This window comes from Quercus lobata, chromosome 4, assembly GCF_001633185.2.
Source record: "Quercus lobata isolate SW786 chromosome 4, ValleyOak3.0 Primary Assembly, whole genome shotgun sequence".
Taxonomy (NCBI): Eukaryota; Viridiplantae; Streptophyta; class Magnoliopsida; order Fagales; family Fagaceae; genus Quercus; species Quercus lobata.
This window is the reverse complement of record NC_044907.1, coordinates 6,406,288-6,461,654: the sequence shown is the minus strand read 5'-3', so window position 1 is coordinate 6,461,654 and position 55,367 is coordinate 6,406,288. Positions and strand designations below refer to the sequence as shown.

The 55,367-nt window shown below is 34.4% G+C and overlaps 4 protein-coding genes across 4 annotated transcripts in view; 1 reads left to right on the top strand and 3 right to left on the bottom strand.

Moving 5' to 3' along the window:
• Positions 1–18,190: 18,190 nt before the first annotated feature.
• LOC115986897 (cellulose synthase A catalytic subunit 3 [UDP-forming]) lies at positions 18,191–21,988 on the bottom strand. The gene is made up of 6 exons (XM_031110263.1): positions 21,837–21,988; positions 21,534–21,746; positions 21,069–21,333; positions 20,559–20,761; positions 19,465–19,815; positions 18,191–18,868 (listed from the first exon to the last, which is right to left on the bottom strand). The coding sequence occupies exons 1-6, from the start codon at positions 21,846–21,848 to the stop codon at positions 18,284–18,286; spliced, it is 1,629 nt and encodes a 542-aa protein (XP_030966123.1). The 5' UTR covers positions 21,849–21,988; the 3' UTR covers positions 18,191–18,283.
• A 20,881-nt stretch (positions 21,989–42,869) lies between these two features.
• On the top strand, positions 42,870–43,631 carry LOC115983927 (40S ribosomal protein S30). Its single transcript, XM_031106789.1, has 3 exons — positions 42,870–42,979; positions 43,093–43,230; positions 43,407–43,631. Exons 1-3 carry the CDS (start codon positions 42,976–42,978, stop codon positions 43,451–43,453), a joined length of 189 nt encoding a protein of 62 aa, XP_030962649.1. The 5' UTR covers positions 42,870–42,975; the 3' UTR covers positions 43,454–43,631.
• Positions 43,632–47,826: 4,195 nt separating this feature from the next.
• On the bottom strand, positions 47,827–52,188 carry LOC115986749 (IAA-amino acid hydrolase ILR1-like 4). The gene is made up of 5 exons (XM_031110021.1): positions 51,606–52,188; positions 51,281–51,406; positions 49,694–50,008; positions 48,810–48,938; positions 47,827–48,475 (listed from the first exon to the last, which is right to left on the bottom strand). The coding sequence occupies exons 1-5, from the start codon at positions 51,963–51,965 to the stop codon at positions 48,068–48,070; spliced, it is 1,338 nt and encodes a 445-aa protein (XP_030965881.1). The 5' UTR covers positions 51,966–52,188; the 3' UTR covers positions 47,827–48,067.
• A 2,533-nt stretch (positions 52,189–54,721) lies between these two features.
• LOC115984472 (IAA-amino acid hydrolase ILR1-like 1) overlaps positions 54,722–55,367 on the bottom strand; it is a 4,255-nt gene continuing 3,609 nt past the window's right edge. Inside the window, exon 4 of the mRNA XM_031107495.1 lies at positions 54,722–55,367. This exon is cut by the window's right edge and continues 1,688 nt beyond it. The gene's annotated coding sequence lies outside the window, so the exon portion shown is untranslated.

Genomic DNA, 55,367 nt, shown 5'->3' with positions numbered 1-55,367 from the left:
GCTGTATCGTACCCATACCTGTGTCCATGTCCATGCATTATGGGTTCTTAGTTCATACACCATCTAGATTTTCTAGAGTTAGAATCTAGAAATTTTTTTTTTAACTCTACAATATTCTTAAAAAAAATTTTTTAGTAAAATATTCCTAAAATCTTGATGATTCATTGACAAATGGGTAGTTTAAATTTGAATCATATTATTAGTGAATAAATAAAAAAATATTTATTATTACTGTTTTATCATTTAAGGCCTAAATTATAAGTTATACTATTTTTCTTTGATCTATTTTCCATTCAATCTTTTAAGTTTTTACTTCTTCTTCTTTCATTTCATTACTTTTTAACTTCCATTAGTTTCCAATATAGTTAATTTGTCTAATAAAATATTATTAGCTCCACCACAACGATATCATTTTTTTTTTTTTTAAAGGGAAAAATACTAAAACTATAAAGGAGGTGTGCCAAAATTAGATAAATGGACTAAATCAAAAACATTTTAAGCTAAAAGAACTTAAACAAAAAATAATAATAAAATTCAAAGACTAAATAAAAGCTTGTCAAAGTTAACGAATGTCCTAAGAGCATGGGTAGAGACGGAACTACTCAAGGGCAGAGGGGCGCCATGCCCCCCCCCCCCCAACCTTTGAAAAAAAAAATACTAGTATGTATATTAACAAAAAGTATTTTAATTCTGGCTCTTAAATTTATATACTTGGCCCCCCTTCCCTAAAAAATTTACAAACTGACCTAAGAAATCCAACAAATAGATAACAAGAAAAATCTATAAAAAAAAAATGCACATATCTAGATAATAAAAAAATCTTTTGACAAATCATAAATCCGGTCTAAGCAAAAACAATAACAACAAATCAATTACAAATCCTAGCAAAAAAAAAAAAAAAAAATCACAAAAACCCAATAACCTTTACCCAATTTCTCCCTCTCACTTGAGAGCTCTATGTCCCTCTCAAATGACTCCACCCTCATAGCCATAGAGACAACTCCTATGCCACATATTGATTGCTTCATCCGCACATTAGTTAGATCTTGAAAATATTAAGACGTGTCAATTGACTTTCAAAAATCTTGATTATAAAATCCTATTATTATTTTTTTTTTCAAAAGAAAAAATACAAATAATAATTAATAAATTAATGCTAATATGCAACTTTGTCAACCTCTAGTATTGATATTCCAATTTTTAAAAATCTTTGAACAAACAACTTCGCCCGCCCTAAGTTTGAATCCTGGTTCCGTCCCTGAGCATTGGTTTAAAAACTTTTTAAAACATTTTATGGAAAAATAATAATAAAATTAATTTTCTTGACAGCTTTTTATATTTCTCAAGAAAGTGGTGTTAAAACTTTTCTAATATAGTTTTTTGGTTGATATAAGATAGAATTTCTACAATATCCTAATCTAAGTGTATAGTTTATTAACAATTGGCCTATGGACATCTGTCAACATGACCCATCAAATATAAACCTTCTTTTATTAATGCATGTCCAAGATTTTAAGAAACTCTACATTGAAATTACCTAAAAAATATCAATGCGTTCACACCCATTGTAGTGACTTAAAATTTTTATTATTGCATATCCAAGATTTAAAGAAACTCTACATTAAAATTAACCTAAAAAATATCAATACGTTCACACCCATTACACTGACATAAAATGAACAAGTTGTTAGTTTGTTTTTTATATGGGCTTTTTTTTTTTTTTTTGGTGTGTAGTGTGTATCATATGTAGTAAACGAGTCTTTTGGCTGAATATTGCCAAAAAGTGAATTTATTTGTGATATGGGAACTGTTGGAAGTTATTTGGAGAAATGAGGAAATAAGTGAATTTCAGCAACATTCTAACAAAAAGTATGAGAGAGGAGAGAGAAATAGTGTGACGGCTGGAGTGAGACAAAATTTGAATTTCAGCAATGAGGTTACCAAAATTCCCATTGCCTAAATCTGGCTACCCAGATGAAGTGCCTAAAGGAGAGAAGCGCTTGAAAGGAAAAAAGCAATTGTGGCAACCAAGTTGCTAAAATTGTAGGGGAGGAAAGAGGAGAGAGAAAAAAGGAATTGTGGCAACCAAGTTGCAGAAATTGGAGCCGAAAGTTGGAGGGAAAAAAAAAGGAATTGTGACAGCCAAGTTGTTGAAAATGAAAAAAAAAAAAAAAATGATTTGTGGCAATGGAATTGCCAAAAATTGGAGAGAGAGAGAGAATGGTTAGGTTAAAAAAAATATTTTGCAGCATAGATTCTTATTCTAAAAAAAAGGACACATATTCTTATTCTTTCCATATGCCTATAGTTTTTTTTCCCGAAACTGTTTGGTTTGTGCCAGTATTTCATCCTGTAAAAGTAATAACTATAGATTCTTTGCATGATTTGCTTTATGAAACAAATAATTATAGATTCAAGTACATTGATTCTTATTCTTGTCGGGGGCAGAAAAGTTTTCCTTTCGACAAATGAGATTTGTGTTGGGTTAGGAGCCTAAACCAAAACTTGACAATGGGCTTGAAGCACGACCCAAGGGTTATCAGTGAAGCTTTTGATAAATTCGCCTTATTTTATGCCTTGGGCCTAGGTTAGGACTGGCAAGGATTATGGGATGGCCCAAAAAAATTTCCTACAGTAGACATGTTAGCACAACAGAAAAACCTATTGCAATAAAGAAATAGCCCAGTAGTAAAATATTCCAGAGGTAATGTATTCCAGCAGTAAAATAAAATAGAACAAAATAAACCTCCAGTCATTAATTATTTCAATTAAGAAGAGTATCTACATCTCCAAAATCATCACCCATAGGTTCTAGTGAGAAGAAGTCTTCTAATACAAGAACTTGAGGGAAAAACTCTATAGTAACAATTACATTATAACCTTCAATAGTAAAGGAGTAAACAAACACTATGGGGTCCATTATAACAAGTAATGGATAAAGCTTAGTGTGAGATGAAGGGAAAGAGAGAGATTCCAGCTAGCACAGGAAGATCATTAGTATGTCAGGGTATGCTCATGGATATATGTAGTGAGTAGTGAGGACCATTTTGGTAGTATGAGAGAGAGAGAGAGAGAGAGAGAGAGAGAGAGTGTGTGTGTGTGTGTGTGTGTGTGTGTGTTTAGTAAAGCTGCTGGGACTTTCTATTGGAGATGGATGAGAGCTTATGAGTAGAGGTGTGAGGGGTATTTGTGAGCTAGGGGCTGAAGAGCTTAGTTTCTAATTTTGAAACTAAGAACTCAAAGCTCAGAACCTCACTAAGAGCTTAAGAAAAGGTCAGATGGAAGTAAAAGACTCTAGGATGGTAGTAAAATCATTGGGTATGTCCTGATCCAACCTAAACTATCTCCTCACTCTGTTGGTAGAATAGTGAACAAAACGGATACCCTCGTCGACTAGATAAGGCAACCACCCAGCATTGGTGGCTGCCAAGTATGTGATCCCCCTTTCATCAAAGGCAGTTAATGGGGTGGTCCTCCCAACAAAAATCAACTCCCTTGTCAAATAATTCAACGGCAGGAAGCCCAAATGGCTTCAACCCAACCCAGCGATAAGCCAACAAAAAATCAAAAATGAAACAACCACAAAAATCAGTTATAACCTTCGGACAAGGCTGATATTTCTCTTTGGCAAAACGGACTAACTTGCACTTAACCAAATGCATACCACAACATTCCCACAGTAGATGTTGCAATATGGTACTGTGGACAAAAGTAGTAACTATGTGGCAAGAACCTGCCTGCCTCTCATCACCTTGTAGAATGTCCAACTGCACATACAAATAACCCAAAAATATAGGAGCCAACGGCAAACTCACCCCAGCAAAAATCTTTATGACTAAACAAAAGTAAAGAGGTTTTACAACATAATGTGGGTGAAAGCCAAAGATAAACTTACAAAGCCAAAATGCAATGAAGGTCGTGCAACGGACAACATTGGAAGCCTTGGAAAAATCCCCAACCCAATGGGACAACTTCGTGTTCCCACTCATCCCTTTCCTCAACTCGGACTCAACGGCCTCCTCCTTAGTAGAAAGCTCAATATTGCTCGAGTCCATACCACCAAGGATAGGCAACAACAGTTGGTTTGCCATATCCTCCAAGGTCATGGTGATCTTGCCGCAAGAAAGGAAGAAGGTATGGGTGGTGCTATTAGGATGTGTGCCCTTTAAATCCTATTGTATGATGCTATGTTTGACTTTATGTATGATATTATGTTATGATTAATTAAATTATTTTATTATTATCTAAAATAATGGTAACATGAATATTTGGACATTATCATATAGTCCATGAGATGCATAGTATGTGATTTATGTAATTTAGTTACAGAAGATATAAATCACAAATTCTTTGTAAACTCAAAATTTTAGTTCGTAGTCGGTGATGAAACATTTCATCTGTAAAGACTATAACATATCAACGAAGATGATTTGTCTTGATCATGGAAGTGGAGACTTTTAGTTGATATGTTTTAAGTGTTAAAACATATTGAACTGGACCACTATAAGATTTATTATTTCACTAACGACTGTCAAATGAATAATAAATCTCACGACTTCTATTTACATGAACTCTCAATCCTAAGAGAATAATGAACATGATCATGAAGTGTATGTTACTTTGATATATCAGGAGTGAGATCTAAAGTCACAATCAAAACCTCAGTATGTTGGGCAGTCACATTTAATGTTGAAGGAACATATATTCTTAAGATGGAATTCATAATCTCTTAATAGAGATATAAAATATTCCCTTGAGATAAGTTTAATGGATTTGGTTATTTGGAGTGTTAGGCCTAACCACTTTAGTAAGAAGTTACTAAAGTATATATTTATGAAATTGGATTTCATAAATATATGATGAATAACTTAAAGGATTAAACCAAGTATTTAAGGATTAAGATGTAGTAATCTTCAAAGTGGCAGTCAACATTCATGACTTTATATTACTACGAATGTTTTAATGAAGAGGTTGAATGTATAATAAAGTCTTGGGATATTATTTATTAATAAAGCCTAGAATGCAATTATATTTATATAGTGGTATTAAATATAATTAATGGTAATTTTAGGCTTGTCAAGAGTTGACAGAAAAACCCAAAACTCATTGGAGCTAGAGTCTTATTTGTCTCTTTTTGTCCCTCTCCAAGCCACATACTAAAATCCAATTAGATAATCAGTTATATATAAGAAAAGAAACATATAGAATTTTGTAAGAAGGTATGAAATGGTGTGTATGTGAGTATAAGCCACTCTTTTATTCTCTTTTGAACACATACGTGTAAACTGATTGGAGATCACACTTCTTAGGCATAAGTGGAATTGGAGTGAAGATTAAAAGTGTTGCCAAATATTTATAATCTTTGGTTTTGAATTTCACCGCACCAAGGTACGCTATCTTGTTCTTAAATTCTGAAATTTACATAATACAAGTTATCAATTTCAAATGAAGTAAATCCATTAATTTTCCGTTGCGTATATTTTGTATGCAATACAAACTATATGTTTTTCCTACAAGTGCTACACCATCGGCGAACCAAATGAGAAAGATTGAACAAGTCGCGATAGTTAAACAAGCATCGAGATGAAACGATGGCCTTCAACACATCGGCCTGCTATAATGCCGCCATGAAACCCACGTCGGACAACTCCTTGTCCACCCACTCCTTCCAACCTAAGGAAGTACCGGACCCAAATTCGAAGAGGATGGGCATGGGGAGTGATATCCCTTGGTGTATATCAAGATCAGGAATGGTGGAAGCCAAAGGGGCCAAGAAACGTCTGTATCACAGCGGCAAATAGAAAGCCATACACGGTTCAGCGGCGGAGGCGAATAGTCACCAGGCACCACGGGGAAGTGAATGTGAGCATCATACCTTGGATCGATGAAGGGATGACACTCACTATTTGGGTCGTGACCCCCTTCCTCCTCCTCGGAGCAATCCAATTCGGAGAGAGGAGTCTCTTCACCCACAATTTTGGCAAAAGGATCATTGGGGGTGACTTCTTTCCCCTTACGACGGGAAGAACCTTCATCTTTCGCAGGCGACATGACAGATTATTTGAATGGGGGAGATGGGTGGTGAGGTTTTGAGGAAGATGACACGATGAAGAAAAAGGAATAAAGAAAGCATTCTAAGCGAATGATGGGAAAGGGAAGAATTTATGGCATAAAGACAATAAAAGTGACGTGAATGGAGGCAAAGGGTCAGCCGCCGAAAGAAGCATCGTATTAATGAAGCAGAACTTATGTTTCAGAATAACTGCTAAACTGGGGAATTCGAAAAGACAACCCTATTCATGGCAAGAAAGAAAATAAGGCAGGGCCTATTGTTCAAAAAACCCATGAAAAAAAAAAAAAGAGAGAGGGAGAGAAAAGAGATTATATATATATTCGTATATGAAATGCAGGAGCAATTCATATGCTCAGGGAGCTGAATGATGATGCCCACTTTTGACAAAAGGGCCCAATGGCAAAAGAAACCTAACAATGTGAAAAAGATGGAGAAAGAGAATAGTAAAATAAAGACCATTAGGCTAGAATGGTAGGAATATGGTCAACAGACCTACAAAAGATAACAAGTGGCCAAGGAGAAAGCAAATGGGTCGAGGAAGCCATGAAGTAGTAAGCCCATGGGAATTCTATGAGATGGAAAGAAAGTAAAAAATGGGCAGGGAAAGCCCAAAGAAAGGAATTAGTAAATTCATGGGGTCAAAGGCCAATAAGCCCAAAAGGTAAGGATATGGTAATTGGGCCGAGGAAGCCCAAAGGATTTAGCCAAAAAACCCATAAGAGTGAAAGAGGTAGGGAAGGATGAAATGGGCCGAGGACGCCTAAAGAATGAAATGGGCCAAGGAAGCCCAAGGTAGGGAATGGGTTGGCCCAGCAAGAGTGTCAGGTAGTAAAGACCAAAAGAAGGAATAATATAAGAAATTGACATGGTAAATGCTTCAGCCCTTAACCCTAGAAGTAAGAACAAGGCAAAGGGATAAGTGATATTATAGCAGGAGCAATGCAGTGGCATGACAGAAGCACCAGCCAGCCCACAAACGTAAGGTAAAAAGACATAGGCCAAGTACAAATAGGAAAGCCCATACCCAAGCAATACCCAATCCAAAGAAGGGATAGGATGTAGAGAACGAAAGCCCAAAGGCTCATGTATCATTCACGCCGCAAGAGTTAAACGAATACCAGAGCGTGCAACAGAATCAGACAAACTTGGAGGCACTGGCAAATGCATGAAAGCCAGAAAAGCAATGGGTTCAGATGGAAGTGAAGCATGCACACAAGGCTCAAGCACCATCTACTTGTACCCAGGCAATACAGAGGAGGTGGGCCACGGGCCAGAGGAATGAGAGTGTGTGGTTTGGCAGTGGGGAGAAGGGGGAACCTATTTTGGGGTTCCCATTTAAGCTCTTTTGGGAAAATATCCTGCTGGGATGACATCTCACCCAAAAGAAGTAAACATGAGCTGGAATCACTAGATGCATGCTATAGAGGTTGGTAAGGTAGAAGTTTAACCCTTATCTGGATAGGAGTGTCAAGGGAGGTAAGAGACAAAACAAAACCACTTTTGTCTAGAGATGAGGCGTGGCATAGCCAACACAGTGTAGTGGTCGTGGTTGGGTAGCGAACAAACCAGTGGGTAGTCCTGGAAGGATATCCACAACAAATCAAAAGCGGTTAAGAGGTAAAAATGGCAAATCCTATCATGGCAGGAAGTATAAAAGGCTATAGACATGCACAGTGAAAAAGGGGAGAACGGCAAACAGAAAAACAGAAAGATAGAAAGAAAGAATAGAAAACAAAGCAAACAAAGAGAGAGAGAAAGAAAGAATACAAAAAATCAAAAAGAAATGGAAAAACATGAGTGATAGGAGCAAAAGCATGCGTCAATAGGCTACCCATTTCTCTCCCTTTCAATAGCCCACTCTCTAACGAATTAGGAATTCAAGATTAAGCCATCTAAGTCCTTTTTCCAAAGTGTGTAATTTCTACAACAAGAGCTACCTTTGAGGTTACACACATTGGAGATTGGTTCCCTTTTTGGACTTGTATCTGCTAAGCCCATTCCTTTAGTAGATGGATTTTTTTTTTCTCTTGTTTTGGTTGATCAATGACTAACTTGCTATTTTACTTTTAGTGTTTCTTCGTCGTGACCTTGTCACTCGTAATCATATTGTGATAACTTCCTTCGTGGAGTTATTCATGTATTATTGTTATTAGCAAAAAATGTTTTAGTTATCCTGCTGCATCTTGTTTCCTGCTATAACATTTGCAATAACCTTTCTTGCCGTGAGCACGTGATAGGTTCAAGGTTCCTGCCAGGACGCGTTAGCACAGGAAAGGCCTAACTTGCGCATAAGCTAGCCTAAGGTGTGTTTCAATTAGGCCAGTTCCGCCTCTCCTACCCCAGAATCATGGGCCATGGAACAACAAGAGCAATCCAGCGTAAAACACAACAAAGCCCCACCACACTTCCTAGGGCAGATTGTGTCACTCCAAGCCAGGTGTCAATCTTGGAGCCCTCTACTAGAGATCTCCATGATGCTTTCCAAACCACAATTCCCTAAGTTTCCCCATTAAGGTTCATATGCTTGGTTCATGAACCAGAAAATGTAAATTTTTGGCATGGTAATGAGCGGTTTATAAGTAATTCTAGAAGCTTCCATGACCTGTTCATGGCTGCTCCTTATTCCTTGACCGATTGTGTTGGAGAAGAGAGAGAGAATGGTTGGCTGCAGCTTCACAGCTTTATGTCTTGTCAACACAGCTTTATGTCACATCAGTAATCATGAAAATCAGCTTGTCAAGGAAAGGTGTAAGCTTAGCTAGACATGTGTCCCATTATGATCTGATTTGACAAGCTGAAAATGATGGTAGTGGGCCCCAGATGTCAACTTAGTTCTGCTGAAACTTGACTAGTGGCTAGTCTAACCACTTTAGTTATTCAAGTGAGCTTTAGTTGTTGAGATTTACACATGGGTTAGGCTGTCTTGGATGGGCCTTGGTTGAGCTTCTTTGGGCTTGTTCATCCCTACAAAATGAATATTTTTACCATGGATAACATACATAGGCTTTTGTAGTTAGAGTTTCGTATGGAAAAAATAAGCATATTTCCCATGAATTTTGTGGAAGAAATTGTTTTGAAATATGGGTAATATGTCATAGGTAATTTTATGTTTCCCATGAGTTAGGGAATTTAGTATATCAAAATATGTTTTGCCAAAGGATGGTTTTGGGTCTTGAGCATAATATAATTCTTTTGCCAAATAATATTTGGGCTTTGGTAAAATAATTGTTTGCCCAATAGTTTTGGGGTTCTGATAAAATGTTGCCAAAGTAATATTAAGTCTTTTGTAAATAGTTTCCAAAATAGTATTGGGCTTTTGTAAATAATTGCCAAAGTAATATTGGGCTTTTTGTAAATAGCTGCCAAATAGTACTGGGCTCTTTGTAGAAGTTGCCATAATAATATTGGGCTTTTTTGTAAAAGTTGGCAAAATAATATTTGGGCTTTTGTAAATAGTTTGTGATTTTGTAAAAATATTGCTGTGTAGCAACAAACTTTAGGGGTGCCACGTAGCAACGGGCTTTAAGGTGCCACGTAGCAACGGACTTTAGAGGTGCCGTGTAGCAACGGACTTTAGGATGCCATGTAGTAATGTGCTTTAGAGGTACCGTGTAGCAACGGGTTTTGTAAGAGAGTTTTTTTGGGCTTTTTTGGTTTTTCCCACAAGGTAAATGAGTTTGGACTTTTATAGAGATGACATATTTTTTGGCCCAATTTTGGTAATGATATGATAAGTATTTGTGTGGGCCCAAAATAATTTATGGAACTTGTATGGGAAGTATTTGTGGGAGCCCAAGTTGGGTAATAATATGTGGGAGATATTGGGTAATATTTATGAAGGCCCAAGTTGGGTAATAACATGGGGAAATATTTGGGTAATATGTGGAAAGTATTTGGGTAGTATGTTGGAAATATTTGTGGGGGCCCAAAGTAGTTTATGGGCTTGTATGGGTATTTTAGTGAGTGGGCTAATGAGATTAGAGCCTAAAAATTTGTACCTTAACAATTCTCAACAAAAAAAAAAATACATAGATTCTTATGCTGTGCTAGTGCTAATATGTGAATATGTTGCAGAACCTATCCATACATGCCCCTTGAAGAGAGAAAATTATGGAAGAAAAAGATGATTGATGTACACACTGTAAAAAAAAAAAAAAAAAAAAAAAAAAAAAAGATTCTTTGCATGATTTGCCCTATGAAACAAAGAAACAAGATTCTTGTGTTTAATTCTTTGCTGACAGACTAACAAAACAAAAGTAAAAATGAATATATGTTTATAGTTAATTAATTTGTTTGTATCAAAGTGTCCCATCTTGTTCTGTGTTGTGTTGTATTTAGTCAATTGGCATATCTAGTTATACAATTTAAAATCTAAGAATTTAACTTATATGGAACTTGCGTCCTATTTAAACAACACTAATGCTACTGAAGCTTCCACGGTTCTTATTCTCCACTCTTTTTCCCCTAAAAATTCTATCAACCTTCTTCTCCACTCTTACTCCCTCATAATTCTATCAACCATTTTCAATTCATGCATGCCATACATTCTACAAACAACTGTAAGGAACAACACATGTAAATATTTATTCATTCTTTATCTCTTACAAGGTAAGTTACATCTCTTAAGTAGTTACTTTTCTTTTTATAATATTCATGTTGATATGTCTTAGGGACATGGCTAAGCATGAAAATCTCGTTTTTAATAAATAATTTGTTCATGAAAATCTTATTTTTGTATTATGTGTTTTGCAACATGAACTGATTTTTATGATATGTTTTAAATTATTTGTCCATAAATTCTTGCCTAAAATTTCTTATAGCAAAAATATATTTCAAAATTGACATAAATTTTCCTTAAAGAAATACTTACTTTGATAGCCTATAATAAACATGTATGCTATAAGAAACCCCCCCCCCCCCCAAAAAAAAAAAGGCTAGTATATGCTCATAAATCAAAAATCTAAGTTTTAGGTATAATAATAATAATAATGAAAATTGTATGATACTAGAAATATTTATCTATTATCATATGGATGCATGAGAATACTATAATCTGTTTTGTTTTAGAAGAAGCAAAATGAAGAGCTACATAAAATAATTAATTAACTTAACCCATTACAGATCCTACTAAATGTTAATGTTATGGTAAGTTACTTAAAAAAAATAAAAAAAATAATAATTTTAACTACTATGATGGACAATAATAAATTATCAGTGAACCAATCCTCTTTAATAGAATTCTCTCAGCTCTACTTATTTAAACATTGAATATTTAATGGCCCAAGCTCCATTTCGAATATATCCTACATTAAATGCCACAATGAGTTAAATCATGCAACATCCATTACTTATATTAGTAGGAAACTGTCTATAAATCAAACTAAATTAACCTTTTTTTTTTTGGGACTAAGATAACCTCTATGATATTAATGAATTGACAATAAAGTACTATTAAGATCTTGGTCAACCCTAATTATCGTATTCTTAAATTCATACACACATAATATAAAGTGTAAGTGAAGATGCATTTTCACAATATCTTTAATATATAAACACTGAGATTAAAAAATTAAAATATCTGAAGGTATATTTTTTACAAACCATCTATATAAAAAATTACAAACTAAGAAAATAATTTCCAATTAATTTAGGGGGCCGAGAAGCTTACTACAATCGCGATACAAAGTGAAGGAATGTAGGAATTATATAGTGATACTTGCAAGAAAAGAAAGGAGGAACAAAAAAACACAATCAAATAATCATAAATATCTTCTAAAAATATATAATCTTAAATAAAAACAAAATAACAATAATAAAATTAATATATAGTGACTACTACAGTTTTTTATGCTAAATATCAAATATAACTTACAATGCTTGTAGTTCATAATAAAATTGAAAGAAACTCAAATAAAGGATTTATGAAGCAAAATTTTTAATAATAATTATAATAGTTTTAGCAAAAATAATCATACACACAATAATTAGTATTAACTATAATATAACCATATATAATATTTACAATATATTAGCGTATGATATTTAAAAAGCATATAATTAATTTTTATTTTCCAACCTATAACCACCCTAAAAAGTAAAGATTCAAGAAACTTAAAATACATTTTATACCAACTAAACTTTAATAAAATCAAAAGAAACACAAATTTATGATTTATTGTACTAAATAAAAATATTAATAATACACATACATATCTTTATTATAAACCAACAAACATATTATGCAATATATTTTTTCCAAGTAATAGATGTAATAATTGATAATAATAAAGTAAAAATGATTATAAAAATATCACAATAATACAATTTATTACAATTTTGTGGTCATATAAAAATAATAACAGTAAATAATATTAAATAATTTTAAAATTAATAAAACACATATATAAATTTAATTAGAGAGTAAAGATGCTTACCACAATTGTGATACCAACTGAAAGAGAGTGATACTTGCAGCAACAACAACAAAAAAAATAAAAAAATAAAATTAAAAAAAAAAACACAATCAAATAATAATAAATAAACACAAAATAACAACAATACTGAAAAGTTTTTGTGAATCAATTTGACCCTTAAAGTGTTCAAGATATTGTATTTATAATGATATCAACAACTTGTTGATATCATTATAAATACTTGAGATTTGCTATACAAGGCAATATTCTGCAATGAGTGATAAATATTTGAATTTCAAAATAGACCATTTTATCCTAAGTTAAAGGCAACAATCTATGCTGAAGTTATTATGGACATCAATTAAAAGATATTTGAAAATAAAGTATTTCTAGCATAAGTCATAGTCTTTTTTTCTTTTTCTTTTTTTGAGAAGCACCTAAGTCATAGGCTGATTATATATTATCAACTATAAAATAATCAAATTCATATTTGGTGACTATTACAATTTATTATGGTAAATTTCAAATATAACTTAAAATGCTTGTAGTCCTAACCATAAAGAATTCATTAATCTAAAATTTGAATAACAATAACAAAAACAACAATAATCATAATCATAATCATAGTCATAAAAAAAATATTAACTCTAATACAACAATACATAATATTCTACAATGTATTAGCTTCTAATATTTACAAAGCATATATTTATACAGTAAGAATAAATCTATTAATTTCTAGAGTTGTAAGTTAATAAAGCAAAGCAAAAAACTAACATTAACCCAAAACTTACAATCCAAAGTTGTGCACACTAGAGCAAAGCAAAAGAGTATAAAGCAATGAACAATCAGAAGTGAAACAATACCAGAAATGTTAACACTTTATGTGAGGAGATGCAAAAACTAATGCTGCCTTTTATAACAATGAGGATAAATAAAAAGACAAAAATAGAATCTATACATGACATAAATTCTATGTGGTGTGATATTAGTAGGTTTTACTGGGAATGAATAAGAATATATTCTATGTACTTCTTTTTGCTTTTTGGAGAACAAGAATCTATATTTTGCTTTTACATTGCAGGCAAACCTAACTGACTCCTCCAATTTTCGACAACTCCATTGCCACAATTTTTTTTTTGCTTCATTTTCGGCAACTTCATTGCCACAATTCCTATTAAATTTTTTCTCTCTCCTCCCCTACAATTTTGGCAACTTGGTTGTCACAATTGCTTTTTTCTTTTCAAGCACTTCTCTCCTTCGAGAACTTCATCTGGGCAGCCAAATTTGGGCAATAGTAATTTCGATAACCTCATTACCGAAATTCAAATTTTTTCTCACTCCAGCCATCACATCATTTCTCTCTCCTCTCTCATACTTTTTGTTAGAATTTTCGACAAGGGTGTTGCTGAAATTTGCTTCTTTCTTCATTTTTCCAAATAACTTTTGTTGATGCCCATTTTTTGTAAATCCGTACCCAAAAGCCCATACGGAGGAAAGACTAATGAAAAGCAAGGCTCAAAGGCCCACCAAGAAGACCGAAGAGCAAGAGAGGTCCAAGGAAAGAAATGCAAGGGAAAGCGATTTGCAGCAGAATACAAATCTGCCATAGAATACAGTTCTTCAGCAGAATGGCTTTGATAGATCAAGGCAAATTGGGCCCAAAACCCTTTTGATCCAATTAACATTATTTGACCCACAAAGGCTTAAATCCTTTTGTATAAAAGGATAGGTGTGAAAACTAATATGAAGAAGTACAATGAAAAGAAACAAGGAACAGCAGGAAGTGTCAGTAACAGGAATTGCATGAAAGAAAGAAAAGCCAAACTACAAGAAATGACAAACATAGTAGGAAACCATGAAGAAATAAGACAAAGACACGCAACAGAACAAAATAAAGCAAATCTACTACAGCAAAAAAAGCATGGGAATGAAAGAAAACAAAAACAGAAGATAGTGGAGTTAGCACACAAGGGCCGGAGCACCACCAACCTGTACTCAGCTAATACAAGGGAGGTGAGCCCACGGTCAAGAGGATTCAGAGGGTGTGGTTTGGTGGTGGGGGAAAAGGGGGTCTATATTTAGTTTCCAGCCATGACTTCTTTTGAGAATATACCTTGTTAGGATGGTATTTTACCCAAAAGAAGTAATAGATGGTTGGGACCATCTGATGCATGCCATATAGCTAGGTAGTGAGGTAGACCAATCCTTATCCATTTAAACCTAGAGGTAGAGGTATACAGCAAGAACAAACAAAAAGGAATTTTGTCACGAAATGAGTAGTGGTGCAGCAAATGTATTCTGAGCAGAGGTAGTGGTCGGGCAACCAATGGGTTGGTGGGTAGTACTGAAGGAATGCCCACAACAAGTTAAAAACAATTGGTGAAGCCCTAGGGGTAAAAGGGAGAAATCTCATTGAATCAGTTCACTATAAAAGGAGGAGGTAGCCATCGATGAAAGGAGAGGACTCAATGGAGAAGCACCTAAGGGGGGAGAAGCACCTAAGGGAAGCACTTAGAGAGATAGAGAGAGGGACCCAAGAAAAGGAAAGACCAAAGGGGGAACAACCCATGGCAAGAGAGTAGTAAGAAACTAAGAGTAAAAAGAATGGAAAAAAAAGAAAGAAATAAAGAAAGTGGTAAAAAGAATAGAGAAAACATGGCAAAATTAGAGGCATGCATCAATCTTTTCCCTCCCTCTTAGCAAACCCATTCTTTGAAGTCTCCAAAAGTAATAGCTAGTACCATGTAGGCCTATTCTCCAAAATGCACAACTTTGATGGCAGAAGCCTATGACAAGGTTGTTCAAGTTGGGGTTTGGGTTCCTTCTTGGTTTACTTATTCTATGGAAAGATTCAATACTTGATTTCGATTGCAAATATATTTGATTTCTCTCATTATAACTTATATCTGCTGTATTTAGTTATTCTACTGTAGCCACGTTTTTATCACGTTTGCTACATCAATTGTCCTGCTGTGGTATCTTTACTTGTTGTATTAGTTATTCTGCTGTAGCACCTTTTTATTATATTTACCATGTTAGCTATGATACTAGCTAAACCTTTTTTACTGAAACTTTCCTATTTCTTTGTTATTACATGTTTTACTTTTGACACAAACTAATCATTATCATATCATAAATATATATACATATACATTGTTTCTCATGTTCCGCAAAAATATATTTTATATATGTACATATGAATTCATATAAGTACATATACAAGTATATGTATGTATATATTTGAGAATATGCTAACCCATGTAAACTAATATTTACTTGATTGGTATTTTCTTTGGGTTTTAGATTTGTTTATGTGCAGGAAGTAGAAAAGTATTTCTACAGTAAAAAAATGAAGAGTAGTATTCACGTTGCAGAAAAGTGCAAAAATCTTCACTGCATAGCAAAAGGCGTTACTGCACAGCAGAAAGTTTTACTACGCAGCAGAAAGTTTTATTGCACATCAGAAGGTTTCACTGCATAGCAGAAAGTTTCACTATACAGCAGAAAAGTTAGTCATGTGGTAGAAACTGGAAAAATGTTCCTTTTGCGGCAAAAGCAGAGGATAAGCTCACCTTGCAACGTCTTCCCTTGGACTTGGACTTGGTGTTTGCACACAAACTGGCAACGACAGAATAGTACTTTGGAGCCCATTATGCGGAATGCCAAGCCCAACTTCCTTCTTAAAAAAAGCCTAGACTAAGTGTTGTCAAATAACATCAAGATGCATGTCTAAGGTACAAGAAATGTAAAAAGAACCCTTGACAACTTCCAACAGTTTTCATATCACAAATAAACTCACTTTTTTGCAATATTTAGCCAAAAGACTCAGTAGTAAACTATAGGTTTGATGTGTGAAAATGAGTAGCTCCACTATTGAGGAAAAGCTTGTATTTGGATTACTGAAACTCTTGTAATCCCCAACTTTTGTAGATGATTTGTCTTCTAGTTATAGAGCACCTTGCCTTTCAGTTTTTTATTTTCGTTTTTCTTTTTTCAATTTTTTTGCCATCCTTGAACAAGAGTACGTTTATATCTTTTTAAAATGGATGCCTCCCAAATCCGAAAGCTATATAGCTCCTCGTAAGTTGTGATTCTTTAATTCTTTATGAGAAACTTTTATTAACAAAGAGACATCCTAAAATCCATTTACTCAACTGTGGATTCTGTGAGATTAAAAAAAATTCTTTATCATTTTATCCATGCACTTTCTACTACACCTGCCATTTATTCTCCCAAAAAAAAAAAAAAAAAAATAATTCTACTGCACATAAACTACCATAATTTTTGCCACAATTATCTTACGTGTTAAATTGTAACTGGTTGTTTATCACTTTCACATAAACCTACAATTTTTTCTTCACCTATTACGTGATCAATTATGGTGTATGACTTCTGTCCAATGTACTATGACACTAGACCTGCTACGAGCATGACACGTATCCATTTTTGGACACGTGTCATGATCGCAGCTGATCCAATGTACTGGAGGTACTAGACAGAAGCCACGCCCATACTATTTTATGTGGTCTTAAAATTTTTCATAACTTAATTTTCATCCCCAAAAAAAAAAAAAAAAAAAAAAAAAAAAAAAAAAAAAACCCACAACTCGTTGATGATAACAGTGTTTGAATAGGATTATGTAATATAGGAGGGGTTTTTTCTTTTGAAATGTCCACGAAGTTTGGTCCTTTGGACCCCTTTTTAGCTCAAATAAATTTTAATTTTTAAAAAATATAGTTCCTGGATTTTAAGGCCATATGGTTTGGGTACTTCGAACACCAGGACTCATGAAAGGGAACTAATAAACAGTAATTGGACCTTGAATAAGGAAAGTTATGCACAAACATGTACTGAATTCCAAATCGAGTGTTCATTCGGTAAATATTAATCATATTAACAATTATAAAGAGTCCTAATTGTAATAACTCACCCAATCCTAAATTGCGTGGAATGACCCAAAGGTAAATGTAGCATGCTGCATATTGGCTCAAACATATATGTGCCTTCAAGCAAGCAATCTGGGTATAGATTTTATTCAAACTTCTTGTCCATTGTTAACTCATTATTTTAACCATGCAATAATATTATGTTTTACAGGAGAAGTTATATTCTGTTTCCATTGTATGTTACCTCTCCCTCACAAGAGAACGGACCCTACAAGTACAGGATAAAATTTTTCGTTTTATAGAGGCAAGTTGGAACTTGGAACTTGTCAATGTATGTTACCTCTTCCTCACAAGAGGACGTACCCCACAAGTACAGGATAAAGTTTTTCATTTTACAGAGGTAAGTTGGAACTTGGAACTTGCCAATGAGTAATAACCTTTCCATAAAAGTATTCTCATTAGAGTTTGCCAATTCACCTTTTGCTTGGTGTTGGAAAGATTGTGCATAATATAAGGAGCTGGGAACCACTTTGTTTTGGCCAATAAATAACACTGCACATATCAAGGCTTTGAAAATACTCTCTCAAGTATCAAACAAAAAGATACTGTGGGTAATGGGTTGCATATAAACTTGTGGAATATATAATGAATAATTAATCGGTTTCAAAAGCATTGTCCAATTTTTTTAGAATATACCAAAATAATACATAAAAATCACTGCTGTAACAACAAAATAATTTTCTTTGCGACCTATCATCTACACATAATGTAAACTTCACATAGACAAACAAGCTCAAAGACATAAAGCCAAAATATGAGACACTTACATATCTCCTTACCTCTGAAACTTGGCAAGGACAATAACTTAAAAAAAGAATTTTCAGTCTTCAAGTTGTGTTATTTTCCCTCTAGCAGTTGATTCCACACTGCGTAACATCTGGACCCGTAACTCTAGTGGTAAATGGATCTACTCGCACCCATAACAATGAGAAAATTGAAGCAAGGAGAATTGACCAGACGACAACAATGGTGGGTGTCCGGTTCTGGCGACCCATCAAACCTTTAAGGAAGGGATACAGATGGACAATCACCCAAAAGGCAAAGAAGAGCTTCCCAAAGAGAGGACCCCATGATTGGTAACCGCTGTTGATGGCATAGGAAATCCCTGCAACGACTCCAACCAAGTTTATGATAAGGAGAGTTGTTGGTGGGATGAGAAGGGTTGTCCACTTGAACAAGTACAATTCAGCGAAGTCTCCATCTTCATCTGATGCCTTGGATGTAACTGTGAAGTTGGTGTCAATACCAGCAAGTACTTTAAGCAAACCTTGGAAAACGGCAAAGAGATGGGCTGAAACACCACCAATGACCCAAAACTGCTCATTTCTCCACCACTCGTCAATTCCAACACCACTCCACCTCATCTCTAGGATACCGGTAGCAAAGATGGAAAGAAAGAGTGATATAAACCATATACTTGCAATGTTACTGATCTGCAAGTGGAATAAGCCAAGCAAAAAAATTTAGCAGATACTAAAGACCAGCATTTTGAGACAATATTCATAGTATACACAAACAGGAACAAGTAATTTTTTTTTCTTCTTCTCTCATGGAGAAAGTTTCCCCCAAGCACAAGAAAATACAGCACAGTTTTTATATTTCCATCTTTTATCTCTTTTTCACAACAAGAGAGGTGTCAATGGTGTTTTTACCGACTTTGCCTTGCTCATTCCCCTCCAAACCCTTTTATTTTGAAAACAAAAACTAGCAAGAAGCATGCGTTCCTTTCCAATATATACTGTAATTCCTGTAAATCGTACTATTCTTAATTAATGGATGCCATGCCAGGGTATTTATGAAATGTTAATTCATTATGGTGAATTTTTATCTGTTCACCATTTCATATTTTGAAGCAAAATCACAAACAACTCCCCAAATAACAAAACACTGAAAGCTCTTGTAAGACGCAGGGATTGCAGAGGGTGATGCTTGAGAAAAGATTATTAAAAAAAAAAAAAGAGCTCCGTTGAGATAATAATGACAAGGACACCATTATTGTACAGAAAATGAGTTTGGTTATATAACAAACCTGTGGAATAATGAACTTGTTTGTAAGTAGACAGACAGCCGGCAAAGTACAATACATAAGAAGAGGAAGGGCAGTGATTGGATAGATGGTGGTGTTGATATATGCGAACCTCTCAAGCCATTTAAGCCTGCCATTATAACCGTACCAGATAGGGCAATGTCTACTGAGAAGAATTTCCACAGAACCTAAAGCCCATCGAAGCACTTGGTTCAAACGATCTGACAGATTAATAGGAGCAGACCCTTTAAAGGCTGGGCGCTTGGGCATGCAGTATATTGATCGCCAACCACGAGCATGCATCTTAAATCCTGTCAGAATATCTTCAGTAACAGAGCCATAAATCCATCCAATCTGCAGTTCAAGACACAAATATTGATTAGAGAAAATGAAATAAAACAGAAATTTACAAAAATTATCCAAAACCCGATCCACCATGTGCAGAAATGGGAAGACTGCACACATAGAAATGCACTCTATAAGCCACGATGTCTTGTTTGTCAATTAATAGATGGTTACTAGAGGAAACCAATACCAGTGCAGAAATGCTGAGAAATTTCAAGGTAGGTAAGAGAGAGGATTGAAGGAGGAAAGAAAAAGTTTTAGTGTAACAAACTTCTATCAGCTTTCAAATTTCATTTAAAAAGAAAAACCTGGTCCTGGTTGGGAGTGCCTTGGTGGTGGATGTTTCTTATTAGCTGATATGATGTGGCAAGCAACAAGGAGTTCTTATAGATGTGGACAAATTCATTGTGTGGTGTGCACCAATCTTTAAATAAGTAACCTTGTACCTTACTCAAAGTTTAGGGAAGAAACTGCATACCAAATTTTAATTGCCAATAACTTGTAGTTGCCTATACTACAAAAACTAAAGGTCTGGTTTATTTTTCTCCTTTTTCTAGGCATCTAATCATATCACGATATTAAAAGTATGTATAACAGTATTTTACAAAAGTAGGTATTGTTCCTATTCCTTTCAGACACATACAAAAATGTTGCAAATCTCTAAAGCCAGAGGCATATTCTGCTTAAAGTACATCTTGGTAAATCAAAAGACTAATAACAAAGTTAAAGAAATAAATAAGAAGACATCATACCTCAGTTCCCCATTCTGATTTGTCCTCATAATCACAGCTGATGACATGAATAGCCTCTTTAAGAAGAGTTTCTGGTTTTGCAGATTGTGGAACACCACCATTCTCCATAAGTGTAGACGCAACAAAAACAGCAGACTGACCAAACCTTTTCTCCAGGCTCATTTGGGACATGAGTAGTGACTTTTCATCGTCAAATCCAGCACCTGAATTTAAAAAGAGTAAGAAAATGTTAGAATCATATCTAAAAGAATTACGAGAGTTATAAGATGCCGTGGATATTGTACAAATATAGTTTCATGAATGACAAAGTTGATTTTAGATCTTGTTTATGTATTAAGGTTTACCACTCAATAAGAAGCAATCATTCTCTCCTTTTAAACAAGTAAATGAGGAATTTATTACATTGTCAACAAATTCAAGATGACATGGAAGGATCTTGATTGGTTTATAATTTATTTAAAAAAAAAAAAATACCCAAAACAATAAAGAAATAATATTCAAGCAATTTACCTTCCACACCCTCTTCTATATCCTCTAGACTGAAAATAGGCACAGCGGGGTCTACATTCTTGCTAGATTTCTTCTTGTCTGAACCCTTTTTACTAGATTTTGAACCCTTCTTTCTTGACCCACCACAAAGCGAAGATAAAAATCCAGCTTTCTTATGCTTAGGTTTGAGAGGTGGCTCATAACCATATAAAGCTGTTCTATTGAAGACGCATCCAGTACCCACATAAACAGGGCCTTGAATGCCATCCAGACCTCTCAAGTTGATCTGAAATTTAAGATGATAAGTATATTATCAAAAAGATATTTAGGAAAAAGATAGCAAATAATTTTAAACAAATATCAAATGTTTTGTCCAATCACAAGGACATCAAACACATCACACAAGTGAACACAATTAAAACCATTCAATAACATCAGATGGACACAAAAGAATCCATCGCTTAAATTGGAGGATGTAAGACTTACATCAAAGAAGACAGTATTTCGGTTGGCATATCGATCATTCCTATCAATACCATCAAACCTCTGTGGAAACTGAACGTAACAAACATGTTTTCCAAGGTTGGGATCCATTAGGAAACACATAGCTTCTCTCAAGGCCTTGCTGTTGTTTATGTAGTGATCACAATCAAGATTCAACAAGAAAGGTCCATTGGTAAGCACTGCTGATACTCGAACCTGAAAGTGAGTATTGAACACTAGAGGTAAGATAAATGTAGGCATAAAGAGAATGCAAAAACTCCGGAATTCATATTTTTAACTACTCACAAGTGCATTCATAGCACCAGCCTTCTTGTGATGTTGAAAACCTGGACGCTTTTCACGAGAAACATAAACTAAACGTGGAAGCTCATTACCCTCAGCATCAAGCCCTCCACTTTGGCCCAAGAAAACCTGCACATAATGAAATAGACAAAATCTTACTAAGTAAATGATACTCCTGCAAGATAGAAGATACACTTGACTCCACTTTACACCGTAATTGGAAAAAAGATGGGTGTGGGGAAGAGATCGGTACTTCAAGGAAAAAATCTAAGTAGTTTGTTCTATGAACTTCAAGGAAAAGTTGCATCAAATAAGAAACACATTCAAACCATAACTGAATTCCAACAAGCAGTAGGTTGACAGTTTTAACCACAAGGGGTAGTACAATCAGCCAGGAACCACGCCTCATGAAACAAAGGTCACTTGTTTGAACCTCCCCTCCCCACTCCCCTTGGGGCCAAAATTTACATATTAGCAAGTAACTTGCAATGTTTAGCTTTAAAACAATACTAGTCGCATACCCGCACATTGCGCGTAATAATTTTTTTAGGATAGTCTCATTAAATATTTTATTAATACTATAATTTTAGTTATTAACCATTAGTTTTTAAGTTAATAAAAACTTTAAATATACCTTTTTTTACCTTCATACACACATAAATATAGTGAATCTTTACACATACCTTTAAGAAAACTTTATATATTTCATTTTTTTGGGTGCGTAAAATTATAGACTATTACTCCATAATGATAGTGACTAATTAATTTTATATTTTTTTTAGTGATCTCATTTGTAGCGCTTCTTACCATTATCATATATTTACTAACTGATGATTTGCATAACAAAGACGATAAATAAAATGTAGCATTATTTATTAGATTTTCGAAAGTAATAGTGTATGAAAATTATATATATATATATAATAAATAAGGTTAAATGAAATGTCAAAAAATGGATTTTTAAATTTTCTAACTTTATTTCTTATGTAATTTCTACTACTATCAGAGAATATCTCTTTTTTAGTTATGATTAATATGGTTTCCATAGTTAGAGTTTGATTAGTTTTAAATTTAAATTTAGTACTATGATTGTATTTAATTGTTGATTGTTGATTTAATTTTTTAAGTGAATTTAATGGTTTATTTTACTACACTGTAAAGTTTTTAATGTTTTCCACACGGTAATCTCTATTTTATTTTTTACTTCTTCTTACAACCTCTTTGTTTTCCAATCAACAATTACTAATTGACGTTTGGTTTTTTTTGTTTATCTACTCTTTATTACTTTGTATTGGTTTTTTTCTATACCATCTCTCTCTCTCTCTCTCTCTCTCTCTCTCCATTGGCAACCTATCATTTTCCAAATTTTGATGATGATTCTATAACATTAAATAAGAATTATTAGTTTTTTTTTTTTTAATTTAGTGTTTCTAACTTTATTTTTTTTTCCTTCCTTTGATGCATTGGGTGTGAGAATAAGTGTTTCCCTAGCATTACTCCACTTAATGTGGACAATTTTATTTATTTAACTTAGGCAAAATATTTTTTTTTAAATTTTTTTAAAAAAATGAGTGAAAATATAAATAATTTAATGATATATATGGGGGATGTGGCTGAATTTAAATGTTAAATAAAATTATATGCGAAAAAAAATAAAAATAAAATACATAAAAATAAACACTAACTTATCCAAATAATTCTATGTAATATAATAATAGTACATTCTTATATACTATTTTTAATTATTTATAATGCAATATGATAATATTTAACAATCAAAGTCATAAAAAAATAAAATAAAAACTTAAAACACAAAACTAAATCCCATCAACCAAAATAGAGTTCTAAAGAATACAAAACTTTATCAAGCTAAAATAGAGATGCAAGAAAATTAAAAATAAAAATCCACCAAAAAATTGAGGGAGAAAGAGTGGAAAATAACCACTTTTTTGTGAGAGAAAATTATGTAAAGAATGGAAGAGTGAATAACAAATTTGTACTAAGAGGATGATAATAAAAAGAAAAAAATAAATAAAGGAAGATAAAAGGAAAGAGGAAGAGTGATATCAAGGTAGAATGTTTGGAGAGATGAAAAGGTAAAGAGAAGGAGAAAGGTTGGAGAAAGTGTAAATGTTAAAAAAAAAAGTAGCACAATTTGATGAGCACAATTTTCTTTTATTTGAATTTAAGTAAAATATTACAGTTTTTATTTTATAAAACAAAAAGAGAGAGAAAATATAAATAATTTAATGATAAAGAGGATGTGGTTGAATTTCAATATTGAGTAAAATAGAAGAGAAGAAACAAATAAGAAAAATTAAAAGATATAACAATAAACACTAAATTATCCAAATTATGCTATGTAATGGAATACTATTTTATTTTTATCTACTATCTTTAATTTTTATTATGTAATTGGATAAAATTTAACAATCAAAGAGAAAAATAATAATAATAATAATAATAACATAAAATACAAAACTAAATCGTATCAACCTAAATTAGAATGCTTAAAAACACAAAAATTTATCAAACTAAAGCGGAGATGCAATAAAAAATAAAAATCCACCAAAACATTGAGAGAGAGAGAGAGAGAGAGAGAGAGAGAGAGAGAGAGAGAGAGATAGAAAACCTTTTTGTGAGAGAAAACTATACAAAAAATGCAAAAGAGTGACAAATTTATAGTAGGAGGGAAGGGATAAGAAGAAACAAATAAAGGAAGATGAAAGGAAAGATGAATAGCAATATTAAAGTAGAGGGTAGTGGGGAGATGAAAAGGTGAGGGAAGAAGAAAAGTTGAAGAAAGTGTAAATATTTGAAAAAATAAGTTAATGTAAAAAAAATTATAAGAAAATTGGAAATAAAAAAGAAATATATATAGATGTTAAAACCGACAAAGATGAATATGTAAAGTCAATAATCTATTTATATTTTTTTTTGTAAAAAAAAAAGGAATAAATAATAATTATTTGGCAAATGACGTGGCGATGAGGTGGCGCAACAGGAGTTTAGCAGCAATAAATGCCACGTTTCAGCTTTTAGTAATATATAGATTAGTCGCTAGCCCGTGCAAAGTACAGGAAAGCTATTGTGTACGAAGATTTAAACAACTCTTTGTTTCTTCATCTTTAATTTCACATTAGGATTCCTATCCTTGATATAAAGCATTAAATTACAAAAATGAAAATATAAATCAAACTTAAATTAAAATAAAAATTAGTATTTCAATCCTTTACATCCTCAAATATCCAATAAATGCTAAAATATCAATTTCCAATAAATTGAAAGACAACTTTAAAGTACTTTTTGTATCTTCTTCCTTTGTTGTTCTTACATTCATTTGAAGTACCACTAATATAAGCTTGGCAATAAAACACGTTGAGAAATGTATTATGACATGCAGAAATTAGATATCAAATTTGTAATTTTGCTATATTAAAAAAAATGCACTTCTCAAGCTAAATTTTTTTGTCAGTTTCTATAACAGAGTCAAAAACTTTCTTAAATATGTAGAATTCCCATCTAAACTTGAGATTATATTCATTTAATTATATTTGAAAAACAAATGTTTTTCCATTCAAATTTTCTACTTGCAAAGGTAGGTCGCTTTTAGATTGTAAAAAGCCCCTTTCACAATCATCAATCAACAATATTTTTAACTAATATAAATAATAATTCATAAAACATTCATTAAAAAAGACATTTTATATTATTTACAATCCATATAAAATAATAGAATTTGTTAATGCAACTAGCATTGAATCTGATTCTTTTGTTTTTAAGATCAAAGATAGAAAGAATCAATTTCTCAATATGTAGCTCTTGATCCTTCTTTTTTTTTTTTTTTTTTTTTTACTTGTTAAGTGAAACTCTTGATCTAGCTTATTGTTTAATGGGCAAAGACAAAGAAAATAGTTAAAAAAAAATGCCTTTAGAAATATCTTAGAAATGTGAATCCTTCTACACACTGCAACTCTTAATTAACTTATCAGCAAGTAACTTTTTTTAAAAAAACAAAACTAAATCATTCATAGATCCAAGATGGTATTTAACATCAAGAAAACTTTAAACTAAAAAACTTCCCAAACTGAAATATAAGAATTGCTACATCCCATAACACAGCCAACAAAAAATAAACTCCAATCAACATTAAGATCAGATTTTTGATACAATTTATTAAGATATATGTATTGTGACATGTTGCTATTTTTGCTATCTGTGTCTAATTAATAAAAATATATGATTGAGACCTAATTAATATCTAATAATGATTATATAATAATCATGTAGTTAGACATCAACATTTTTATATTGTCAGAATTTTATTTTTGCTATCTATGCCTGATTATATAATAATTATTTTTATGTAATATATTAGAATTCAATGCAGTGTAATACTGTAAGATCATTATCAAGAACTTTTGCTTTCAAGAATAAAATAAGTGTATGACATGGTAAATGCTAGATGTTTGTCACATGACTCAAACATGAAGTCAATACTTTAACATGGCTATGATGTATTCAACATAGTGACCTTCAATGAACGGATATGTGATATAACAGTGAACACAAACATGGGCATTGGATTGCAACAAAATAGTGTTGTCCTTTTCATGTGGGTTAAAGTGAAAGGTAGTTTAAGTTATGATCACAAAATATAGGAAGTCTTTTGATGGTCTTAAGGGTTACTGTTAATTAAATGTTACTGCCTATTGCAGATACACGGACATCTTTGTGATCGAGGTTCTCTCTCTTTTTTTTCTTTTTATTTTTGGTTTGGGGGGGTGGGGGGGCGCTAGGGAGGGGGTGGATTTGGCCGAGGCGATTAAAGAACTGAAATATGTTTGATGTTGTTGATCAATTAATTGTTCTTTATATATAGGCTAACATATCTTCCTTTATCAGTGATTACTTTTATATTCATCAGGGTATACAATAAGTTTTGACTGTTCAGCAATTAGCTCCTCTCATCTCATTTAGTTTCTACTTTGCTAGGCTTAAGAAACTGCTCACAATTTACTAATAGTAATGGGTTTCTGAATATCCTACTATGGGAAGTTCCTTGATAGGATGACATAGGTCCACCAGAAGTACAAACCTCACTGTTGAGCACTTTTCTTTTTGTTTCTTCTTCTCCTTCTCTGTCTATTGTCACTTTCTCTCCCCGGTGTCTAACCCCTTTCCCTCCTTCCTTTCCTCTATTTATAGTCTCCCCTTAGTGGGCTAATCATGATTGCTTTCCAGCAACCTCGTGCAGGTAGGTCCCACTTTGATTATTCCTGACTGAAGTGGGCCCACTTTGGGAACAGGGAAGTGAATGTTGTAACTAGTGCTAGACGCTGAACGGTGCTCGGCAACGATATCCCTAAAGGCACTACCGAGGTACCCTAGAACACATCCGAATAACAACAATGTCAAGACCCCAAGCAGTCCTCGGACTACCTGCGGGGCACTCAGTACCCATCTGCAATAGCACACCGTATAGCCCTGGGTCTAACAATAATGGGCCTATGACTGTATGCCATACAATCTTAATATCTGACTTTTGTTCTATTTAAAAATATTTTGTTTTATTATCTTTCATAGTACAAGGTTTCATAACTTTTTGGCGGATGTGGCGTTTCTTTTTCTAATGGGTATTCTCTTTCTATGTCTCAGCTAAAAACTACCAAATTCTTGTATGGGTGTGCAGTGAATACCTTAATACTGAAAGTTGATTGGCTTACTGATTCAATTGCAGCAGGTTCTATTATACCACCCGAGAACTACAGCTCTTAATTAACTTATCACCAAGTAACCTTCTTTTTTTTTAACAAAACTAAAGCATTCATAGATCTAAGATGGTATTTAACATCAAGAAAACTTCAAATTAAAAAACTTCCTTCCAAATTGAAATATAAGAATTGCTACATCCTATAACACAGCCAACAAAAAATAAATTCCAATCGACATTGAGATCAAATTCATACACAGAGGAGATCTGTTGCAATATTTGGCATTGTAATAAACACATAGAAAATTGTTTCAGCTGCAACAATATTGCCTTATTTTGCACAGACTACATGAACTAATTTGAGTCACATCACAACACTCAAGAGGCAGTAGGCAATAACAAAATTTAAGAAGGGAATAAAAAAAATCAAGCAATCAAGCAAAAAGAATAGAGCAGAAAAAAAGACTGGGATTTAGAGATATCTGAACTAAAGCATACAGCTTCTGTCAGTATTTATATACTATGAGTAAAGGAGTAAAGAAAATAGAGAGGTTGCCGTTAGAAAGCGAGGAAGGGGAAGGAACATGTGAGAAACAAAAGAGGCATGAGGATTATGTCGTTAGAAGGTGGAAAGTGGGCTGATGGAATTAAATTTAAAAGAAGTGGGCTTTATGGTGGAGATAGGTTGGAAATAATTTTAATTTTATTAGTATTTTAAAATTAAAAAAAAAAACTATTTTGAAATTGTAGGATAAATTTAAGAAATAGGATGGGAATGACATGGACGCTGACGTGACTCAATGTAAGCGTAACAATATTAAATACTACGTTTTAGCTTTTAGTAATACTAGCCGCAGACCCATGCGATGAGTGGGAATATATAAATATTATGTAATGGGCTACAATATATCAAGAGTAACAATTAATTCAAATATTATCTATTTAAAAAATATATATATATATATTTATATTTCTACAGGTTTTTATTTTATTTTATTTATCTTTTTATCTCTACAAATATATCATTCTATTTTTTTTTATTAATATTTTTTTAAGGTGAGCTATTCTTCTAACTTTTGTTGTAGTGTGTTATATATGCCTAATATACAACTAAACTTTATAAGTTTCAAATTTATTATTCAAAATTTTCATTTCTTAAGGAATAAAGAGATTATCATAATAATAAAAACTCATCACAAAATTATAATGCTACCTTAACCAAAATTAAAATGAAATCAAAGGAATAAAAGTTAGACTTTATAATAATTTATTGCTCAAACAATTGGTAGGCATATTCAAATTCATAGACATATAGATTGTGTTTTGATAGAAACTCAAATTTCTATTCCCAAAAAAAATTATGTATTAACCCAAACCAAAATTCAACTGTGGGGCCCAATAATTCATGGACCAGGCCCATTCGCCCTTAGGGAGTCCAAAGGCCCGAGCCGAGAAGAACTACGGCCCAAGCTCTATAATGCAGAGCACCAAACATTTTTGTGGTGCAGCCGAGGACAACTCAGTCCTCGGCAGATCCAAAACCTCACCAAAAGAAGAAGGATAAAACCGGTATAGGGCCAAGCTTAAAAGAGAATCTAAGAATATCCGGGAAAGCTGCTCTCATTGCCATTCAATGCGCTGCCCCTGACAGAGCTGTACTCTTTAGCTTTATCAAACCATCCCCAACAATTCCGGGATTGGACTGATGGGACAAATGTCAGTTTTTGTAAAGATTGACTCTACACGTGGACGAAGGACAGCGAATGCAAGCTAGTATAAAAGAAGAAAGTAAGTAAATCTGAAGGGGAGTCCCATCCCACCTCCAAAAAAGAAAGACTACATGGGGGAGAACCTCTCAACAACACCGGACTTCATTGAAGAAAGTCCGTCGTTGGATAACCGGGATAAGGCCTCAATGGTCCTCGGATCAACTCCGAGGAGTCCCATCCCATAAGATGCGATGCTGTCGGGTTAAAACGTCAAGCCCAAATCTTTTTCTACACGAATTCCTGAGAACCAGGACCGGGCACCGCCCCAGTGACCAACGGCTAGCTTTTCAAGCCCAATTTTCTACAAATCATGATTGTGAGGGATCTTTCATACGCGAGCCAACATCCTTATTGGGCCGCAGAGAATTGTGGTCCTTACATATTGGCGCCGTCGTGGGGAAAGGCTTTGCGCGTTGGCGCAGGTGGGTGGAATTACTCATTGGCAAGCAGAAATTTCTGGGATCTCCTCCGTCTCCGGCGACATATAGTTGTCGCTCCGACGAAAACTTCTGCTAGGGGCTACACCTCGCAGTACTAAGGGCGCGGGCATCTCTAGGGGCTTCCAGCCTCGAGCCAACTTTCCCCGCCCTGGTGTAGGGGCTTATGGTCGAAAAAATAAATCAAGTAAATAAAAAGATCATAAGTTTTGGACAGAACCAAGGCCTTGCATGGTCCTCGAACTCAAGCCTATGGGGAAACCAAGTACATAAAAGATCATAAGTTTTGGACAGAACCAAGGCCTTGCATGGTCCTCGGACTCAAGCCTATGGGGAAACCAAGTACAGAAAAGAAATCTCACAAGTTCTGGACAGAACAAAGGCCTTGCATGGTCCTCGGACTCAAGCCTATGAGGAAACCAAGTACAGAAAAGAAATCTCACAAGTTTTGGACAGAACCAAGGCCTTGCATGGTCCTCGGACTCAAGCCTATGGGGAAACCAAGTACATAAAAAGATCATAAGTTTTGGACAGAACCAAGGCCTTGCATGGTCCTCGAACTCAAACCTATGGGGAAACCAAGTACTATGACACATAAACCTCAAGATCCATCCGAAGAGAACTCCTCGTTAACAGTTGGGTCAATCCCTTAATTGCATGGGTTCCCCGGTCTACCCTCGGATCCCCCGTACCAAAGGGAATGATGCGCTACGGTACAGCATATTACCCGAAAGCACAAAGTCCTTCGCTACTCGACTATCATCTCGAACGAATTGTTTAGAGTTTATCGTTCTCGGGAGTTGGTCTAGCGTGCATCGCGCAGCGCTCAACAGCTATCTCGGTTAGTTCCATGAATTTAATCTATTGAGGATTACCATTGTTATACTTGATAATATTTGCGAGTTTAAACTAATAAGGGTTTGTGTTAAAGTGTTCTTCTGCCCAGAATATTGTTAAAGGCAGGCTTAGACTTAATATTCAGACCCAAAGTGGTTGTTGCAAAAAAAAAGTATGTATAAAGAAATAAACACATCTTTTATTAAGACAAAAGAACAGTACAGTGTACAATAAAAGCTGAAACAAGCTTACATTAGAGTTAACTGCGTAAGCAAAAGAAAAGTACAAAAGAGTGAAGATGATGCCGAGGAGATAGCTCAGAGGAGAGATTGGCTATTGTTCCAAGATGTCGTCTAAGGAAACTATTCCTCGACGCTTCTACGTGCTCATAACTCAGGTAGCCAAAGAACCTGACCTCAGGCTAACACCATCTACAGAAAAGGTGCAGGGAGCCGGAAGTTGGGAAGCCCCCGCAGAAATTTGCCTGCTATAAGGCAGACGGCGCTGATGGCGGAAATTCCTTCTTCGGACATACCAAAAATCTGGCCTGACCAGAACCTGCTTCGGATTTTGACTAAAAGAGGGAGAAACACCCTTTCCCCTCTCTCAAACTGGAATATTCTCTTGAATTTATGCCTCCTTTGCCCGTACCCCACTATCTGGAGTCTCAGGAAGACATGGCGCCTTTGTGGCGGAGAGAGTTCCTTTGCCCCAACCCTCGCCTCAAACATGATGTACTAGGAGAGGAGACTGAAGGATTTATGCGAAGGTAAGACAGCTTTCTCTCCTATTTATTCAAAAAGCTAAAGTGGTGGCATTTAATGCACGCAACGTCCCAAGGAACGCTACGGACAAAATGTCTCCGGCTCGATTTCCCACGCCATCTGCAATATTAAAGGAGCCTCGTGAAGGCGCACCTCGAACACTGGGACGCCAAAAAGTACCGCGTGACCAAAGACTACGGAAATGCCTCTAAATCTGTGGGCCTAATAAATTCGCGTCCCAGGCCCGTTCTACATGGAGGCCCACGGACTACGGCCCACGCCGAGGAATAACCGCTGCCGAGGACAACCTCCTGCTCGGAAACTTGTGAGATACCTGAGGAAAGACCAAGTGCGTAAAAAGAGCATAAAGTTTTGGACAGAACCAAGGCCTTGTATGGTCCTCGGACTTAAGCCTATGGGGAAACCAAGTACAAAATTTTTATTATTACAAGTTTTGGACAGAACCAAGGCCTTGTATGGTCCTCGGACTCAAGCCTATGGGGAAACCAAGTACAAAAATTCCTATTATTACAAGTTTTGGGCAGAACCAAGGCCTTGTATGGTCCTTGAACTCAAGCCTATGGGGAAACCAAGTACAAAAACTCTTATTACTACAAGTTTTGGACGGAACCAAGGCCTTATATGGTTCTCGGACTCAAGCCTATGGGGAAACCAAGTACAAAAATTTTTATTATTACAAGTTTTGGACAGAACCAAGGCCTTGTATGGTCCTCGGACTCAAGCCTATGGGGAAACCAAGTACAAAAACTCCTATTACTACAAGTTTTGGACGGAACCAAGGCGTTGTACGTTCCTCGGACCCAAGCCTACGGGGAAACCAACTACTCGAATAAGAAAAGGTTTGAATTTCGCAAGATGGGCTACTTGATAAAAAGGTCAGGTCACTTCATCCACGGCTTAAACACCCTAAAGGGTTAGGCCCAACGAAGGTGTAAGGAAGGTGCTAGAACGCCCCAGTATTCATTGGCCTAAGAGGGCTGTTCATCTGGTGGGTGATATGTCTTCAAATGGTTATTTCTCACACGGCATCAAGCCTTCAGTTCTCTCCTCGGCTAGCATGGGTAATTATTACTTTTCACTGGTCGGCCTTATTATGCCAAGCACTTATATTAGAGTTATGGCGACATCTTTTTATTATCAAGTATTTTGGTCTTAGTTGACATTGATCTAGATGCTATATTATTGTGCCGAGCGGCGCTTGCAAATTTATAAAACATAGACAAAACATGCAAAATGAAATAGAAACAACTTTTATTAATATGAAAAATTATTACAATGTACAAAAAGGGGCTTCAACAAGCCTATACAAAAGAGGGGCTGCCGAAGCAGCACTAACATCCACGGTACAGATAAGCAAACGGTCAAGCGCCTTTTAAACTTGTCTTCAAAGTCTCTCCAATCTCTGCCTCATTGTTGTTCATACTAAGAGAAGAACTCACTTCAAAAAAAAAAAAATGAAGAAGAAGGAAATAGTAAGGAAGAAATCAATGAAGAAGATGGAGGAGATGAATGAAGAAGATGGAGGACATGAGTAAGAGAAGGAGGAGAAGAAGAGGGGGAGAGATGAAGAGACAAAGAGAGGAGCAAAAGAGGGAGAAGGACAGCACCAGGGCGGAACTGGTGCTGGGAAGACTATAAGAGGAAGGCGGAGGAGGGCACCAGTGAGCAAAGAGAGGGAGAAGCAGAAGCAGAAGCACTTCGCCCCTGCCTCAACCCTGACTCCTAACACACTGGTGCCATGTTAGGTACGCTCGTGAGGAGCCGTGTGGTGCTGATATTGGGTGTTCTCGACTCAGTCACGCCGAGAATTCGACGTGACGAGCCCCTGCTTCGGATTTTGGCTGAAAAAGAGGCGGGACAGATCTTAAGTCTGCGCCACCCTTGCCCTGATCGAGCTATTTCAAGCGTTATCAGAACATGATGTTTTGAGGAGGGGCATGGTTCCTTCATCATTCGTTATGGTAGGCGTATACTGATATGGTGTATAACAAACGGGCTAAGCAGACGCTAAAGGAGGCTACGGGTTTCAGATCTCAGAAGGGAGGAAAGGAGTCTGCACGAAAGTGATGGCCTCCTGCTTGCTTTCTTATAGGAAGGGCAAAACGGAGGGTATTAAATGCATTCTAGTTTCCAAAAGAATCTGAAAAAAAAAGAGGCGTCCGTTCCATTTCCCCACCTTATCAGATGAGCCGCCGGACATAAATGAGCCTCGTAAAGGGGATTCATTAAGGGCGCGTCTGGGACAGTCAAGCGGCAGGAGTAGATCACGAGCAGATTAAACGGAATCCCTTGAAAACCGGCTAACTTCTTGGACAGGTGGAAAACCGCTCACATAAATGCGGGGTTGAACTAAATAAGCCACATTAAGGGCCCGGGTTTGCCAAAACCCTCCTTTCCAACCCGGAAGTCGGATAGAAGGGTTTTGAGGGGCTATTGTGGGGCCCAATAATTCATGGACCAGGCCCATTTGCCCTTAGAGAGTCCAAAGGCCCGAGCCGAGGAGAACTACGGCCCAAGCTCTACAATGCAGAGTACCAAACATTTTTGTGGTGCAGCCGAGGACAACTCAGTCCTCGGCAGATCCAAAACCTCACTAAAAGAAGAAGGATAAAACCGGTATAGGGCCAAGCTTAAAAGAGAATCTAAGAATATCCGGGAAAGCTGCTCTCATTGCCATTCAATGCGCTGCCCCTGACAGAGCCGTACTCTTTAACTTTATCAAACCATCCCCAACAATTCCGGGATTGGACTGATGGGACAAATGTCAGTTTTTGTAAAGATTGACCCTACACGTGGACGAAGGACAGCAAATGCAAGCTAGTATAAAAGAAGAAAGTAAGTAAATCTGAAAGGGAGTCCCATCCCACCTCCAAAAAAGAAAGACTACATGGGGGAGAACATCTCAACAACATCGGACTTCACTGAAGAAAGTCCGTCGTTGGGTAACCGGGATAAGGCCTCAATGGTCCTCGGATCAACTCCGAGGAGTCCCATCCCATGGGGTACGACGCCTTAGGGCTTAAATATTCACGCCCAACTCCTTTTTTCTACATGAATTCCTCTAAAGCCATGACCGGGCATCGCCCCCTGACCAGCGGCTAGCTTTTCAAGCCCACTCTCTACATATCATATTGTGAGGGATCTTTCATATGCGAGCCCAACATCATTATTGGGCCGCAATAGAATCGTGTCCTTACATATCTATATATATATATATATAACTGAAACCTCTGAAACTCCCACAATTTTCCACGTCATCACTGTTTTATTTTTCTTTTTTATTTTAGGTTTTTTACTTTAATGTATTTCCTTCTTCATTTTGGACTCTATAAAATAATAAATTTGAATTATTCCTCCACCGCACTAACCCTAAACCTAATACAGCTTCCTTTTATTTGACTTATAATCCTACGGTACTCCCAACCAGTTGCAACAATCTTCGCCAACCAAGGAGGAAAGAGTTCTTGAAGGATCATCATGACCTTCTTTAAATTTAAGAAGGGCTTCCCTTTCCATGTCAATGCAACCCACAGTGGAGTTGCCAACACTAGAATTGGACCATATAGCTTCAAGTGAAATAAACTCAGTTTGCAAAAGAAGGAGAAGGTGGTTTTCATGCTAGCCATTGTTGCTTGGCAATTTACAATGTTGAAGCTTTTTAATTGGTTTTCCCTGCTCTCTTGCATACTGGAGTTTATTGCATTGATTAGTAATGTTTATGATTTTTTTTTAAGGGAATGCCTCAATGAAGGACTGGTAGGTATATATATAATACTAATATGTAGAGAGAGAGATTAAAGATTGGGGAGCTGTAGTTTTATTTTTCCCAGAAAGAAAATCTTTTGAATATTTTTTGTAAGTTTATTTATTTTTCATGATTTCAAATCCTATGAGAATCACTTTTGCTATGGAATACCATATATATTTCACCATTAATCTGTTACGAATATATTTGTATTTTAGCGTTCATATACAATGATGCTAGGTGTAATCAAGAAACTATAATAATTTATAATAAAAAAAACTAACACATAAAATAATTGTATACTTTGATTTATAACTTTGTTTTATTTTTATTTTTTTTATTGTTGGTATGTAAAGAAAATTTTCATGATTTCAAATCCTATGAGAATCACTTTTGCTATGGAATACCAGATATATTTCACCATTAATTTGTTACGAATATATTTGCATTTTAGCGTTCATATACAATGATGCTAGGTGTAATCAAGAAACTATAATAATTTATAATAAAAAAAAACTAACACATAAAATAATTGTATACTTTGATTTATAATTTTGTTTTATTTTTTTTTTATTGTTGGTATGTAAAGAAAAGGTCGGCTAAGAGGCATGAAATACATCTTTATAGATTTTAATTTATTTTTAAATTATGAAATATGTTATTAGTAGTCCATCTTCTGCTGGAATTTAATGCCTCACCCTTTATTTTATTTTTTCATATATTTGATCAATTTGCATTTTTACTCGATTAATACTCTTTTTTTCCTTTCAATTGGTACCTCTTCTTCTTTTTTACATTAATATATTTCAACATCTATTCTTTCCAAATTTCTCACGTTTGTGTGTGTGATAAGGGTTTGTTTTGTTTATTGGCTTAAAAGTGTCCAAATGAATTTTTTTTTTAAATAGTTTTACTATTTAAGCTAGATGACTAAAGCAATCTTTACTCAATATTTGATACATTTATTTGTCTTCACTCCCTAACAATGTCATTTTATTCATCTGAAGGTTGAGACCATACAACATTATTGGTGTTAGAGTTTCACTTTTGGTCTTAAATTTTATTTTTGCTCTTAAGTTGTAACTTTTATAAGTGAAAATTTATAACTTTTGTTCGACTCTTCTGTGCATTGCACAGGTTAGCGACTAGTAATCAATATAAAGCCGAATCTTTGCTATTTTGTTAACTAACTCGTAGGGGTAAAGGCCCAAAATCATACAATGGGTCTTGGGCCCCATATGGGAAGATCACCATGTCCGAGGAGAAAAAGTGGGCGCCCAAAGGGGCTCCCAGCCCAATTCTCGTGGATAGGGAGACGTTTAAAGGCGGTCCGAGGAGAAGTGCCTCCTCGGACGTGACGAGTATGGCTTAAACATGCACTCCATCTACTAGAAGGGCCCACCCCAACGGACATTAGTAGTAGGGATGAGTCCCACAGACCCATGGCAAAGAAGGAAACGTAAGATTTCCAAGGAGAGGCTGCAGCTGCTACATTAAATGCGTTGCAGCTACTTTTCTGGCCGCATTAATGTGGAGAGGACCTGTGAACAGTGTTGCCTTGGCTACCACAACTCACAGAAGGCTGGAGAGGGGTGTCCGATGGGACAAGCACTCAAGTAAGGGTCCAGATAATCAATAAGTGTAAGGCCAGGATGGTTTCAAAAAGACTATATAAGAAAGGGAGTCCTCACGAGAGAAGGGACCGAAAAAGGGGAACAGAGGAATAGTAAAAATAATCTTAAACTTAGAGCATGAACCAGCAAACATTCATCTCATCTCCTCAGACTAATAATATATGGGTATTAACAAGATTTGTTTGTGTCTAATTGCTGTATAGCCCAACCTTAACCACTGTCCACTTCGTTAAGACCTAGTTCTATAGCCCACTCTCTACAAATTCATTATTTCCGGGTTCCTTGGACTAAGACTCCATACTTATTGGGCTTGGACCCCAAATTGAGACCCTACATATAACTTATTATAATTTTGACACATACAGTTTGGAAAACATACATTTTTATTAGTCTTTATTTTAATATATATTTATAATTAAATTTTTATTTTATAAAAATTACCTATAAAAACCTTCATATTTAAACACTCCGTTAATATATAGACATGAATAAATAATTTTATATACAAATGCAATTATAATCAATGTCTATTTCTTCTAAAAAATAATAGTGTGTATTAATAATAATCATAATTATCAAATTATATATTTTTAAAAAAAGAAGAGAATTTCTAATTTTGTTGTGACTACTGTATAAATACAATGACAACAAATTTTACCATATGAATTTGTTTTTTTCTTCCGTGAGAACAACTATATGAGTTAAGTATAACCAACTAAACTTAATTAGATGAATTGGTGAGTAGGTAAAGAAATATTTATGATAACACTTTCTCACTCGTCTAACATTTTTAATCAATATAAAAAGCAATTGTTAGTCCACCTTACAAAAGTTTGATTTTAAAAAAATAATAATAATAATTCTAGAGAAAAATATTGACTTTAAATAACTATTACAAATTGTGCGTTTGGAATGCGCTTACGTCTGGGCGTTTGGGTGTTTGGGCATTTTTTTTTCTGCATGCATTTTAGGAGACACTATGCACTGTTAAGTGGATCTCGTACACTGTTCACGGGACTTACAAGTACTTTATTCACAAAAAAAACATTAAAAATGGGTCTTATGGTACTATTCACACATTTAAAAATTATTTTGTTACAGTATTTTCAGTAAAATAAACGGTATTCAAATTCCAAACAAACCCTAAATTTTAAATAAATATAAATTTAGAGTATTGGTTTTAAAAATAATATCCTAAAAAGAAAATTTGTTTTTTTAATTAGAGCGGGAAAAAAATACTACTGATTAATTAACAACGGGGTAATTATCATAAAAAAGAATAAAATAAAATAAAAATCCAAGGAATCTGTAGGCCCGTTACGAGATTCCAGTTCCAAGATTCTAGGCGTGAGTTGTGTACCCGAATCTGATTTGTCCAAAAATAGAGCACTTGTGTGACAACACTGACAAATGGCAATTGACGTCATTGCGTCTAGTAAGAACTGGGAAACTTTCTTTTGTAATAAAGTCAACAGGACTACATCCACGTGTCTCTTAAATTTTTATTTTTTATTAATTTGACATGTCTCTTCATTACTATTTCGGTGTTTACTTTTTGTATGGTATCTTTAAATTTCAGCATAATCTCTTTTTTGAAAGCAATTTCAGCATAATCTTAAATCCTGGGAATTAAGAGCTAAAACAAATTAAAGAGAAAGAAAAAAAAAAAAAAAAACATTCATTCTCCTCGGGTATTTAACAATATCTATTTTATACAACCAAAATGTTATTTATTTTATATATAACCACTTTTACAATACATTACATATCATGTATAACATTCTTTATTTTGCTAAGAGTCATATTAAATTTTTTTTTTTTTTTTTTTGTCCCTTTCTTTCCCAAATTATCCATGGTCAAAGCATCAAATCAAGCTTCACTTATGGCATAAATTGCAACAATGTCATTGATATGAGACGAGATCCAAACACAATATCGCAACTTCAAATTTGACCATGACAACCAAGTTGGTGACCATCCACAATGTCACTTCTCATGACAAAGAAGAAAGAGTAATATTATTATTTCAAAGTGTGTGGAATAAAAAAAGTGTATTTAATATAGGGAAAAATGTTCATACACCCCCTAAAGTTTCAACTACTGGCCAAAAAACTCTCTCAACTTTTTTATTGGTCAATTTACTCCTTAAACTATTCACAATTGCCAAATCAATACTTCAGTTAGTCACACGTTAAAATACTAATGAAATAAGCACATGTCACTCACATGACTTTCAAATACAAACAAAAAAAAAAAAAAAAAAAAAAAAAAAACCCAAACGTCCAAAACCCAACGAAAAGAGAAGAAGAGAACTAGGTCCGGCAGAGAGAGAGAGAGAATCCACGCCGTTCAGAGCCATTTTCGAGCTTCTCTCTACCGTCTCGCCGCCTTTGTCCTGGCAGTGCCTTGGTGGTTTCGCCACACTGGTAAATCTGGAAAGCACCACACAACTGCAACGCCATTACTATGACCAAAACCCATCAAGAGCCAGTGAAGAAGAACAAAAAAAAAAAAAAAAAAGCAAAAAAACTAGAAAAAAACGAGCAAAAATATGAGCAAAACCCAAATCAGAAAAACCAGAAAAAAGAGTAGAAATATGAGCAACCCAAATCGAAACCAACAGATTGAGAACAACCAGCAAAAACCCAACCCGAAATGCAGAGAGAGGCCGAAACCCACGCTCGAAACACAAACCCGAAATGTAAACAAAGCCCGAAACCTAGCTTGAAATCCACACCGAAACACAAACACAAACGCAGAAACCCATACCGAAACACAAACACAGCCCGAAATCCACTCTGCAACACAAACATAAACGCCAAAACCCACATCGAAATAGAAACAAAAATGCTGAAATGGGTCAGCAGTGGAGGCTTGGGGCTTGGGGCTTGGGGCTTAGGTTGGCGACGAATTGAGGAAGAAAGATGGTTGGAACTTGGCAGGGGAGAGACATACCCAGATTGAGCAGTGCGGCAGAACCACCAAGGCGCCGCCTGGACAAGGGCGGCGAGACGACGGAGAGAAGCTCGGCAATGGCTCTGAACGACAATTCTCTCTCTCTTTGCCGGACCTGGTTCTCTTCTCCTCTTTCCGTTGGGTTTTGAACATTTGGGTTTTTTTATGTTTGTATTTGAAAGTCACATGAGTGACATGTGATTATTTCGTTAGTGTTTTAACGTGTGACTAATTGAAGTTTTTTTTTTGATAACTACTAATTGAAGTATTGATTTGGCAGTTGTGAATAGTTTAAGGAGTAAATTGGCCAATAAAAAAGTTGAGGGGGTCTTTTGGCCAGTAATTGAAAGTTTAGGGGGTGTATAAGCATTTTTCCTTTTAATATATATACATTGCTATGATGGTGATGTATATTTAAAATAATTTTGTAAGTGCAAATTTGAAAAATGCAAAACTGAATGTGGGAGTATTATTTGCGGTATTTTTTTGCTACATTGTTATCTAAAATTTTTATAAAAAATGAAAATGCATTTTATATTACTGGATGCTAATGTTTTAAAAAGAAAAAACACCATATAAGTGGTTCTATCCATACTTAATAATCAATTAATCATTTCATTTCATTTCATAGTAGATAGTTTTATAATGCAGATAATCTTTCTACCGTAAAAGTGTAATGTCCTTGTATTATCTACACCATTATAAAACATCAAAATCATATATATATTGAAATAGAAGCCCGATCAATAATCTAAACTATTTTTTTTAAAAAAAAATCTAAATTTGATTATAATTGTATTCTAATTTGTGACAAGTGTATGTTTAATTGTCCTATAATGTAATGCCAATTGACTTGAGATTTAAAATGCATTGCAATTTCTTGTCAAATGTACTTTCAATTGTACTATAATTTTGTGTCAATTATATCTATATACAAATTCATTCATCTAAACTTAGAAAAATACAAAGACTTTATTCAAATTGATTGTACTTCCATGTATTGTTTTTTTTTTGGGGGGGGGGGGGAAGGTATACAAACTACAAAGATTAAGCTAGTTTTTGTTTTTTTTGTTTTTTTGTTTTTATATATAATTATTTTAAATGTTCTATCCCTACAATGAATAAGCCCTACATTTGTTTAAGTTTAAATAGAGAAAATCATACTCATAAATTGAGACAGACAAAAATTAGCTCCAAACTAATTTAGAAGATTCTAAATTTAGGTTGCATTTTTAATTGTGTTTTTGAAGTTTTGATATTATTTCTCCCCACAATTACCCTACACTTGTTTAAGTTCCAAACAAAAAAGAGAAAATCATATTCTTAAATTGAAAATGACAAAGATTAGCTCCAAACTAGTTTAGAGAATTCTCCTCCAACCCATTATATGGTAATTTATAAGAGGATCAAATTTGGCCATAAACATGTTTGGAGCTATTTTGCTTGAACTTACTATGTGGTAACTGAATGAATTCATATATAGTTTTAGTCACGTGACTTTTTGAATAAGCTATTGACTTGTTTAAATAATACACGTGGATAGTTTTATAATTTGTTACATAATAGATTGAAAGATATAGTTCTGAACAAGTTTGAAGCCAAACTATCTATATGTATTATTCAAATAAACCACATGATTTAATAAAAAAGTTATATGAATAAAATTACACATAAATGATTTTTTCAATCGTCACATGATGAGATAGAGAAACTTTTTCCAATTGAGAATGCCAGCGTCTAGAATAGCCTTCTTTGAGCTATCATTAAAGACTCGCGTGGAATGTTTTGATTCCTTTCTCCAAGTGTTACTGGTCGGATAAAGAGTAAGACATCTAGCCCATGCTTCAGCCTTCAAGCTGAAGACACACTCAAAGTCAAAGGACTCCTTCAACTTGCATACTCGGATGCCAATTTCTTATACCACTTTATTCTCAAACTTCCAATCATCTTTTACAGTGCAGGATATATAGCAGTAGCACTACAAGATCAAGATAGTCCAAGAACTCAAGGAAATTATATTTACATTAACATTCAACTAATAGTCTTTAATATCATATAATGATGTAGATAGTCCCGGAACATTCGGGTAATCGGGTTGTGGGCTCAATTGATTTAAAGGGAACATTCGGGTAATCGGGTTGTGGGCTCAATTGATTTAAAGGGTACCGTAAACTTGAAGGTTCCAAGTTTCATTAACCCACTATTGATCCATGAGATTTTCAATGCATTTCACGGACATGGAGCGAAATAGTTTGGCTAAAGATTGAACACTACTTCCTTATATTAAATAAAAATGATATACATAAATTATTCGCATTTTGCATATATTTTTCTTTCTTTACAATAAGTATGGTAGGTGAATTTGAACCTAGATTCACCCAATTGAGAGAATTGGACAATGTTTAAGGCATATTACATAACGTACGGTATACCCACAAAAGGCCCAACTTTTGTGTGCATAGTGCATGGTGTTAAACCAATTTACTACTAAGTACCCAATTTATTAACTCTTCCCCCCCACCCCCCCTCTCCTCTTCCCCGTAGTATAAAAACTTTTGAAAAAAAGAAAAGAAAAAGAGAATTGGACAATGTAGTTGAGCTAGCTACGGTCTACGTGTTCTTGGGTTTACTCTCTTCTTTTTTTTTTTTCTTTTTTTTTTAAGGTTACAATTGACTAGACTAAGATTACACTAAGAGCATGTTTGGCATCAACTTCAGCTTTTAGTTTTTATGTACAGCTTTTTAAAATCTCACATTTTTTTTTTCCCCTTTTTTTGTATTTTTTCAAGATACAAGTATACTTTAACACACTTTCAGTAAAAAGTTTTCAACAAAAAATGTGAAACAAGGGGAAAAAGTTTTTTAAAAAAATGAAAAAAATATGAGGTTTTAAAAAACTGTATATTAAAGCTAAAAGCTAATACTAAAAATTGATGCCAAACACAGACCCAAAAACATGGGCCAGAGATACCATCCTTTCTTACAATAGACTATTGATTGGACCAAGATTACCCTAAGATCCAAAAACATGGGCTAGAGACACCACTTCTGATGGGCCCAATTGGCTCCTCTTTTTAATCTCAAACAAAACCCATCGAAAACCCTTAGGAGCCTCTAAACTCGGCCCACACCGACTCAACCTCCCACTATATATAGAAAATTATATATTGCCCGTAAAACCCTAACCCTAGATCTCTCATTTTCAGACTCTCTCGCTTGAGGCACACACAGAGAGAGAAGAGACGCACAACTCTCAACCAATACACCATGGGTAATCTCATCATTTCTCCTCAAAAAGCTTCTCTTCCTCAGATCTCTCTCATATTCTACATGGGTTCTTTTCCAATATCTGATTTATGTGTTTTGGGGGTTTTGTTTTTTCAGGTAAGGTACACGGATCTCTGGCTCGTGCTGGTAAGGTGAGAGGCCAAACTCCCAAAGTTGCAAAGCAAGACAAGAAGAAGAAGCCCCGTGGTCGCGCCCACAAGCGCATGCAATACAATCGCCGATTCGTCACAGCCGGTATATATCTATATATCTCTCTATCAATCTCTCTTTTTTGAGTGTTTTGTTTGCTTTTAGCATCTGGGTTTTGTGACAACATGGTTTTAGTACAAGGTTTTGAAATGGGTTTTGATGAATTTGTGATTTTGATTGGTGCCACTGTTTTTTTTTTGTTTGTTTGTTTTTGTTTGTAGTGGTCGGATTTGGCAAGAAGAGGGGACCCAACTCGTCCGAGAAGTGAAGCGGTTGAGTGTTTTAGGTTAAAGAATTTGTTGGGTTTTATTATTTTTTGTTTTTAATGTTATATTGAAGACTGTGATGATGATGATGTTAGTTGCTGGAATTTTGTACTGAATTCAAATCATGTTGGATTATGCTTACTTGGTTAATTAATCTGAAAATGATGTGATTTTGACCGAGGGTGTCGATTTTTGTTTTTGTTTTTTTATGTTTGATTGTTGGTTTGCTCAAGAATTGGACAAAAAATGAATTTAGTTATTTGGTGGGTTTTTTTAGTTCTTTCCACCTCCTTATTATGTGATGCATATGAAGAGAGCTCATTTATAATGCAATTATGCTTGAAATTCTGAAATGGGGAAAACAGGAATCTTTCAGTATTGGTGTTGAATAAGATGGAAGCTTGGTCTTGTAGGTTAAAATTGTTCTTTCAATCAACATGGATTTCTTTTCAACAGATTACCAAAGTACTTAAAAACTTAAGTTGATTGTGATACCTTATGTTTTGTGAAAGGAAAGTGAGGGTTAGATATGATATCATTCATAAGCAAGTAGATATCAAATGTAATCGCAAATAAAGCAAGTGGATATCTAATTATCATCATAAATGAATAGAAAATCAAATGAACTCAATACAAGCTTGCATAGATGTGTGCACCAAATATTTGTATGCGTTAGATCCTTCCATATATAGGGGATGTTGTTTTAGAGGATTATAGTTTATTCAAAATATTATTTATGATGCATATCAATTGGATGCTCCAGGGGTTGATCTTTTGTAGTAAATTTTTTCTAAGGGTAATACTTATTTAGTAGCTTTTATAATTCTATTTTTGTATTTTATATATTTTCCTGGTTTATTTCTTAGGGGTGGGTTCAAGACTCCAATAGACTTTGCCTTGGTGAGGTTCAATGTCATAAAAATAAATAATAATAATTAAATTTTTTATTCATATTTGTAGTTAATGAAGATATGTTAGTTTTACCAGCCTCTCAGACTTTTTGTAGACGAGATGGCCGCAGTCAGTCTTTCGTTTTGCTTTATTTTTTTGAGAAACAAGTTGAGGCACTGCTAGAATCGTTTTTTCTTTATTGAATACGTTCTTTATGGGGCTCAAATTTGTTGGCTTGGACCAGTAGAATGGTGCTAGTGCTTCAATGCCTGCAAAATCTTGGACATTACATCTTGATAAATTGTGAAAACATGGCAATACGATAGTGTAGGTGTTCAGAATAGAAAGTAATGATGCTTAAGATGATGAAGATATCGATAGTTAACATGACTCTTTGGAGGGTCTTTGATTGGAAGTTATATTCATTCTCCCCGAAAAATGAAATTTCATTCTTACTTAATAGTCTATTTGTGATGATTTTGATAATCAAATGTATTATGAAGGTCGAGAAATAACAGGAAAGAAAGAGTAGTTTTCATAAGTCGAGTAAGTAGATGCACTATGCTTGGTTTTTGGTGTTCGAGCTAAGATTGTGAATGAACCAATTTGTGTAGCTCGACTTGGGAAAAGATTTGTCTATTCATTTAATAAGCAAACAAGCCAAGTTTAAGCTCTAATTTTAGATTTGAATATAAAATGAGCTAAATTTAAACAAAATTAAATTGGTTTGTGAACAAGCTCCTTAGTATGGGATTAAATATTAGAGTGTCTCATTTTTTTTTGCAAATAATTTGATTAATTTTTTTTTAAAGCTAATTTTCTCTTTTTGTCATATATTTAATATAAAAGTTACTAAAACCTTCTCTCTCTCTTTTTTTTTTTTTTTTTTTTTTTTTTTTTTTTTTTTTAAATACTATGCAAATAAACAACTAGAAATTGGGAGCTATCCAAAAGGTCACTAAATATTTATACATTAATATAAGTTTATATATATACGTGTTTAAAATTTATACTAAATATATACTGTGGATTTAAGATATATTTATACATAAGTTTATATCTATACGTGTTTAAAATATATATTAAATATATACTTATATATGGACTTAAGATTGGATTGTGTAAGTTTGTAAATAAGTTCATAAGATATGAAGTTATTATTTATAATTTCTTAATATAAATATAATTTTTAACACTACAAGATTTGTGAATATAATTTTTATTAGTTTATAAACAAAAATCATTGTTTACCAAAAAATAAATAAATAAATAAACAAAAATCATTCTATTTAATCAACCCAAATAATATAATTGCAACTTTGATTTAGTTTAATTATTAGCTTTGATTTGTGAAGAGATAAGATATTAGTCATGGTTTCATTATATATATAAGAAAAAAATAAGTTAATCAAGTAGCTCATGAAAGTTAGAGCTTATTTAAAAAAAAAAATAAAGAGCTTGTTTTAAGAACATGTAATTTAATCATTCGAAATTTAATTAATGAATAATTTTAAACTTTTAATACTTGGCTTATTTATGGTCCTAGCTTTAACTCTTGAATGTTTTATTTTCATACTATAATATTTAAGAAATAGTATGAAGTGTGATTGTGAGACTTGAATTGAGAATGAGTCATCACTTGAATACTTTCTTCAATTCTTTGCACTCATGAGTTGTATTTGGAAATAAAGAATGGTGACTGCAAGAATTCTTTGTTCTTTGGAAGATCTCTCTCTTGTTTGGTATTGCATGGTTCCACTTTGCAAGAACTCTGAATCTTTCTCTTGAAGCTCATCCTATCCTATGTCGATCCGCTTGCCCCGAAATGACCTAGCTCAACAGGGAAATTCCAATTCATTGGGCCTTTTGATACAATGAAATTCTGCAACTTTATTTCCTAAATGGAGGCACCTTTGAGGGATTTAAAATCAAATCCATTGCACCTGGAAATGGTAATTACAACTTTGTTTTGTCAATGGAGGTTTCTTTCAGGAATTTTAATAGAGGGAGGGAGGGAGGGGAGAAGAGAGTTTGAAATGTAGTAGGCTTAACTTTCAAAGTTACCATGTCTGATGATGACCACATTTGAGCAAGAATCAAGCTTTAAGCCTAAAAATGAAACCCTGATATGTATTTTTTGGTTTGCAACTAAATTTTCACAGGAATAAACCCTCCATGACCTTGCTTGTTGCCATTTGCCCCATTCTTAGTCACGACTCATCGACCCCTTTCTTCTCTGCTATCATTAACTCACCCTCGTCCATGGTTGTCAAAATCGCGATCCGGATCGTAAAATCGCACGATTTTACGATCCCACCTCACTAAAAAGTTTAAAATCGTAGCAGGATCGCAAAAATGATAGGATCGTATGTAGGATCGTGTAGGATCGCATAGGATCGTAGGATCGTATGGGATCCTACCGATCTTACCGATCCTACCATTTGGCTTGATTTTTTATTTTTATTTTTATTTTTTAAGTGGGATTCATTTGGGTAAGATAATCCACCTAAACTCACAAGTCCAAGAATGAATTGAAGTCTCAAATTTACCCCTATGTCAACATAAAATCTCAAAAAAACCTATAGTACTTAAGTTTAACGTTTTCAAAAACAAAACCTAAAATATTTAGATGATGAAATGGGATATTATGACAATGATAGTGATTAGATTAGAAGAACCTTAGAATGAGAATTCTTTTTTGGATTTCATATTTGTAATTAGCTAGTTTACCTTAGATTGAGAATTCTCTTTTGGATTACATATTGTAAATTTGTAGTTAACTAGTTTTTATATGCTAACTAGCCTAACTTATTTTGGATTTGGAACTTAGAATTTGGAAAACATTTTCTATATGTGTAGATAATATTTTGGTACTTAGTTGCTAATTAAACATATACTGAACTTTTTAGATACATTATGTCAAAAGTTAAATATATTTTGTTTCGTTAGAATGACATAGGAACGATGTAGTGCGTGCAAATTACATTTTATGATGCAATTTTTTTTTTTTAATGGATGGATTTATATTTTAAGTGATTATATAACATACAAAGTCACTGTCAATAGGTTTTTTACTTAAAATCTGAAAATAGGTAGGATCTTACGATCCACGATCCGATCCTACGATTTACGATCCTACCTACCTCCCACGATCCTACGTAGGATCCCGATTTTGACAACCTTGCCCTCGTCGCTTTTAATTCCGGTATTCTCCACAACTCCCTCAAGAATCAATTCATCCTCAAGTCTCTCTTTCCTACCAGTTCAATGCCATTCACACCCTCTTAATGCAAGTCAGAGCCAAAAGATCAATCCAAGTTACGAAGGATTCCAGTGACGGCAGGGTGAGGATTCAAGGATATTAGGATCCCGACAAGATCTAACGTGTTGCAACAAAACCAGCTATTGGTTCTCACAAATCCTCCTCCCCCACTTGTAAGCACAAAGACAAAATAATAATAATAAAAATAAAAAACAATGTTAATACGAACAGAAAAGTTATCAATATATTAGCCAAATTCCAAAATTTTGGACCTGCCAGATTTGACATCAATTCGAAGGTCTAAACTTATCTTGGGGGGGAAAAAAGCACATTCTGGAATTCAACTTGAGATAGGTTGTCTTAAATGATTGATGACAAATTCAATTTACAGGTGTGCATTTTCTAGTATCCAATATACAAAGCAATTCAAAATCTCGGCAGTGCTTTATATCAGTAAAAGCACTCACAGTTCATCATGAGAGCTTCCCTTTGGCGGATTAGGTTTGGATTGTTTCTCCAGGATGTACGTTGTGGCTAATGATGCATGTAATGCTGCTCCGTATGGAAGCGCATCTTCATTGACCCTGAAGTAGGGTGAATGCTCCGATCCAAACCTTCCTTGAGTCTCATTCTTCATCCCTAGAAAGAAGAAGTATCCTGGAATCACCTCTGCAAAGAATGAGAAGTCTTCTGATCCCATCAGCGGTTGCATTTCTAATACGTTCTGGGTGCCCAGTATGTCACCTGCAACTTTTAGGAAGTGTACATGCAGATCTTTGTTGTTTACAGTCACTGGGAAAAAGAGCTGATCATTTTCATTGAAGTTGACAGTTGCATTGCACCTCTGTACACTGGCTTGTTTCGTGATAACCTGAACTTCATTTTAATAGAATTGACGTTCAATGTAGGATTAGGACATATGCTATATATAATGTAACAAGAAGAGAGCAAGCAAGGAAAACAAAGAGTTCTAATTTTCTTTTTGTTCCCCAACTAGCCTACTTGTAAGTCTCTTGGTGCTATCCCAGATATGTGGGACAAAATTTCGCCTTCATAAATGTTTGTGGTGGGGCATGGTAGTGGGAGAGCTACTTTTCTTGTGTTGCTCACCCTCCAGTCAAGGGGAAAAATGAAAAACTCAAAAAAGGGCAAATTGGTTGCCAAAATTAAAGGACCTTTGAATCAGTAGCATTCAACACGTTTACCTCTTCAATTCTTTGTTTAAGATGGATAAAGCTTTCCTTTGAAAATGCCCTGAATGTGCCACCAATTGTGACAGAATCTGGAATAACATTGAATGCACCACCTCCTTGGAATTTTGCAACTGTAACTACCTGCACATTTATGCTTTTATGTTTGAAAGTTTAACTAAAAAGCTAGGCAGTAACTAAGATGCCGTTCTGCCAAGGCTTGTTATGGACATTTATAATTCATTCACTAAAAAGTGGTAGGGCACAACATGGAATAAAGGGAAACAAAAAGAAATTAAGAAATAAAAAAGAAGGCGGCATTTCTAAAAGACGATATTATTGCAAAGAAAGTATTATAATAAATTGACAATTGAAAATATGTATCTTTGTTTCATTTGCTAGGGGAAAGAATCCCATGTGCATGTTGCCATGTTGTTAGATGTAGGAACAGGTTGTTTCAACCTGAAGTGATCTAACTAAACTATATCTACAATAATCTATGCAATTAGTTCTGTGTGAAACTATTAGCACATGCTGAAAAGACCAAAGGGGGGGAATCAAACTTTTTCAAATGGGATTTTAATAATGAGATTGTACAAGACAGATACCACATATAAAAAATATATGTGGTGGGAGGCAGAAAAGACTTAATGACAAGGCCAAGGGTATTGATGGGAAAGCTCTGTAAGGGTATTGATGCAGGAATAAGATAGGTTTTTTAAGGCTGCACTATTTATTTGCGTTTTGATGGGAAGGCTCCCTCAACCAAAAAAAGAATCTGATACAAGGAAATAAACTTTGTTCTTATGACTTAATCCAAGTTAAAAAATTTGTATGATCTGGATGCAAGCCTCTGTCTGTGTGTGTGTTTGAGAGAGAGAGAGAGAGGGAGAGAGAACCTGTGAATCCAAGGGATCAGCTTCACGTGAAACAAGATGTTGCAAACTAACAATTACATTGGAAGCTGCTAAGATTGGGTCTATTGTGTGCTGGGGAATGGCTGCATGCCCTCCCTTTCCACTTATTACCGCCTCAAAGAAACCACTCCCAGCCAAAAGAGGGCCAGGCCTGGACGCCACTGCACCAATAGGGTGAGAAGCAGAAACATGTATCCCAAAGATGGCATCAACATTCTCTAGTACTCCATCATCTAACATTTTCTTTGCTCCCCCATGTCCTTCCTCGCCTGGTTGGAAAACAAGTACAACCGTTCCCTTTCAAAACAGAAGAACAAATTATGAAAATTTTCTTCTGGAGAACACACACATACTGCAATAATGATACAGCAACATAAAAAGTGATATATGACATCATAAATTTGGCTTAGTTGTGCAAAGGCAAACGAGGGAGAGAATAATCTGTCATGTACGAGGCACTAGTCAGTGAGCAATACCCTACATTTAATACATATTCTTAAGAGTAATATTTTCATTGCTTTGATGTTATACTCAATAATGCACCTCGAATACTGCAATGATTTACCATAGGTAGAGTATGAAATGGAAAGAGAAATTAAGAAACAAAAGAAACTCAAGGGTGATATTTATGCCAAAGCTGGTACTTATATGCTTGCTAGTCTACTTTAGATTATAGATCGAGTAGTAGGTTATTTTTATATATGATTAGCACTTTTCCATTTGTAGTTATGGACATAAATTGGTGGAACAAGTAAGATTTTTAGCCTCTCAGAAGTAGTACTAGTAACCATTTCACACACATACACACGAAGAAGATTGACAACCACTCCAGTAATCTAATACTACTTACCATATGCATTGATGATGTGGGAAGGCCAGAATGGATACTTAACTCAAAGAAGATTAAAAATGTAGAAATGTCTCTCTCATAAATAAAAATCTACAAAAATTATCTTTCTCTCAGTATCTTTGTAAAGGAAATTGATATCTTTGTCTTCAAATACAGATGTCCAACTAAATAACTCAAGTTATTGTTCATGAACAGATAATTTTGAGGGATCTGAAGTATTCTTTCCAGAGCCAGCCAGTCAGCCAACCCAATTGTTAATATGGAAGCATACTAGCAAATAAACAATTGTAGATAGGTACAGCTAACCTGCTTGAAGTAAAATGACTGTGTGTATAACTCTATGAATAAAACAGGGGGCAATTGACATGTTCTACGTAAACTGAAAGAGTTTATAAGTAGAGTGTTCTTTTAATCGGTTGAGGATCCATAGCCAACCCCAAAATTTTGGGACAAAGGCTTGCCTTTTGTCGTTGTTGAAACTGAGACTAAACTTGTTTACCTCTTCAAACAATTTGTATGCATAATTGCCATTAAGATACAATGCCCAAATTGCAGCATATATGACACTCAGACAATCGTCAATTGACATCCTGCAGCTGACTGAACACATATGATCGGTCATTGAGAAACAAAGAGACAAACCTACCACATATAATGAAGTGAATACTGTAAAGAGCATCATAAGTAAAATTCCTATGCAAGTTACTAAAGAAAGGAACCTGTATCTCATGGCGATGATCTTGAAGAATCTTTGCAGCACCAAGAAGCATGGTAACATGGGCATCATGGCCACATGCGTGCATCTTCCCAGGTACTTTACTCTTGTGCTCCCACTCTACACTCTCCTGTAACCAACAAGTCCCATCATTTACCAAAAATCAGGAATTACTAAATAGACCCATCATCCATTACAATTACAAACACCATTAAGCATGTTGCACATATATTACAAAGAAGTTACAATCTTTCACATAATAGTTCCATTAAAAAAAAAAAAGTCAAACACAAGAAGCTTAGCTAAAAAATCCCAGAATTGAAGCAAACCTGCATAGCAAGAGCATCCATATCCGCTCGGATTGCAACAAAAGGAGGTGAACCAGTCCCGATGTATCCAACAACACCAGTTTCAGCAACTGGGTATTTGTAAGGGATGCCCATCTGGTCAAGCTCGGCTCTAATAATCTTACTGGTCTCAAATTCCTGAAACCCAAGTTCTGGGTTCTCATGTATCTTCCTCCTAATACCAACCATCCAATCAAAAACCTCTGGCCTTCTAGCCAATTCAAGGAAGTTGGCTGGAATTTGAGGCAACACTTCAGGGCTAAGAGAGGGCTCTGAAGAAATTGGTAGAGACAGGAACGCATGGAAAATGAAAGTCAAAGAGAGCCATTGGGAGAAACCCATTAGCTCTGCAATGAAAAAGATTTAGAATTTGAGATTTAAAAAGGAATAGAGAATGAGAAAGATTGGAAAATGGGTTTGGTGGGAGTGAAGCTATAAGAAGTGTTGAGGAGGAGTGGTAGTTTTTTGAGAGGAGAGACTGGTTTGTGGGTAAGTACAAACTACAAACCGCAAAACTACAAGAGCACAAACAAGCGGAAATGTTAAAAAATCTGAGGAAACTGATCTCAATAGATATTTTTTTTCCCATAAAAAGAAAAAAGAATAGATATTAAATACTATTATAAACATGTTCTGTGTAACAAAAACTATCCTAACTATGGGAGATTATCAGATTAATGCTTAACTTGAGGCTGTATATGTGTAGTCTAATTTGACAATTTGGGCCAATGAATGTGCACCACATTATTGATCAATGTTTATTTCACGCACTAACTACTTTGATACATAACTCATGATTTTAAGTTTGAACTCATGATTTTAGTTTAAAAAACTATGTGTGAGTGTGGTGCAATAGAAATTCCTCTCTTTTTTTTTTAGTTGTGATTTGAACCTTATCTTGGAGACAAAAGATACTTAAAGCTACAAAACTATTGACAGAAAATATTATTATTATTGAAAAAGTTAACAGATGTCCTACAAATATTGGTTTAATATATATTTTTAAAAACTTTATATAGGAAAAGAAAAAAACAACAGTTTTTTTTTTTTTTTTTCTAGAAACAACTGTTTAAAAAATAAATAGTTTTTTACCTTTCTCATGAAAGTAATATAAAAACTTTCATAAAATAATTTATTAATAAATACCTTAATTGCACTTATTAACTGGATACTATTGTTATTACGAACATAAAAAAAAAAAAAAATGAGGGAATTAATATTACATACCATAAAAAAAGGATATTAATATTACAGTTGTTAAGGAAAAAAAAAGAACAAGGGCATTCAGTGTATACAGATTTTATGACACATTTTCATAATCTAGTCATGCATACCATGGTATGACGGTAGTATATACTAAAAGTAACGAGTAATTTGTGCAGAATGTATGAGAAAGTTTAACAAAACTGATTATTTTCGCTTTTTTATTTTATATAAATATAACTTTTGATCGTTATGGTAGTTATGTTTTTCAAGGAAAAAATTTATGGTAGTTATCAACAGGAATGATGAAATTTTCAATAATTATGGTAATTATTAATATTTGCTTTTATTATGATTTTTTTTTTTTTTTGCATATAGAATTATCTAATTTACCATTTAAAGAAATATATGACAAGAAAAATATTCTAATAATAAAGGGTTTAAATATAAATTAAAATATATATCTAAAATGTGTAAAATTGTAAGACATTCAAAACTTATTTGGCACAATATTAAAAGATTAACAAAAATTCAAACGCTTTTGGTTTTACATATAGTAGCCGCTAACTTGTGTGAGTGAAATTATTCACTTCTACGTGAGGAGTCCTCCCTCCTCTCACAGGAGGTGTGGACGCCCACACCTTTTATGAGAGGAGGGAGAACAATGATGACATGGCTTTGCTAAACATTGAATTCCTTTTGGGAGTCTAGCTAGGATTTTACTCAACTTACTAGTGAGCACTAGAGCAATTCATCTGTAGGCCAAGCTTTAGGTGAGAGTGACGCTGGTGGTTGGTGTGAGATGTGGTTGTTGTTAGATATGTTGGTGCGAGCGAAGATGATGGCTAGTGTGATAAGTGGCTAGGCCCGATGGTGGTTGCCGCGGTGAGTCAACGATGATGGTTGGGTGGTTATTAGAGGTTAGTTATCAGGTTAAAGAACAAGGGCCATCCATTTATGAGGTAAGAGAGGAAAATATAACAGAGGGAGAAAATGATGTTATATGGCTAGGGGTTTTTTTTATGGGTAAGTTGGATAAAAATTCATTGAAGAGTGTCAATTATATAACACTTGTGTATTTTTTTTTTAAAAGCCTATTAAACTAAGCATTTTTTGATTTCAAACCCTAATTTTTGAAGTCAAATATTCACTTGGAACTAGCTAGTACTAGCATCTTAAGATTCAACTCAAACAACCATACATGGCCACATAATTGAAATCATATATTTTTTAAAAAAAATATAATTTTAACCAATTGTGTTTTTTAGTTTTTTTTTATAAAGAATTTCAATTTATAATGTTTACTTTTTAATAATAATTTTTTATTATCAAATTAAGATATAGTAGACAAAAATTGAATCACAAATCTCATATTAACTGTTAAAACATTTATGTAATATAAGATTTTCCGTGAAAAAGAACTATGGCTGCATGTGGGGAATGTGTCAACTTAGAGTAAAAGAGAGGCGCCAAAGATTGGGAGAAGGGCCCGGGCCAAGACATAAGGCTCTAATATTATATTCCCTCCCAGATTTTTTTCTAAAAAATAAAAATTTTCTGACTTCTATTCTTCTCTCAAAAAATATTTATAACTCAATAACCTCAATCTGCTGTAGCTGGGCTTAACGAAATCAGGTACTTCCTCTCTCTTTCTTTTCCACTGCAAATTCAAACTATCTGTTTGATTCCGATTTCACTGTATCCGATCGAATTTCGTAATTTCTCACTGTTATTCGGATCTTCTATGTAGGTTGAGCATTAGATCTTAGATCTGAATTTATTTGATCCTTGTTGATTATATTTCTATTTGTGTTTTTTGCAGTGAGAATGAGAAAAACGGATTCATCAACCTCGTCGCTCGCTATCTCAGGTATAATGTGTATATATATATATAATTTTTTTTTTTGAATAAATTACTGCTGTAAACGGTTACTTGTGAAGCGCAACACGTGGACTGGAGAAGTATGATCTAGAGTCCAGACGCCTACTGATGAAGTAGAGCTTCCTTATAGAAGCTTGGCACCCGCTCTGCTCCGCTCCGCTACTCATGGTAACTCTAACCATTATTTTTTTTTTCTTCATTATCTTTACAATTATTAAGTGGCTTCCTTATTTGGATTTCTCTTTTTTTTTTTAGTTAAAAAATACTCTTATTTCCCTATGTGAAACAAAACAAATGGACAATTCGGTAAAAAACACGGAGTTTTTATTTTTATTTTTTTTAAAAGACTTGTCGCATGCGGGAAGCGCGTGTGATGAGACTAGTTTTAATAAATTATATATAAATTGCTTAGATTACTGTCGTTTAAACAATTATTAGTGTTTAAACAACGTTGCATGTTTTTTCACACACTTTTTCACCCACACTTATTTTCACAAAACAATAATAACATTATTAAAAATCTCTTACCAAACGGCCCTAAATTTTCATTGGAATAAGCCCCCTTATTTTGCCACTTACCCCCATTGTTAGTCACTTGACCCATTGACTCCTTTCTCCTCTGCTATCATCAGGAACCAATTCATCCTCAAGTTTTTCAC

Coding starts and splice junctions, on each gene's coding strand:
- LOC115986897 (XM_031110263.1), bottom strand. Junction 19,816..20,558: donor AATCAGAATGGGGAACTGAG/GTATGATGTCTT, acceptor CTTGAACTGCAG/ATTGGATGGATTTATGGCTC. Junction 18,869..19,464: donor ACAAGTTCATTATTCCACAG/GTTTGTTATATA, acceptor TTCCACTTGCAG/ATCAGTAACATTGCAAGTAT.
- LOC115983927 (XM_031106789.1), top strand. Junction 43,231..43,406: donor TCGCCGATTCGTCACAGCCG/GTATATATCTAT, acceptor TTTTGTTTGTAG/TGGTCGGATTTGGCAAGAAG.
- LOC115986749 (XM_031110021.1), bottom strand. CDS start 51,965: ATGGGTTTCTCCCAATGGCTCTCTTTGACTTTCATTTTCCATGCGTTC. Junction 50,009..51,280: donor ATCATCGCCATGAGATACAG/GTTCCTTTCTTT, acceptor CTGTTTTGAAAG/GGAACGGTTGTACTTGTTTT. Junction 48,476..48,809: donor TTAAACAAAGAATTGAAGAG/GTAAACGTGTTG, acceptor AATGAAGTTCAG/GTTATCACGAAACAAGCCAG.